This window comes from Carcharhinus amblyrhynchos, chromosome 3, assembly GCF_965287045.1.
Source record: "Carcharhinus amblyrhynchos chromosome 3, sCarAmb.v2.hapA, whole genome shotgun sequence".
Classification (NCBI taxonomy): Eukaryota; Metazoa; Chordata; class Chondrichthyes; order Carcharhiniformes; family Carcharhinidae; genus Carcharhinus; species Carcharhinus amblyrhynchos.
Genome location: NC_137326.1, coordinates 27201390 through 27269885, shown reverse-complemented (window position 1 = coordinate 27269885; position 68496 = coordinate 27201390). Strand labels below are relative to the sequence as shown.

Below are 68496 nucleotides of genomic sequence, written 5' to 3'. Positions count from 1 at the left end.
CTTCAGGTTTCCATTGAAAATATGGTTCCACTTAGAGGAAATTGGTGGATAATCAAATCAAATTTTATATCACCATCTGCCATCCTATAACTTAAATTTGTCAGCAACAGTATACTCATTTATCCTTCAGAGTGTAGAGACAAAACACTTCTTTTACAGCAACCAATCACCAATGTTTAACATGAATCCTCTGCTACCGTAGACGCACAGAATAGAAGAGCCATAGAATCCCTACAGTGCAGAAAGAGGCCATTCGGTCCATTGAATCTGCACCGACAATGATCCCACCCAGGCCCTATCCCCGTAAGCCCATAAATTTAACCCACTAATCCCTCTAACCTATGCATCCAGGGACACGAAGGGGTAATTTAGCATGGACAATGCATCTAACCCACACAGCTCTGAACTGTGGGAGGAAACCAGAGTACCCGGAGGGAACACATGCAGACATGATGAGAATGTACAAACTCCACACAGACAGTGACCCAAACCAGGAATTGAACCCTGGACCTGTGAGGCAGCAGTGCTAACCACTGGGCCATTGTACTGCCCTGTTAATTCTAATGTTAGTACGCGGTGAAGGAATAAGCCTGAAGATCATATTTTACCTTAAACAAGTTTATTCTTAGCACAGCTCAGCATAGTAACAGTCTCAGTCTGCTTCCTCCTCACCGAACTCTTCCAGTTGTGTCCATTAATACTCTTTTGGATGTTGAGCCAATAATCATCACTTATTTTTAAAAATACAGTTGTCTTAACAATGTAATTTCCAAAGGATATATTGTTGCTGCTGTGCCACACCTGATGATGGACAATAAAGTCCCCCACCTAGGTGTTCTGTTCCCTTGCCATCCTCAACTCACAAGTTTTTGGAGCAACATGCAGAAGAAACCTCAGCTTGGGCAGAATCTTTAGCAAACAAGAAGGAAAATATGCTCACAAATTTCAGCGTGGAATGCCCTCAGTGACAGACAAGTTGCCAAAATACATGTGACCATGCTTCTGTTGTGCAATTTATTCTTGTGTTACTGTAGGGAGTGGCAGTAACTAGGACACAGATAAAGCCATACTTCCAAGTTAGTCGCAGCACATCTCATTAATGCCACACACATAGGTCAGAATTTTACATGATGAAAGTAAGTGCACATCCAACACGAACTTACATGAGTGTGAACAGGCAAAGGTATGCACCTTGATGTCATTATGCACGTATGGAATATTATGGCTGGTGAACAAATGTAGGATTTGGAACTATGCCTGCTGATAATTAACAGTCAGTTAAGGCCATTAAATATCCTATTTCAAGTGATTATATGCTGCTTATGCAATTTTGTAATTGCCACACAGTCAACATGGAAAGACGACCAAAACATTTTCATCAGTTCCTCATCCAGGTGAAGGATAAGAGGCCATAGACACTGTTGGTTTCGGTGAGAGATTGGTGCTGTTTATGAGATATCAGCTTTTATTTTGGACTAAACTCCATTCACAACTTTGTGAGAGGATTCCGGCAGAGTGCACTGCAGTACCCCACCCCTAACCACCCACCCCCAGCCCATTCCCTCCCCAGGCACGCAAGACAGTGCTTTGTACATTTCTGCGAATGGGGATTGTACACACAGCCGGTGGGACGCCCCCCCGCCCCCCTCTGAAAAGGAAGAGAGAAGAAGGGGAAGGGAAATCAGGTGAGTGTCCTGGGGAGTGATCTATGGCAGGAGAGGTGCAGGAACAGGGGATGCAGGGCCAGTAAGGAGTGTAAGGCAGAAGGATCTGCAGATGATACCATGACTCTGCAACCACAGTGTGCAGGCAGCGCTCAATCCACCTCAACATTTCTGAGGTCCAGTGCCATAGGAGGTTTCACTTCTCTTGGGACACAGCCACTGCCATAAGCCAGATGATGGGTCTGGAGGTCATCTCTAACTCCCTATTGCCATTGGGTTTGAAGCTCACAGTGGCCTTCAGCTTTTCTATCTCAGTTTCATTCCAGTAGGGGGCCTGTGTGGTGTGTTGCAATCTGCTGTTCACATTTGTGTCAAGTCCATTACTCTCACTCTCTTCAAGTCATGACACTCCCCATTACTGCACTGGAAAGGTCAGCCAGGCTGAGGGAGCCAGGAACTTTGCAGGCTTCCCCAACACCCAGCATGTCATCAACTATACTCATTGGGACATCGAGGCACCAGCAGGTGAGCTGGGAGCCTTTGTGAACTGAAAGGGGTTCCACTCAATGAATGTTCAGATTATCTGTGACTATAAGACTCAGATTCTGCAAGTCTGTGCCCACTACCTTGGCAGCTGACATGATGTCTACATCCTGCGACATGCACAGGTACCAAAGCTGTTCTATGCGTTGTCATGTGCTGGGGCCTCAGCTATTTACCATTTATATAGATGATCTGGAGGAGGGAACCGAGTGTAGGGTGTCGAAATTTGCTGATGACACCAAGATTGGGGGAAAGGCAAATTGTGCGGAGGGTGTGGAGAGTCTGCAGAAGGATCTAGATAGGCTGGGCAAATGGGCCAGGAAATGGCAAATGGAATTTAATGTTGGCAAGTGTGAGGTGGTCCACTTTGGTAGGAAGAATGGTAGGAAGGACTATTACTAACGTGGCGAAAAACTGCAGCAGGCGACGGTGCAGAGGGACCTCGGGGTCCTTGTGCATGAGTCGCAAAAACCCAGCCTGCAGGTGCAGCAGGTGGTCAGGAAGGCGAATGGGATGCTGGCCTTCATAGCGAGGGGGATTGAATATAAAAGTAGGGAGGTCTTGCTGCAGCTGTATAGGGCATTGGTGAGGCCGCAGCTGGAGTACTGTGTGCAGTTTTGGGCGCCGCACCTACGCAAGGATATTTTGGCCTTGGAGGGAGTGCAGAGGAGGTTTACTAGGCTGATACCGGAGTTGAGGGGGTTGAGCTATGAGGAGAGGCTGAATAAACTAGGCTTGTACTCGTTAGAGTTTAGAAGAATGAGGGGAGATCTCATTGAGACGTATAAGATGATGAATGGGATGGATAGGATAGAGGTGGAGAGACTCTTCCCGCTCAAAAAAGACAGTAGGACTAGGGGGCACAGCCTCAAGATAAAGGGGGGGCGGTTTAGAACGGAGTTGAGGAGGAACTTCTTCACTCAAAGGGTGGTGAATCTCTGGAATTCTCTGCCCGTTGAAGTGGTGGAGGCTGCCTCGCTAAATATTTTTAAGAAGCGGGTTGATGGGTTTTTGATAAGAGAGGGGATTAAGGGTTATGGGGAGAGGGCGGGAAAGTGGAACTGAGCCACGACAGATCAGCCATGATCTTATTGAATGGCGGGGCAGGCTCGAAGGGCCAGATGGCCTACTCCTGCTCCTATTTCTTATGTTCTTATGTTCTTATAAGATCATAAGAAATAGTAGGAATTAACGTTTCGAACCTGCTCTGCCATTCAATAAGATTATAAATGTTCTGACTGTAGCTTCAATTCCAATTTCTTTCCTGCCTCTCATGACCTTTAGTCAAAAATTTGTCTGTCTAATTCAGCTTTGAAAATATTCAATGACCCAGCCTTCAGCTCTCAGGAGGGTGAATTCCAGAGATTATTGACTCTCTGAGAGAAGAGTCCTCCTCACCTCTGGCTTAAATTGGAGACCACCTTATTTATAAACTTTGCCTCCTAGTTCAAGATTCCTAAACAAAGGGAAACATTCTCTCAGCATCTACCCTGTCAAGCCACTTCAGAATCCTACCTCTTCCACAATCATCCTCAACACCGGTGCCCCACAAGGCTGTATCCTCAGTCCCTTACTAAACTTCTTACACACCTATGACTGTGTGGCCAAATTCCCGTCTAACTGGACTTTCAAGTTTGCTGATGACACCACCCTGATGGGTTGGATCTCAAACAATGACAAGGCAGATTACAGGAATGAGATGGAGAACCTGATGAACTGGTGCGGCAACAATAATCCCTCCCTCAATGTCAACAAAATGAAGAGATTGTCATTGACTTCAGGAAGCATAGTGGAGAACACACCCCTGTCCACATCAACAGGGACAAAGTAGAAAGGGTCAAGAGCTTCAAGTTTTTAGGTGTCCAGATCATCAACAACTGTCCTGGTACTCCCATGCCGACACTATAGTTAAGAAAGCCCACCAATATCTCTCCTATCTCAGAAGACGAAGGAAATTTGGCATGTCACCATACAGATGCACCATAGAAAGCATTCTTCCTGGTAGTATCACAGTTTGGTATGGTTCCTGCTCTACTTGAGACTGCAAGAAAGAATAAAAGGTCCTGAATGTAGCCCAATCCATCATGCAAACCAGCCTCCCATCCATTGATTCTGTCTACACTTCCCACTGCCTTGGCAAAGCAGCCAGCATAACTAAGGACCTCAAGCACCCCGGACATTCTCCCTCCTACCTTCTTCCATCTGGAAAAAGATACTAAAATTTGAAGTCACATACTTACAGACACAAGAACAGCTTCTTTCCTGCTGCCTTCAGACTTTTGAATGGACCTACCCTGCATTAAGATGATCTTTCTCTACAACCTAGCTATGACTGTAACACTACATTCTCCACTCTCTTGTTTCCTTCTCTATGAATGGTATGCTTTGTCTGTGTAGTGCGCAAGAAACAATACTTTTCACTGTATGACAATACTTACGACAATAAATCGAATCAAGTCAAGTCTCAGTCTTCTAAACTCTGAAGGTTAAATCCCAATGTGCTCGGAAAACAACCCATTTTGCCCAGGAATCAGTCTAGTGAATTCATTGAACTGCTTCATGTGCCTTCAGCATTCCTTGTCCCTTTCCAATTATTTAACGTACCTACATGCTAACTTTTTAGATTCATGTGCAAGGGCAACCAGGTCTCTCTGTACTGCAGAATTCTGCAGCCTCTCTCTATTCTGCTTCACTGCTCTTTCCGTCAGATTGGACAAACTTACGTTTTCCCACAATATACTCAACCTGCCAGATTTTTGACCACTCACTTTTAGCAGACTCTTTGGCTGGAATGTTACAGCTGTTCAAGCCGGCAGAATTTTCCCATCCTACTGCAGTGGACAGAGATTTGGTTGGGTGCCCAATTCTCTGACTTTGCTGCAGTGGGAGCGCATTATGAATAGCTGGTAATATTGTGCCCTTTATGTCTTCTTCGCTTGCTTTCCTACTTGTCTTTTTACCATCAGCAAATTTGACGACAATACACTAGGGCCTGATTTTATCATCGTGTTGCATCCGTTTTTGGACACAGAAACTTGGTAAAGTCAGGCATGTAGCACAATCCGCGACCGCCTCCGTGCCCATTCCCCCTTTACCAAGTGCCTAAAACGACCGCGATCGGGACTGCACCTGAAACAGGCACGACAGCAATTTAAATGCATTTGCATTTTTAGGTTGAGGGAGCTAGGTCTTTTCTCCCTGGAGAGATGAAGGATGCGAGGTGACCTGATAGAGGTTTATAAGATGTTGGGAGATATAGATAGGGTGGAGTCTCAGAGGCTTTTTCCCAGGGCTGAAATGGTCGCTACGAGAGGACACAGGTTTAAGGTGCTGGGGAGTAGGTACAGAGGAGATGTTAGGGGTAAGTTTTTCACTCAGGGGGTGGTGAGTGAGTGGAATCGGCTGCCATCAGTAGTGGTGGAGGCAAACTCGCTGGGGTCTTTAAAGAGACTTCTGGATGAGTATATGGGATTTAATGGGATTGGGGGTTATAGATAGGCCTGGTAGGTATGGATATGATCGGCGCAACTTGTGGACCGAAGGGCCTGTTTGTGCTTTAGTGTTCTATGTTCTATGCATGCATTTAAATTGACTTAATGGGCTGGCGCTCAAGCTTACCGGTGTTTCCCCCTTTATCATTGTTTTCACCCATCTAGATTCGGCGCGAAACAGACATGGTCCGCAAAGGTCTGATTTGGGCACTCCAGCTTCGGGGGAGGTAAGTTCAGAGCTTCCAGCGGCTCTATGACTCAGAACGGAGGTGGGTCAGATGACTCTCTGATGGTGGGGAGAGGAGGGAGGCGGTCAAATGGCTCTCTGGTGGGGGAGGAGGAGGGAAGTGAGTCAGATGGCTCTCTGCTGATGGCGGAGGAGGGAGGCTGGTCAGATGGCTCTCTGGTGGTGGGGGGAGGGGGGTTCGCTGCCACTCTGTGTACAATCGGTTGTGGCGGGGCGGATGACGGGGTCCACTGCCACTCTGTGTACGATCGATGGGGGGGAAGGGGGGCAGTGGGCCGTGATTGGTCTGGGTAGAAGAGGGTGGGGGGATAAGGGAGACAGTTATATTGTAGGGGTGTGGCAATGTCTGTGGGGGCCGGGGGAGGAATTATCAGGCCCGGGAGCGAAGTGACATTTTTCTATTTTTTTACTGCGCATGCACAGTCAAAGGCTTCGATTGGAGCTGCAGGGTTTCAGGCGCGATAAGCCCCGCTCACAGGCTTCTGCTGCGCGACTCAGAATTGCTGCTTTTTTTTGGGGACGCCTGAGAACAGGTCTAAAAGTCGGATCGGAAACACTCCCAGTTTCAACACTTAGAATCAAAATGGTAAAATCAGGCCCTCAGTCTCCTTGTATAGTTAGCGTCAATGGATGGGAGGCTGGTTTGCATAATGGACTGAGCCTCATTCATGATCTTTTATAGTTTTTTGCAATTTTGGACAGAGGAGGAGCCATACCAAGCTGTGATACTTTCTATGGTGCATCTGTAAAGGTTGGTGCGAGTCGTAGTGGACATGCCAAATTTCCTTAGCCTCCTGTGAAAATACAGGCATTGGGCTTTTGTAACTATCGCGTTGGCACAGAAGGATCAAGAAAGGTTGTTGGTGATCTGGGTGCTGAAGCTTGAAGTTCTCAACCATTTTCACTTTGCCCCTGTTGATGTAGCTGGGGACATGCCATCCACTACGCTTCTTAAAGTCAATGACTACACAGCGCCAGATATTTAATTCTATTGATTACAATGGAACTGAAAATCAAGCTTTAACCATTCGATACCACCCATTACCGGAGTCAAATTTATACCCCCTCATTCAAAATGGCTTCTATTTAATACCACTTTCTCTCCCTTTCTGAAGGCTCCTAAAAAAACCTTTTTTTCACTGTTTCAGCTTCTATCATTTCATTTCCTCTTCCTTTTTTCAAAACCACCTTGGCAAACACCCTGGGATACTTTTGTTGTGTCAATGAGCAATAAATATTTAAATTCTTGGCACTGAATTGGTCTTTTTGATGATAAATGCAACTTCCTTCAATTGCATTATAGCATGGCAGGAACACGCACCATTAAGATTTAGAGTGTGTTGAAGCTGATTTAACAGATGCTGCTTGTTGAAACCTTTGTGTACTTTTCAGAACAAGAGCAGCTGTTTGTTCTAAAGATTATAGATGCTATAACATGCTGGAAATCTGAAATAATAACAGAAAATGCTGGAAATATTTATGAGATAGGCAACATCTCTGACAAGAAACAAAGTTAATGGCCAGATTTTCTGCTAAGTGTCCGTGTTGTTCACATTGTTGCTGCCTGCAAAGATTCCTGAAAAACCCAATCATCAAATGGTCAGATATTAGTAGAGAAAATTGTTGGGCACCAGGGAAAAGAATAAAGACAGGACAGACCTTTACGCAACAGCAGCTGTTTCATTCTGGTACGTTTTTAAAGGTGCAAGTCTTTTAGTAAAAGATAAAATTTATTTGTGTCACAATTAGGCTTACATTAACACTGCAATTTATAGATTGGTGAGTGGGTAGTCGAGCAGGGGACAGTTGGGTCAGGAGGGTACCTGGGATTCTATTGTTTGGGGGGGTAGTCAGGTAGTTGAGGTGTTGCAGTCAGGGATAATTGTTTGGGGGAGTAGTCGGACAGACAGGCGGAGGTTGTTGAGTGAACCAGAAGGGTAGTTGTGTCGGGGAATCATTGGATCCGGTTGGGGAGGGAAGCATTGATTGAGGGGTGCAGTTTCATTGCGGCTTTCAGTTGAGTTAGGCTGGCTGATCGCATTAACCAACATGGCTGTTCCTGGGTAATAATTCAGGTAAGTCCTGCGTACCTGGCCCAAGGCTTTGACACTGAGCTCAGTGTCAGAGACATTCACGGAGTGTCCCAGGCACGCAAATCAGCTCATCAGAAGTTTAAACCTCCTGTGCAATTTCTGTACGTTTGCGTGACTGGACTTGCATGGGATCCTGATGCGCGTCACCCAACATAAGTCTGAATAACGACAATCTAGATATCAGAAGACTTGGGCCAAAGTCTCAGGTTAATAACCTTTCATTAGAACTGACAGACAGTCTTGTTGTGACAGTTGTTAGCATCCTGTCAGTATTTTCTTATCTTTACAAGACTTATCAGATAATTTGCAAAAAGATCAGATTATGACATTTCCACATACAGGATGTCCTGTTTCTTTTTAAGGTTAGCACCTTCAAAAATTTTCTTAAACTCAAAATGGGCATTTATATATTTGAAACATTAAGAAGATATGTCCTTTGAAACCATTAAGGACAATCACCTATATTTAGATTTGTCCAGTGATAAAGTGGCAGAACTTGCGCAAGGCTTGTGGATGGGCAGCCAATGATAATATGGTTGTTTGTACAGGAAAACGACGAAAGATAATGCTGAATATTCAAAGACTGCAAAGATCTCTGAGTACATCATCCATTTAGTTTTGAAAGCTGGATGATTTATCAATACGTCTCAACCTCAGCCATTTTATATTCGTCTGTGCCCATTAGAACAAAACTGAGGCCTGGATTTTCATCCGCAAGTTGAGAGAATGTTCGACTCCATGAACCTGACTTTTAAAAAAGGGTTGCCCTGGCTTCAGATGTTTGATCCATGGGGCATGGAGGGAGTGCGATATTACAAGTCAGAGTAGTTTTATGCCTAGAAGTAGCGAGGAGCAGGCTGGGTACAGAAGGCTCCAACACTGGGACCGATTTTACTATTGCATTGCGCCCATTTTTGGGCAAAAAACTTGCTAAAGTCAGGCATGAGGCGAGTAGTGCAATCCACGCCCACCTCCGCGCCAGCTTCCCCTTTACCAAAGCCCCAAAATGACAGTGATCGGGACCGCACTCAAAATGGACGTGATGGCCATTTCAATGCATTTGCATGTATTTAAATTGACTTAATGGACTGCATGCCCAACTTTACCAGAACTACCCCCTGTACCACCGCGTTCGCCCATGCAGAATCGGCACGAAACAAACATACTCCATAAAAGATTCAGATCCTCCAATTAGTGAGGAGGTAGGTGCCTAGTGTCCAATGGCACTTTGCTTGAGTAAGAAATCTGACAACACCAGGTTAAGTCCAACTGATTTATTTGATAGTAAACTCAAGCTTTTGGGGTTTCTCCCTTTGTCAGGTGAATGGAGAGTTGGAGGCCAGAACTCTCCATTCACCTGACGAAGGGAGAAACCCCAAAAGCTTGTGAGTTTACTATTAAATGAAATCGGTTGGACTTAACCTGGTGCTGTCAGATTTCTTATTGTGTTTACCCCAGTCCAATGCCAGCATCTCCACATCATGACTCTGCTCGAGATCAGTGGGGCAGAGGTGAGGGGGTCCACTGCCACTCTGCTTGAGATTTGAGATCGGTGGGGGAAGAAGGGGTAGTGTGTGTGTGCGTGTGTGTGTGGGTGGTGGGGGGGTTGGGTGGCAATGTCTGTGGGGGCCAGGAGGAGGTATTAGCTGGCCAGGAGGGATGTGGCAGGAGGACCGCCTGCTGTCATTTCTTTGTGCGTGCGCAGTTGGAGGCACCAATTGGAGCTGCAGCATCCTGGGTGCGTTAAGCCCCACCCACAGGCTTCTGCGACATGATTCAGAATTGCTGATATTTTTTCAAGCAGGATGCTTGTGGGGGTACTTGAGAATGGGTCTAAAAGTCAGATTTGAAACATTCCCAGTTTCAAGCCCACCCAATACTTAGAATTAAAAAAAGGTAAAATAGTTTAAAAACCCTTTACCCCTATACACATCTACATCCCATTCATGCCAACCCACATAGCCTTATGCCCTGTACCTACGACCCATAACCCCTCATATCTTTCATGTCAACTTATGTCTCATACCTAAATCCTACAGCCATTCATAACTCCTATCCCAACTTGGTACCAACTCATGCCCTCTATCCACCACCTTTTATTACTATTACTTACGTGGTGAAAAACTGCAGCAGGTGACGGTGCAGAGGGACCTCAGGGTCCTTGTGCATGAGTCGCAAAAACCCAGCCTGCAGGTGCAGCAGGTGGTCAGGAAGGCTAATGGGATGCTGGCCTTCATAGCGAGGGGGGATTGAATATAAAAGTAGGGAGGTCTTGCTGCAGCTGTATAGGGCACTGGTGAGGCCACAGCTGGAGTACTGTGTGCAGTTTTGGTCGCCGCACTTACGCAAGGATATTTTGGCCTTGGAGGGAGTGCAGAGGAGGTTTACTAGGCTGATGCCGGAGTTGAGCTATGGAGGAGAGGCTGAATAAACTAGGCTTGTACTCGTTAGAGTTTAGAAGAATGAGGGGAGATCTCATTGAGACATATAAGATGATGAATGGGATGGATAGGGTAGAGGTGGAGAGACTCTTCCCGCTCAGAAAGGACAGTAGGACTAGGGGGCACAGCCTCAAGATAAAGGGGTTTAGAATGGAGTTGAGGAGGAACTTCTTCACTCAAAGGGTGGTGAATCTCTGGAATTCTCTGCCCGCTGAAGTGGTGGAGGCTGCCATGCTAAATATTTTTAAGAAGAGGGTTGATGGGTTTTTGATAAGCGAGGGGATTAAGGGTTATGGGGAGAGGGCGGGAAAGTGGAACTGAGCCACGACAGATCAGCCATGATCTTATTGAATGGCGGGGCAGGCTCGAAGGGCTAGATGGCCTACTCCTGCTCCTATTTCTTATGTTCTTATGTTCATCTTTCAGCCTACTATGCCAACTCACTATGGGAAGCATTAAAGATCGTTCCAGAGAATAGATAAAGTTCCATAAATTAAAATTGTAAGTGTCTTTCGCAGATTTCACTAAATTGAAAAAAACTCATTCATAAAAATCCACTGACTACATTTACATTCATTCAACAACATGAAGCAATATTAATGAACATTCCCTATAAGTGCACAATCCCTTAAAACATCAAGCATTGGAATTCACAGACCCACTTCAAAAAAGAACCTACAACTACATATAGTTGTCAAACTGTGAAATGGCAGACACCCTACTGTAATAGTGGATAATAGCAAAATCAGCAAGCAATAATATATTTTAACACTATAGCACTTTTTCAAAGAGTTATAGGACAGGACCTTCAAATGCCTTGACAGCTTGGAAGTGCTATGTTTAACGGTAGCAAAACCTGCAATCTCCATGCTTGTCAACCATTTTTCATTGCCCATCATGGTGAAAATCCAGATCCGAATTTATTTTAGTGTATTGAGTATAATTATGCAATTTATGAACAGCTAAAATTATTTTATACATTACCTGTTGGATGCTTGGCATGGTCCAAATGTGTGCAAGTAGCAAGGAGAGCAATACAAACGTTTTATTTTTGTAAATATTTAATAATATCTGAATAAATAACTCAATGGTTTATGTTAACAGATACCTGCTTTTGGATTATTTTTATTTAGTATAGATGAAAGTGGACTTTCCACCTCGAGTCTGGAGAGACAGTGAGTGAGCAGTTCAGATATGTTTTCAGCTATGGGAAAATTTGTGTGCAAACTCTGTCTTATCCTTTGGAAGTTCATGCAAAAGTCAATATTTAAGGAAACAAACAAAAAGAATCAAAATAGAAAAAAGACTACAACATCACAAATACTTCTATTTTTATTGCATATAATTGCATTTATTGCTTTTATTTTACATACAGAATATGATAATTTCAGAACATGTATTTCAATATACACCATGGCACTCTTAATAGTAAAATAAGCAAAATGGTACAATTTTAAAAGGGGGTAAAGGAACTCTGAAACCACACACACTCACAAATATTTACAGTGACCAGACGCATTGTAAAAGCCATTAAAAATGCTTATAGAATCCTTGGCTTTACTAATAATGTACAAAAGCTAAGAAGTCATGTTAAACTATTATAACATTGGTTAGGCCTCAACTGGATGTATTCAATTCTGAGCTCAACACTTCAGGAAGGATGTCAGGGCCTTAGGGAAGATAGAAAAGACGCAAGCTACTGGAATGCTAACAGGGTTGTGGGATTTCAATTATGTGAATGCAGACTCTGGAGTTGTCCTTTGAGAGCAGAAACAGTCCAAGCAGTAAATGCCTGCAGAATATTTGACCTAAAATCTGATCTTTTGGTATTCATACACATATAATTCCAGCATGAGCTGCTCGATTGACAGCGGTTTGTCTGGACAGTTTTCCCCTCCCTACAAAGGACATTGAAGTCACAGTCAAGTGATTAAGATTGGTAACCTCAGTACAGGCCAAGATACTGCAGACTCGGGTCTGTAGATAGAGTTCAGGAGCAAAGCATTCTGTATCAATTTATTTGAAGATTTTTTTGCTTATAGGGACTCTTAACTCTTCTAGTGTAATCTCAAATGCACTTCAAATTGGATTAGTGTTTTGCCAATGCTTTAATTCCAAAATTGCAAATTTCATCCTGTGATTATATTGAATTTTATAATTGTGATAAGGCATCCGAATAGCATGTTTACCACTTGTATTCTGAGAGACACCATATAGGTCTTTGTAAAATTTATTGATGTCTTTCCCCAGGCAGTACTTCACACATGATCTGAAAATACTAGGAATATCTTTTGCTGAACTTATTTCATCAAAGTGGACAATGCTATACTTATGCAGATGTGAAGCAATTTGCAAATCATTACAAAACATATTTAAGGCAGTAGAATACATGTCCTCTGAACTATTCATTTTTTGATTCAAGTTTGTTTTGTGACAAATGGCATCCCACTTCATTTTGGCACCTTTGGAACATACAATAATGACCTTATCTGCAGTCTCCTTCTGGGAGGCAAGCCATTGGGCAGGCCCCATTTCAGCAATGTTTCGCTTTTGCCACATGTCAATGATTACCTGGATGCCATTGGAACTCTGAAGTAATTCAGCAAAATTCAGGACAACATTTTGGAAGACTGTACTATCCATAGAGTAAACAATCAAGACTTTAACTGGTTGCAGTAGTTGTGCATCATTGTTGAATAAGATTCTTCTATTGGCTCTGCCTGTTAAAAAAAGTCCCCCTTTGAAGTTTTAATTGGATTTAGAAATGTAGATGCAATTCACAAATTGAGTAGCATTTCATCCAGTTCAGCATCAAAATTATACATGGATCCAAGCATTTCAACTAAAAACCAAGTCCAAACTATAATAATTATTCTATATCAAGGTTTTGGTTTGATGATAAAGTTATTACGAGGGAAGGGATGAACTAGGATGCCTTCCAGGCACTTGGATTTTCTGTCAGAGATTGGATTTTCTGACAGTAATTACTACAAAATAATGCTTTACTGATGCCAGACTTTGGGATTATGTAAATTGTAATATGAATTGCTTTGAAATGACAATGTCAACCTGAGAAAAGCTCCAGCATGTGCACCAACTTTCATTTCTGGAGTCATGTTTCAACTCTACATCCCCAAACAAACTCACAAAAACATTGCTTAGTTTCATTTAAGAGAACGCAAATGACTTACCCAGTAAACAAACAAACAGCCCAGCTCCCAAAGCAAATAGGAGCACACTGAGTACAGTGAAACCAAAGATCATCTGTCCGTGTCCTATATAGAAAGAAAAACATTTTTATACAAAGCAAATGCACATTTGGGTGACCCACTGGTTAGTACTACTGCCTCACAGCACCAGAGACATGGGTTCAATTCCAGTTTGGGTCACTATGTGAGGAGTTTGCACATTCACCCCGTGTCTGCGTGGGTTTCCTCCAGGTGCTCCAGTTTCCTTTCAGTCTGAAAGGCATGCTGGTTTGGTGCATTGGCCATGCTAAATTCTCCCTCAGTGTACCCAAACAGGCACCAGTGTGTGGCAACTAGGGGATTTTCATAATAACTTCATTGTGGTATTAATGTAAGCCTTACTTGTGACAAATAAATTTTACTTTTAATTTTTTGCTATTTTTAAATATTGGTCTGCTCTTACAACAATTCATACCAAATTTATGAGAAGGTAAAATGCTACCTGGAGAAAGTTGCTGTACTTTGACAAAACAATTTCTATTGCTATTTCATTGTGTGGCTGCATTCTTGGCACAGAAACTCAACTAATGGGATTATAGGCAACAGAACACAGCCCTACTTTAACCAATGTTTTAACTAGTCAAATGCCACACAGAATGCTGCAAAATTACTGCATTATGTAAATCAAGAGATATCTCTAACTAGTTGAACTTTTGGAATCAATTCAAGTGCTATACCATGAGTTGATAGAATCCCTACAGCACAGGAGGCCATTCAGCCCATCGAGCCCACATCGACATCAATGTCGCCCAAGCCCTATCCCTGTAACCCCACATATTTACTCTGCTCGTCCCCCAACACTAAGGGGCAGTTTAGCATGGTCAATCAACCTAAGCCGCACATCTTTGGATTATGGGAGGAAACCGAAGTACCCGGAGGAAACCCACACAGACATAGGGAGAACATGCACACTTCACACAGAGACAGTGACCCGAGGCTAGAATTGAACCTGGGACCCCGGCACTGTGAGGCAGCAATGCTAACCACTAAGCCACATTTAGAGCTATAAATAAAATATTTATCCAGCCAAAAGCCGATTCAGCCTCATCAACTATTCAACCTGAATTTCTGTCCGTAGCTATTTATGTTTGCTGTATTCCAGGCTGGCTATCCAAAATATATTGGCTGAAAAATTCAGCTCTGCAGCATTTGGATGCAGATAGAATGTTTTCTTTGTGAACAGCACAACCTGAGGACATCAACATAAGATAGTTACCTGGCCATCCAATAGGGAATTCAGAAACTTATTTGTCCAAAGAGTGGTGAGAATGTGGAACTTACTACCATAAGAACCACTGGAATAATTAATCTGGATTCACTTATAGGGAGCTAAACAGGCAATGAGGGATAAGACAATGACAGATTTAGATCAGGACAGATGGAAGGATGTCCAGTGGTGCATAAATGTTGGTTGGACCGAATGGTGATATATCCTATTTAAACTGGTGGTTCTGATTACAACTATTCTGGTCAGACCACTTGTTTCCAAGTCTTCACTGCTGTAGTTACCATTCCCCTTGGCCTGCAGGATGAGAGATCAAACTGAAACAACAGAGAAGAGGACAAGCTGCTCAGTGAGGGAGGAGGGACGGTGAAAGGCGTTTTATCCATCCAGAATCTTTTAGGGAGCAATCAAGCAAATCTCAGCCTCAGCGAGTAATAGTGGGCAGAACAATAAGGGAGTAATGGGGGTCTTGACCACCACTTGGAGCCTCTGAGAAGGCTGACTGCATCGTGTGCCAATCATGCACTTACCAGGTCAGAAACAGGCCTTTCTCACGGCTCAAGGACTCCAGGGCAGAAATCCTACCCAGGTTGACAGTAATGTAGCAGTGCCATCAGGGAGTTGGTGGTGACCATTGGTACTATAACCACTCAAGGCCTTGGATCGAGTAAAGACCCAGGCACAGTTGAGTGATAGCTGGGAGGGGGATTCAGGTAAGGTGAATGCAGGACAGAGGGTATAGTGCAGGGATGTGGCTGTCAATAGATCCCCGTCTTCCTTTAGGGGAAGGCAGGATCTGGATATTGAATTTGATGATCAGCCATGATCAACTTTAATGGTGAAGCAGGCTCAAAGGGCCTACTCCGGCTCCTAGCTTCTATGTTTTTATGTTTCCCCAGTGCCAGGCCCTCAATGAGGCACTTTGAAAGACACACTCACTGGAAGCCTGCAAGCAAACATAGCAGTGTTGTTCATCATGCTCTCTGCATGATGAGCCCCCTGCCCACCACTGGGTATATCAGCAGCAGCAGGAAGCCCTTAATTGGACATTAATTAGTACATAGGGTGCGGACAGAAAGGCAGCAGGGTCCCCATCTGCCACCCAACTACCCAATTAAATCACCCTAGCCATCAAACTTGCCTCAGAAGGCACATGATTCCATCCAGTGTGTGACAATACATTTTACAAAGGCGATCACTAAAATCTGTCAGCTCTTGCAGGCAGACTTCACAGCTTCAGGACGTGGTGAGGACATCACTTCCAGTGGCTGTGAAGTTAACTGCGGCCATGAACTTTTCCACATTAGGATCCTTTAAGGTGAGGCCAGGGGACATTGAGTTATAAAGGTTTACAGCATGGAAATAGGCTCTTCAGCCCAACTTGTCCATGCCGTCCAATTTTTACCACTAAGCTTTTCCCAATTGCCCATGTTTGGCCCATATCCCTCTATACCAATCTTACCCATGCAACTATCTAAATGTTTTTTTAAAGACAATTGTACCCACCTCTACCACCATTTCTGGTAACTCATTCTAGACGCTCAGCACCCTCTGAAAAAATTGCCCCCGCACCTCTTTGTATCTCCCCCCTCTCACTTTAAACCTACGCCATCTAGTTTTAGACTCCTCTACCTTTGGAGAAAGATCTTATTTATGTCTCATTATTTTCCAGACCACTATAAGATCACCCGAAAGCCTCCTTCTTTCCAGGGAAAAAAATCCCAGTCTATCTAGCCTCTCCTTACAATACACCTTCAAGCCCTGGTAGCATCCTAGTAAATCTTTTCTGCACTTTTTCTAGTTTAATGATATATTTTCCACAATAGGGTGACCAAAACTGTACAAATTATTCCAAGCGTGGCCTTACCAATGTCTTGTACAACTTCAACAAGACTCCCAACTCCTGTATTCAATGTTCTGGCAATGAAACCAAGCATGCTGAGTGCCTTCACCTGTAACTCCACTTTCAAGGAGCTATGAACCTGTACCCACTAGATCTCTTTGTTCTATAACTCTCCCCAGTGCCCTACCATTAACTGAGTAAATGCTGCCCTGGTTCAATCTACCAAAATACATCACCTCACATTTATCTAAATTAAACTCTCATCTGCCATTTATCAGCCCACTAGCTCAATTGATCAAGATCCTGTTGCAGTTCCAGGTAACCTTCTTCACTGTCCACAATGCCACCAATCTTAGCACTATCTGCAAATTTGCTAACCATGCGTCCTAAATTCTTATCCAAATCATTAATATAAATGACAAATAACAGTGGACCCAGCACCAATCTGAGGCACACCGGTAGTAAAAAGTCTGACAACACCAGGTTTAAGTCCAACCGATTTATTTGATTGTAAACTCACAAGCTTGCGAGGTTAAGCTCTTCTTCAGGTGAATGGTGAATTCACCTGAAGAAGAGTTTAACCTCAAAAGCTTGAGAGTTTACAATCAAATAAATCAGTTGGACTTAAACCTGGTGTTGTCAGACTTTTTAAACTGTGTTTACCCCAGTCCAATGCTGGTATCTCCACATCATGCACACTGCTAGTCACAGGTCTCCAGTTTGAAAAACAACCCTTTACAACCATCTTCTGTCATCAAGCCAATTTTGTATCAATTGGCCACCTCACCCTGTATCCCGTGCGATTTAACCTTATGCAACAACCTACCATGTGGTACACTGTCAAAGGCCTTGCTAAAGTCCATGTAGACAATGTCAACTGCACTCATCTGTAACACGTCCCAGTTTTCTGTCCATGCTATATGAAGGAGATCAATACATGCCACACTATGTGTCTTTAAGAGCCACATATAGATGTGCAGATATACCATTCTAAATGTTCTGCTGATGGGTGGCCATGTTCAGAACATCATGCAGGTGAATACCCAGTATCCTGGCAGGAGGCAGTTCTATTAACCATGTCAAACTGGACAACCAGGATTCACCACACATGTGCACACATGTGCTCTAGTGCACAACCCAAGCACTTGTGGGCAGCAAACATAGTGAAAACAGTGGTACCTCAGAGTGTCATTGGTCCAGCCTACAAAGTATTGACTGCTCATTCTGGAGGAATCCAGTACGTAAATCATTGGTTAGGATACATTTTGAATCCTGTGTCCAATTCTGGTCACCACTACCAGAAGGATGTGGTGGCTTAGGAGAGAGTATAGAAGAGGTTTACCAGGATGTTGCTTGGTATGGAGGGCATTAGCTATGGAGGAGAGATTGAATAAACTGGGATTGTTCTCTCTGGAAAGATGGAGGCTGAGGGGGCATCCTGATAGAAATTTATAAAATTATGAAGGGCATAGATAAGGTGAACAGTTGGAAGCTCTTCCCTAGGGCAGAAATGACAATTACAAGGGGGCACAAGATCAAGGTAAAGGGGAGAAAGGTTCAGTAGAGATATGCGGAGGAAGTTTTTTTTTTACAAAACCACAGAGGGTTGTGGGGGCCTGGAATGTACTGCCAAGTGAGATGGTGAGGCAGTTATGTTAGCCACATTTAAAACTAAACTGGATAGACACAAACAGGCAGGGAATAGAGGGATATAAGCAGTTGGTCTAGGTAGGACAACGTGAACGGCACAGGCTTGGTGGGTTGAAGGGTCTGTTCCTGTACTGTACTGTTCTTTGTACTCTCTAGAGTGGATGTTGTGATTCATCATGTTTTGCTGCACCCTGCACAACATCTCCACGGGCGGGGGGGGGGAACACATCTCCAACAGGGGCCTGGGTTCAATTCCAGAGCTTGTACATTCTCCCCATATCAGCATGGGTTCTTGCTGGGTTTTCTGGTTTTCTCCCACTGTCCAAAAGATGTGCAAGTTAAATGGATTGGTCATGCCAAATTTCCCCTTAGTTTCTGAGTGTGGTTATGCTTGATGGGGTGTAATACCGTTCGAGCTATAAGTTCTTGGCGGCAGACTAGTGACCAGGAGTAATTATCTACAGAAAACAGACAGAAGTCTGACGTACATTCTACCAGGAAAGGTTGAGAGAGAGAGTGTTGAAAAGCTGGCAGTGTATGTGAAGCTTGCAGCTGTATTAAATGTGAGTGAGATAAAGCTATAAATATGAGGTATGAGTTGGGATTGACAGAGCTTGTTAATAGTTCAGAGATGTGGTGCATTGAGTCATGTGTAATGTTAGTCGTGGAGTTGGTAGGACATAACATATTTTAAAGATGTATTCATTAGCCTTAATCACTTGAGTATGGCAATTAGGACACTGTTTCCATTGCCTTCTTAGAGTTCATCTCTAAGGCCTCCTAATATCTCCTGCCAACCCTTCCTGCACAAAGGCCTTAGAATCCATAGAATTCCTACAGTGCAGAAGGCAGCCATTTAGCCCATTGAGTCTGCACTCTCAAGGAGCATTTTACCCATCTCAGGCTAGCTGGAATTTTTGCTAATCTCAAGCCTTTGCACCACCTACTCAGATTGCAGCCACACGTCAGACTTAGCGCTGGCTGCAGAGTGTAATCATTATAATGAACAGATAACAATAAGTTGGCATGCTGCCCACATGGCAACCAATCATGCATTACTATCACCCTGTCAGCTTTCAGACCTTGAATATCTTTTCTTGGAATCCTCCACAGGATTTTTTTTATATTAGTTCACTTCAGGGATAGAAGTTAAAACATGTCAGGGAGGATTCTCCCAAAAAAAACTGGAGTAAATCACACTGACTTTTTTCAGCAGGAGTTTAAAAGTGAATCTCCCACACTCTGTACACTGCAGAGTGCACTTGTGTAAATCACATTAAAAATCAGGGGGTGGGGCCCATTCCTGCCAGGGAGGTCGGCAGCAAAGCACTGAGAGGGCCGAGTCAGCACTGAGATCGCGCATGCGCAGTGACCCCTGTTTGCCAGCTTCCCAATCACTGGTCGGCCCTGCAATTCCTGTATTGCCGGTCCTCCCAAACCCCCACAGCCTGATCGTTGGCCCCCCCCCCCCCAAACCATGCCTGGACCCAGCCTCAACTCCCCCCACTTCCCAGCTAACTCCCAAAATCCTGACCCAACTCTGCAGTGCTGACCACCACGCACCCCCCCCCCCCCCAACCGAAATGGCCAGCCCAGAATGCAGGCCTCCTGCCCTCCCCCACTGATCCTGACTGCAGAGTGGCAATGGGGACCCTCACCCCCAGAGGCCTGAACCCTCGTTAGGCCTCACCACCTTGACACTGCTCCATGCCCGTGGGCAATGCCACAGTGGCCCCTGAGCATTGGCACTTTGTCACTTGCAGTGCCAGGGGCCTCAGGCTGGCACTGCCAAGATGCTAATCCCCAGGGCACTCCTCCCCACCTCCCAACCCTCTGGGGAGCCTCAAATTTTCCCCCTTCACTCCAGTGGAGTTAAGTGCCAGCTCCCCGTAAGTGGGGAGCTATCGTAATCCCCGCTGGAATGAAATTCTCCTGGTGGGGAGGAGAGGCTATCTGGCCCAGAGACTTCAATCCTGGGCCTGTTAGTGCTATTTAAAAGAGATTCAGATGAGCATTTAAATAACTTACGCAGCTCTATGCCAACTTGCGGCACAGAACTGAGGGTGCTGGAAATCTGGCGCTGGGAAAAGCATGGAGACCTGGGAGCCCAGCAGAGAGCCTGCGAAATGATTCCCTCTAGTGTCTCCCGGCCTGCTGCATTAAAAAAAACTAGCTCAGCAGGGATGGGAGAATTGCCCCCATCATTTCTGGTTAGATGCAGCCCAGTATCACCAAAGAGCAGAATCAGCTAAACTTTATCAATAGTTTGGTTTTTGCCCCAACAGCTACAAAGATATTATTCAAACTTCAAAATGAAAAGACATCCTCTTAACTGGAGACTATTTGGGTCATCTGTTTCTGTGCCAAGTAAAAATTAGAGGAATGTAAATACTGTAGGTTATACAGTGCTGAGAACTTGCTGATTAGAGCTTTCAGAATTGTAGGCCATGTGTAGGAGATTTTCAGATAGTGATCTGATGGTTTTTAAAACCAGAACAAGACAGTCAAAAATTTGAGAAAAATAGTATAATACAGCAAGATGCAATAGATAAGTGATTAAATGTTTGACCTACATAGAATCCTTACAGTGCAGAAGGAGGCCATTTGGCCCATCGAGACAGACTGACAAGAATCCCATCTGAGGCCCTAGCCCCCCAAATTTACCCTGCTAATCCCTCTAACCTACACATCCCGAGACACTAAGGGGCAATTTAGCATGGCCAACGCATCTAACCTGCACATCTTTAGATTATGGGAGGAAACTGGAGCAAACGCATACAGACACAGGGAGAGTATGGCGACCCTGCACAGTGACCCAAGCTGGTAATTGAACCCAGGTCCTGGAGCTGTGAGGCAGCAATGCTAACCAGTGTGCCACTAAGCTGCCCAAAATTGCACTTAATTCCCTATCGGTGAATTGAACACCCATCTCCCGCGTGACAGGCAGACATACTAATCACCATACTAATGAGGAAGTTTGTTACATCTTAAACAATTGACATTTTAACATTATTTTCCACTTCCTGGTTCTATATTTCTTAGCTTGTTTGCACCTGACTAAATTTAATAGATGATATTCTATCAGTGCTTGGGGGTTGGTTTAGCTCAGTTGGTTGGAGACTGGTTCCTGTTGCAGAGCAACACCAACAGCTTAGATTCAATTCCTGTACCAGCTGAGGTTATTCATGAAGGCCCCACTTTCTCAACTTTGCCCCTCACCTGAGGCGCTGGTGATCCTCAGGTTAAATCACCGGTCAGCTCTCCTCGTCAAAGGGGAGAGAAGCCTACGGTCATCTGGGACTATGGTGACTTTACTAGAATATCCAGTTTACCATGAGTCCAAGCAGCCTTATTGACCATAAACAAAACCATGAGCACAATAAACTGAGTGTCATGCTCCTCTGATGGTTCAGTGTGTGAAGCATCACTTGATGTAATACTCAGTCACAAAGAGAATATCTAATACTTTGACTGACTGAGCATTGTGCCAAGTTAGCACATGGTGGTCAAATTTTTTGGCCCCACTGTCTCCATGCTTCTGACTAGGAAGTGAACCACTACTATATACAATCTCACCAACTGATGTCACTGGGACTTTGCGTTTGTGGATGGAATCAGGATCAGGCATAGTCGTGTTGCGACCTGTTCCCCAATCAGCCGTATGCTGAGAGGTATCAACATGTTGAAACCTAATCTCAACTAACTTCACAAGAGGCAAAAAAAATTGAATATGTGTACCATTCCACTGGCCAGTAAATGTGATGAAGTTTCAGCTTTGATTTGTGTGTTTAGACCCACCCCTGCCCACCCCAACTTCTCACATAGTAATGGTGTCATAAGCTTGCGATTTCCACAGAGCTGCTGGAGCTCCAAGGTGCCTTCAGATTGAGGTGCATCCACTCCCTTGTCTCAGATGGAGAAATTTTATTTTGTTTCCTGCCCTACTCACATCCACTTCCATCAGCCTAAAACTTGAGGCCAAGTTGACAAATGTCCTTAAGTGGCCATGAGGACCTTTTAAAAGTTGGAAGAGTGGGTGGTCCTGGTCCCACCCAAAACCCTAAAATTGCATCTGGGCCATGGCAGGTGAAATCCCAGGGGTAATCCTGTCCATGCAATTTTACATGTTCCCCCTCTCCTCACCCCAGAACCAGACTTGAATAGAGTGCAACATTTTGCCCCATATTTTTATTAACTAGCTTAAGAATTGAAAAGCACAGCATCTGATTTTTTTTCATTTCCACAATCTCTTTCAGGTGGTCACCATTTGTCTCAGTCTTATACTTACTATTGTACAATGTCCTTGCAGTGAATCTATTCTCTTCACCAATTCTTTCTTTCTCACTGCCTTGAAATAAGATACATCAATTAGTGTTGAAAGCCATAGTTAATGCATTAGTATTTAAAAAAATTAATTGAATTCTGGAATTGCAAAATGGACATTGATTCAATAATTGTCCCAACGGCTGCAAACTCCTCATGGATGATGCTGCTCAGCCATTGTCGCTTCATTGGAACACAACGGAAACCCCTTCTACACAGGATATAGGGTTTCCAGCATTCTGTTGAAGATACAACAGTAGAGTGGGATCCACTATAAAGGAAATTCCCAGTCAACGTTCTTGCTTTGTTTCCACATTTGGATATATTGCTGAGAAAAGTGACATGCTGTCCGAGTTTTTCATCTTGCACTGACTAGGATCAATTTGCAGGAATACCAAATCTTAAAAGGGAACAAAAAGTATACTGCACAAGAAGAGGGTGCTGATTGGTTGGCAAGTAGATTCTGATTGCTCAATTACCGAGTTTTTGTTCAAATTCAAACCAGGCAGGCCAAGTCCAAGCAGGCACAGCATTGTCATGGGGAATGAACCAGGGAATGGCTGTCCCCCAAGCTTTTGTTTATTTGGAAATGATGCGATGTGTGGATAGGGCCTGTATGTGAATATCTGAAGCTTCCAGCACATGAGTCACACAGCAAGCCCAATTAAACATATTAAAGTGGGTGTCAGTGTTATTTTTAGAACAATTAGGATTGTTTAGTAAGTGTTGTCCAATCACAGAATCATTTCTAATGTTGGACACAATGTTCTGAATTTTGCAGACATGGGTTAATTGAGTATAGTCAGTGCTTTGCCTATTGCAAACAGCTGAAGGGACATGCTGTTTGATACAATCAATCTTTGGAATATACATCATACATACTGGCATCACATTGAAATTTGTATATCACTTTCCTCATTTCTGTGACAGGCATAATGTATTTTTGGCTTGACTACAACATCCTGTTAGTGGAGAATACCACTCGTATTGCGACTGCATTATAGCAGTGTGAAATCATTAGCTTCACCTGATGCTCGAATCTTTAAAACACCTTAACACTTCTGATGTAGTAAAAGTCTCACAACACCAGGTTAAAGTCCAACAAGTTTATTTGGTTTCACAAGCTTTTGGAATGCTGTTGCTTCATCAGGCGAGTGGTTGACTCACCTGATGAAGGAGCAGCACTCCAAAAGCCCCCCAGTTGAAATTTTCAAATGAGAATGATTTCATTTTGTTAGGTATGCATATGAAAATAAATCAAAGAAGAGTTGCTAAGAATTGAGCTTCCAATAAGCCATGATTTAACTGAATGAAGGATTAGAAGCTTAGGTGCTGAATGGTCTACTCCTGTTATTAGATTCCAGCAAGGAAACTGTATTGGATTTGCAAATGTATGCAGAGGACATTGAAAATGATCCTGCTAGTGGTTGCACCTCACTTTTTAAAAAATGACAAAAATCACAGTCGTTCGCACTGCTGCCTCACAGTGCCAGGGACCTGGGTTTGATTCCCAGCTTGGGTCACTTTTGTGCAGAGTCTGCACATTCTCCCAGCATCTGCGTGGATTTCCTTCAGGTGCTCCAGTTTCCTCCCACAGTCTGGAAGACATGCTGGTTAGGTGCATTGACATGCTGAATTCCCTCCTCAGTGTTTCTGAGCAGGCAACTAAGAGATTTTCACAGTGGCCTCATTGCAGTGTTAATGGAAGCCTACTTCTGCCACTAATAAATAAACTTTAACTTTCGAATCCATTATAAAGGTGGGCTAATTTATTCTGAATTCTGCAAATCCACAAGAGAAGGGTGAGCAATAACCAAAATCATAACATAAGAACATAAGAAATAGGAGCAGGAGTAGGCCAACTAGCCCTTCGAGCCTGCCCTGCCATTCAATAAGATCATGGCTGATCTGTCGTGGCTCAGTTCCACATTCCCGCCCTCTCCCCATAACCCTTAATCCCCTCTCTTATCAAAAACCCATCAACCCACGTCTTAAAATCATCCCGAGTTTCTTCTGTTGATTTACTGATAAGAAGATATAAGTGAGGTCATTGAATGGAATGTAAAATTGCCGGACCTAAAAGCAAACTGTCAATAAAGATTACAGTAAAAAAAACTTACTAATTTTCTTGGAGCAGTTGAGCACTTTTTCATGTCTCAGACAGTCATGACGACATTCAGGGAAATATGGTTGTAGCTAAAATCAATAGATATTTTTCAGTTTTACATTCAATATTTACTTATTAAAAAAAATGCTTTGGTCTAATTAGAATTCCAAATTATGATCTTCAAGAAAAAAATGTATGTTGATAAGAATTACTTACGACTACACAATACTTTACAGAAAGGTCCAGTTGATCATTCCGCACAAACGTTATAGATATTCTTGATCCGTTTGACTGGATGAAATAAATGATTTTGGTTAATAAACAATATGTTACAATTCACAACTCCAACTGTGACATGATATAATGCTTTAAACGTTTTCTTTGTTGGCCTTTTGTCTGCATTACTTCAGTGCTTGTTTGCATATCTCTAATGAATCTGCTGCTGAGTGTGATTGCTATCATTTACAGGGAAAGTAAATTAAATGTTTGAAATCTACACAGACAAGACAGCCAAGGTATTCTTACTCAGCCATTAATGCCACCTATTGCATCAACACATAGCAGCTGCAAAAAAAAAAGAAGGCATGTTTTGCATTGAGATAATGAAAAAGCAGAAATCAGCAGTGGGGGTTGGAACCAATACAAGTCAAATACACGGGCTACTGCACAGCTCCAGCAAAGTACAATACATACTTGGGGAGGAGCACCTAAATCTTTTGATTAGGCACTTTACAGCCTCCCAGACAGAGGCCAGAACTTTACCAGCATGCCTGTCCCAGCTTGCAGAAGGCATTCTCCTTTGGCCTCGGATGAGATCATACGAGCCTCGGGCGGGCATGCCAGCAAAATTCCGGCAAGAGAGTTCAACAATTTCAGAATGCAATTCCTGCACCCACCTCACAGTGCGCATCCACGCCCCACCCCACCATCACCCACATCCCCTACCCCATTCTGTTTCCTTTTAGTTCCTTGTTTTGATTTTTCTCTTATTTTTCAATCCATGATGGTTCCAGAGTGAGGCAACTTCTTGCAAGCTAGGCCCAGCATGCCCTCTAATTCTATATTTTATGCTCAAGAACAGCTTCTTCTCTACCTAATGTTAAGTTGATCTTTATGACTGTAACACTGCATTCTGCACCCTCTCCTTCCCTTCTGTTATTTAATCTTCCCAGTCTTCCACCCTGTTCACAGACCTTCATTTTGCCCTTCATTCCCACTCCTGCTCAAACCCCATTATATTTCAAACTTTTCCCAGCTGCGATGAAAGATCAACCTGAAACAGTAACTCTGTAACAGTGACCCCCAAGGAGGGTTTGAGGCTAGGAGGAAGGAGCATAAAATTGAATGGACCGAACTCTTCCTCCCCAGGAACCCGCCCACCCAAACCCAGACACAATCTCACAGTTTGGCAAGCAGGACTTTGGGCGTAAAAGCCACTGCCCATTCACTTATTAAATCAGTTAAGTGGCCACTTTTAATGACCACTTAAGCACCTTTTCTAGCCACCCCCACATCATTTTCTAGACTGATGGGAGTTGGTGTGGGGTGGGTTGGAAACTGACATTTGGACTTTTCCTATCTTGATCAGGACATTGGGGCACTTTACTCTTTACTTCCTGAGTTCGGTGCTTTCCATCCCAGGATGTTGGAGATCCAGGATCCTTTCCACCGCTGGTCTACCCCTCAATGCCACAATCTCTCTTTCCAAACACCCACCCGTACACCAGGCACCCTCTACCCTCTGGCTCCCAGGACTCCAGGAGAGTGGTGAGCCTGTGGAATTTTCTATCATAGAAAGCAGTTGAGACCAAAACATGGCAATGTTTTCAAGAAGGTGTTAGGTATTGCTCTTGGAGCTAAAGAAATCAGAAGATCCCAACTTGTGTCACTGTCTGTGTGGCATTTGCACATTCTCCCTGTGTTGGCGTGCGTTTCCTCTGGGTGCTCCGGTTTTCATCCACAGTGCAAAGATGTGTGGGTTAGGTGGATTGGCCATGCTAAATTGCCCCTTCCTGTTAAGGAGACTAGCTAGGATAGGGCCTGGGTGGGATTGTGACCGGTGCAGACTCGATGGGCCAAATGGTCTCCTTCTGCGCTGTAAGAATTCTATGATTCTATGACATGGGGCAAAAGCGGGAACATGTTATAGAATTGAATAACTAGCCATGGTAGAGCAGGCTTAAGGGACCAAAAGGATTACTCCTGCACCTATTTTCTATGTTTATGATTAACCTCAAGAACAGTCCCAAGACTTTAGACCCAGGCAGAGTGCGGCAATGTCGCTTCTGGCCACTACAGTGCTGTGCCTAGCCGGGCTGAAGATTGGCCTACAGGTGTCATGGGGCAGGACTTCCTTCAAAGGGTGGACAGAAGTCCTGCCTACTATTAATCAACGCTCAAGTGAGTGTTAAATGGCAAGATTTTATGATCTTGCTCGTCCTGAAACTGTAAAATCCTGCCCAAGGTCAATGGGCCTTTCCATTGTCTATGCTCCACTCCCGACCCTCTGCTCTGATTCCCATGGCAGATGGGGTGGTAAAATTCTGACCAAAGAGTTGGCGCCTGCATGTTAGGCACTGACTCTCAGGATGAGAAGTGCAAATTGCTCACAATCCCTAACATTCTAATCTCGGTTTCTCTTTCCTCAGATGCTGCCAGAACCCGCTGAGTATTTTCATATTTTCTGATTTTATTTAAGAAAAATCAAGGATGGGTCAAAGACTGGGTTCTATAAACAAATAAACACATTAGATTAATTTTGACATTGAAACTGGTCTCAATTGACAGCTTACTTATATCTAAGCTGGAATATTTGAAAGTCAATCCCATTATAAGACCATGCAGAATGGAGAAAGTTTAGTTTACATACCTGAGGAACTGTAGTTCCATTTAATTTTGGTGTGCTAATGCGACCACATATGAGCAAATAAACATTGTATTTCAACGAATTTGCACTGGTGGTAAAATTGATTACCACATCATTATTGATCATACACACAGACATGTTTGGATTCCAGTTAGCATCTGTAAATGTATAATAATAACAACAACAACGTAAATGCAAAGGTAGCTTAACATAGAAAAACTACAGCACAACACAGGCCCTGTGGCCCACAAAGTTGTGCCGAACATGTCCCTACATTAGAGATTACGAGGCTACAGAAACATAGAAAAACTACAGCACCACACAATTATTTCATCTGGGTTTCCGTTTAAAACTATTAGATGAATACAGTTTATAAATTAAAAGGCCAAAACTAGTACCAGGGACACTAGACCTCAATTGATTTGTGTAGTTGACAATTCTTTACATCATAAATCCCTATAGTGCAGTAGGAGGCCATTCAGCCTGTTGAGTCTGTGCCAACCACAATCCCACTCAGGCCCTATTCCCTCAACCGCACACTACAAATCTATTCATAGAGAAGAAAACGAGAGAGTGCAGAATGTAGTGTTACAGTCATAGCTAGGATGTAGAGAAAGATCGACTTAATTCAAAAGTCTGACAGCAGCAGGGAAGAAGCTGTTCAAGTCGTTTGATACGTGATCTCAGACTTTTGTATTTTTTTTTCGATGGAAGAAGATGGGAGAGAGAATGTCCGGGGGCCTTAATTATGCTGGCTGTTTTGCCGAGGCAGCATGAAGTGTAGGAAGGGGGAGAAACTGAATGAACTTTTCATGAAACTACATAAGTAAAAAGACATTCAGCAGTGGGAATGAAAGGTCTTGATCGACAGATATACATCTATATTTACACTGATAAAACATACAGATTTCTATATATATATTTATATTGCAATCTTTCCCAAAATTTCATTTATACTCATCATTTTGTTTTACAAAATTGTGTATCTACGTGACAATGTAGGGAATACAACAAGCCAACGCAGTGCTTAATCGAGGCACCCGGCATCGAGAAGGTGGGGGGGGGGGGGGGGGGGGTGCGGAGGGGGAGGTGGAAGGTGGAGGAGGACACTGAGCTACCCCCAGCACTTGCTACCCACTCACTTCATATCTTCAACAACCTCCCTTCCACAATGCCCATTCTGCCATTACAGACCTATGCCTTGATCCATCCTTGATCTCAGGCTTGGAGTGGATCTCATACCAGCAACAGTCACTGCCTCCCCATTGGAACTGTAGTATGCAGGAGGAGCTGTTGACCTTGCATTGACTGGCAGCTCTCAACAGGTAGGACTTCTGCCCTGGGTCCCTTGATCCCAGGGGACAACTCGCCATTGGCCTGTCAAGTGCTTAATTAATACAAGAAGTGGCAGGTCTTCCTAAAAAGTGACAATGTGAGGCTCTCCATCCACAGACTACAAGTTTCTGTCCCATAGAGTCCTTAGGTCATAGAAGACCACTGCTCTGAAATAATGGTGCAAGCATAACAATGCTGATAGTCAGTACTATAGACTGCAGAAATTCAGGTCTGTGACTTAAACCAAAGTTCCCTCAATCCTTTGTACCAATTCCACAGAACCTCCACAAAATCTTTGTTCATGTATATGTTTACCCTGGATTTTACATTCTAGAAAATGCTAATTAGCTTGGCAGGAAATGTTGGCTTAACTACCCAGCAGCATAATTGGCACAGGGTCCAATCTCAATTTTGGTTTAACTCTTGATTTATGTTGAGATTCCCAACAAATGTCATGAAGAACTTTGCATTTACATGAGGCTAATGGTGTTTGTGCACCCGAGGAAACTGCTAAAGAAAATGCAATAAAGTTCATTTTAAGTTGATCTTTCTTTTAAAAAGTTACTTACCTTGACATTTTTCATGATTTTTCATTGCCACATCGTAACAAGCTATGTAATAAAAAATAACATTGTCAGGATCACAAATACAATAACATAATCTATACTGAACTTAGTCCAAGATGCATTGAACTGGCTGTAGGGAGCATGATGTTAGCCTAGATTTTTCAACTGGGCACTGTCTGTTACATCACACTAAGATCATCATTAACAGATGCAACCTCTTAATGAATTTCAGCAGACCATTTGGCCAAAAGTCAGCAGAGAAGAGCCAGATTCTGCAACCACACAGAGACACCATTAGTTTAGTTATCACATAACTATTCAGAAAGTTTAAGTTCAGTAATTAGTGTCACAAAGACTTACATTAACACTGCAAAGAAGTTACTGTAAAAATCCCCTAGTTGTTATATTCCAGTGCCTGTTCGGGTACACGGAGGGAAAGTTTAGCATGGCCAATGCTCTTAACCAGCATGTCTTTTGGACTAAGAGGAAACCAGAGCACCTGGAGGAAACCCACATAGACACAGGGAGAACATGCAGACTCCACACATACAGTCACCCAAGCCAGGAATCAAAATTGGGTTCTTGGCACTGAGGCAGCAATGCCAACCAGTGTGCCACCATGCAGACAGGGCTGCATTAGGATCTCAGAGTTTGTTTATAAAAAAAGTGGATGAGAACGTAAGAGTAGTCCTATGATTGGGACATATGGCCCTTGAACCTGAACTTTCAATAGGATCTTGGCTGCATTGACTCCCATTCCTTCCCCCACCCCACACACATATGGGGAGGCAGTGGGACAGTGATATTGTCGCTGGACTGGTAATCCAAAGATCCAGGGTAATGCCCTGGGGACCTGGGTTCTAATCCCACAGTGGCAAATTGTGGGATCTGCATTCAATAACAATCTGGAAGTAAAAGTCTAATGATGACTACAAAACCATTGTTGATTATCATAAGAACTCATCTGGGTCACTAATGTCCTTTAGGGAAGGAAATCTGTTGTCCTTACCTGGTCTGAACTACATGTGATTCCAGACCAACAAATGTCCTCAGGGATGGGCAATAAATGCTGGCCCAGCCAGTGACACCAACATCTCATGAACAAATATTAAAAAAAATACACATACCCCACCTTACCCACTACATCCCTTAGGTGTCCAGAATATATTCAATGAGTGAGTATCCATAGCCCATGCATGTAAGAATTCCAAATATTCAGAGCCATCTTTATCTATGTCCTAAATGCCTGAGCCCTTATTCTGATACTAAAACTTCCAAGCTTAGTCTGGTCAACCAGGGTAAACAGTCTGTCAGCACCTAGCCTGTCAGGCCTTCTGATAAGTTTTTTGTTTTAATAAAGTCACCTCGCATTCTTCTAAACTCCAGAGAATATCGATGCACTTTACTTGATCTCTCCTCATAAGGCTATCCCTCATTTCAGGAATAAATCTAGTGAACATTTTTGTACCCCCTCTAAGTTAAGTGTATTCTTAATAAGAACATAAGAACATAAGAAATAGGAGCAGGAGTAGGCCATCCAGCCCTTCGAGCCTGCCCCGCCATTCAATAAGATCATGGCTGATCTGTCGTGGCTCAGTTCCACTTTCCCGCCCTCTCCCCATAACCCTTAATCCCCTCTCTTATCAAAAACCCATCAACCCGCGTCTTAAAAATATTTAGCGAGGCAGCCTCCGCCACTTCAACGGGCAGAGAATTCCAGAGATTCACCACCCTTTGAGTGAAGAAGTTCCTCCTCAACTCCGTTCTAAACCGCCCCCCTTTTATCTTGAGGCTGTGCCCCCTAGTCCTACTGTCTTTTTTGAGCGGGAAGAGTCTTTCCACCTCTATCCTATCCATCCTATTCATCATCTTATACGTCTCAATGAGATCTCCCCTCATTCTTCTAAACTCTAACGAGTACAAGCCTAGTTTATTCAGCCTCTCCTCATAGCTCAACACCCTCAACTCCGGTATCAGCCTAGTAAACCTCCTCTGCACTCCCTCCAAGGCCAAAATATCTTTGCGCAGGTGCGGCGCCCAAAAATGCACACAGTACTCCAGTTGCGGACTCACCAATGCCCTATACAGCTGCAGCAAGACCTCCCTACTTTTATATTCAATCCCCCTCGCTATGAAGGCCAGCATCCCATTCGCCTTCCTGACCACCTGCTGCACCTGCAAGCTGGGTTTTTGCGACTCATGCACAAGGACCCTGAGGTCCCTCTGCACCGTCACCTGCTGCAGTTTTTCATCCCGTAAGTAATAGTCCTTCCTACCATTCTTCCTACCAAAGTGGACCACCTCACACTTGCCAACATTAAATTCCATTTGCCATTTCCTGGCCCATTTGCCCAGCCTATCTAGATCCTTCTGCAGACTCTCCACACCCTCCGCACAATTTGCCGTTCCCCCAATCTTGGTGTCATCAGCAAATTTCGACACTCTACACTCGGTTCCCTCCTCCAGATCATCTATATAAATGGTAAAAAGCTGAGGCCCCAGCACTGACCCCTGGGGCACTCCACTAGTCACCATCCGCCAATCCGAATAGCACCCGTTGACCCCCACTCTCTGCCTCCTATTTGACAACCAATCCTCTATCCACGCTAACACCCTACCCCCAACTCCATGTCCCTCGACCTTCTGCAATAACCTCTTGTGAGGCACTTTGTCAAACGCCTTCTGAAAATCCAGAAAGACCACATCCACCGGCTCTCCTCTATCCACCGCCCTAGACACATCCTCATAGAACTCCAGTAAATTTGTCAGACACGACTTCCCTTTAATGAAACCGTGCTGCGTCTGCTCTATCAAGCAATTCCCTTCAAGATGCCTCGCAATTTCCTCCTTAATGACAGATTCTAACATTTTACCTACCACAGACGTTAAACTAACCGGCCTATAATTCCCCACCTTTTGCCTGGCACCCTTCTTAAACAACGGCGTAACATTAGCCGCTTTCCAATCATCCGGCACTTCCCCGGAATCCAGCGACGTTTGGAAAATAACCACCAAGGCATCCACTATCACCTCCGCCATTTCTTTCAGAACCCTCGGATGCATTCCATCCGGTCCTGGGGACTTGTCCACAATCAGCCCCTCCAGTCTGTCGAGCACCGCCTTTCTAGTAACAGTAATGTCATTAAGACCCTCCAGTCCTACCACCTTTCCATCGCTAACACCCAGCAAATTATTCACGTCCTCCTCCGTGAAGACAGAAACAAAAAAGTTATTCAATACCTTAGCCATATCCCCATCCCCTACCACTAGGTCTTCTTCCTTAGGTACAGAAACCAAAACTGTATGTTGTACATCAGATGTAGCTTCACAGAAGCTAATATGCTGCAGTAAGACTACCTTAATCTTATTTTCCAACCTCCAAGCAATATAGGCCAACATAAATATTTGGTGCCCTAATTGTTTACTGCACCTGCATGTTAACTTTCTGATTTGAGTACAAGGACATCCAAATTTCTTTGAACATTGACACTTATTAATCTCTCTCCTTTAAAAAAAAAGCTTTTCTACTCTTCTGTCCATAGCATGTATTATCATATTTCCTCACAATATGTGCACCTGCCACCTCTTTGCCCAATCATTTAACTGGTCTCGCTTCCTAGTTTCCCACCTAGCTTTGTAGGTTATAAAACCAGTGGGACAATTATAAAGATCAGTAAATGGAGAATGGTTTAAAATAAAACCTCATTAGAGCTTAATCAGATGTTTGGATGCAGTCCAGAATTCTTCAGCAAGAATGGGGTTTTAATTTTTTTTTAAATATTTTGTCATTTACTCAAAGAGCCAACTGAAAACGAGGTGATTAATGATTAATACCCCAAATGCTAAGGATGGAGGAATTTCCTAAAATGTAGTTAACGATCATGAAGGGCACAAATGATCAAAAGCGCAAACACAACTTTTCAAGGTAATTTTTTTTTAGTTTATTTATTAGTGTCACAAGTAGGCTTACATTAACACTGCAATGACGTTACTGTGAAAATCCCCTAGTCTCCACATACTGGTGCCTGTTCGGGTCCACTGAGGGAGAATTTAGCATGGCCAAAGCACCTAACCAGCATGCCTTTTGGACTGTGGGAGGAAACCCAGAGCACCTGGAGGAAAACCACACAGACACGGTGAGAACGTGCAGACTCCGCTCAGATAGTGACCCAAGCCAGGTATTGAACCCAGGTCCCTAGTGCTATTAGGCAACTGTGCTAACCACTGTACCACCGTACGAATTTACCACTGCAATACTGAGAGGTGGAGAATATCATGATTGATTTTTTGAAGGGATAACCCTTTAAAGTATTTTACAAGTAGAGACACCAATGATTGGCTATGGTGGTGGTTGTGCTTAGAAAAATAATTAACCTGATGCATGAGAATATAAACTGCACAGAATACTTACACGGTGTGGAAATATGTTTGAATTTTTCAGGTGGAAATTCACCAATGTTTGGTAACGGAATGTTGTAAGCAGTTACCAAGTATGTGGTGCTTGGATCAGCAGGATATCCAACATGATGAAAATGCCACTTAGAAAAGAAAAAAAATGTTTAAGGCAACAAGCTGTAACTCTTCAGGAACGTTTACAGTATTTTTAATATCCGTACAATCCAATAAAATTCTAAAAGACAGTGCATCCCCTCATGCTGACTGAAGAAATTGTTTTCAAAATAGAAAAACATTAGGATCCTTTAGAATACACGTCAGGTACCAACAATCATTGAAAAATAATTTTCAGAATTTCCTACAGTAACTATGTTGTTGAGCTGTTATGATTCGTGTCTCACACTTGTATAGTCAAGTTCAAAACAATGGAATTAACGTAGTAGAAATTTGCATCTAATGACTTCCTGTCTAAGCACACATTAGGTTATCCTTGGTGTAATATATATTCAATTTGTCAGAATGTCGTTACAACTTACTGCTTGATTTTGAGGATTTCGCTCCTTTTTGAATGATGCATTGTAATTGCATCGAAAGCAGATTCTTCGCCGATGTTGAATGCATATCATAGTTGCTTTAAGCTCTTGAATACTTCCTGGAAAAATAAATCACTTTTAGAAGGCATGAGGAACATAATAGTTTGCAGAAATGTGGCACCTTGCTGTGGTAAAATACATATTAAATAGGAGCAGCAGCAGGCCATTCAGCCCTTCAAACCTCCTCTCCCATTCAATAAAATTAGGACTGATCTTAAGAAATAGCTCAAAATCATCCAAATATTGCTGCCAGCATCAATTGTCTAAAAACTGAATGAATCTTTAAGTGAATAGAATTTTACCAACATGTACACATTCTTACTTTAAAACTGATTGTTTTATTCTTTTCAACTATTATTACTCCCTATCAGTCTATCTCACGTTATTACAAATCTATTAGGGAAATCCAGAAGTATATACACAATGAATGAAAGGTTCCCCGTACTGTATTTGTTGCCTACTTTTCTTTTTAAGTTGTTGAATTGTTTAGTTGCAATTCCTTTTTTTAAAATCATTCAAGCATTTTTAAGAGTTTCTGATCATGAAAGGCAATTCTGAAATAAACTTGACAAATTAATCATACCTAATTATTCAAATCTTTTATATATTCAATACTTGTATATATTGGATGAATGTAGATCAATGGAAGAAAACCAGCATGGATTTGTTGAGGGCAAGTTATGTTTAACTAACTTGATTGAGTTTTTGATGAGGTAGCAGAGAGAATTGACAAGAACAATGCAACTGATGTTTTGTACACAGACTTCTGAGAAAAGCGCGATAAATTTCCACAGGGAGGATTTGTCGACCAAGTTAAAGCCCCACGTTATAAAAGGGACATCGACAGCATGGAAGTTAAATTAACTATTGACGGGCCACATAAGAGTAGCAGTGAACGGTAGGTTTTCAGACCGGAGGAAAGTATGTAGTAGGAGTTCCAGGGCTCGGTACTAGGGCCACTACTTTCTTGATCTATATTAATGACCTAGAGTTGGGTGTACAAGACATGGTCTCAAATATGCAAAGTCACAAAACTTGAAAGTATTATGAGCTGTAACAAGGATAGTGATTGACTTCAAGAGGACATAGCCAAGCTGATGGAATAGAAAGACAAATGTAATGCAGAGGAGTGTAATCTGTTACATTTTGGTAGGGAGAATGAAAGAGGCAATGCAAAATAAAGAATATAGTTCCAAAGGTGCTGCAGGAACAGAGGGACCTGGAGATTCAAGTGCACAAATCATTAAAAGGTAGCAGGGCAGATTAAGAAAGCTGTTATAAGGCATGGCAATCCTATATTTTATAAACATAGGCATTCCACCACAAAAACAAGGCAGTTGATGAAATGTTGGTTTGGTCTCAACAGGAGCATTGTGTCCAATTCTACTTAGGAGGGATGTGAAGGCATTAGAGATGACGCAGAAAAGTTTTATCAGAATGCTGCCAGGAATGAAAGATTAGCCAGCTACATGCTTAGATCATAGAAACTGGAGCTGTTTTCCTCAGAGAGGAGAAAGTTGGAAGGAGATTGGACAGTGGGATGAAGGTGTCGAGACAGTAGATAGAAAAGGATTGAAAACCTGAGGACACTGAATAAAGATGAATGACAAAAGAAGCAACAGTAACATAAAAAAAAACTTATTTTGTACAGCGTGTGATTAGGATCTGTAGTGCACTGCATGAGAGAGTAAGGTGAAGACATACTGTGTTGTAGCTTTCAGGAGGGAATTAATTGAATAATTATCCACAGTGAAAAATTATGCAGGGGTGCAAGTTCAAGGAGGACAGAAACCCCCCATGGAGCAGAAGGGCAAAGGCTCACTTGATCTTGATTTTCAGTACAAAAAGGCAGGCGAGTGGGACTAGCTGAGATACTAGTAGAAAGCTAATATCAACATGGGCTGAATGGCCTCACTGTGCTATTGAGGAGCGGAAGCTAATCAAGGCCAGATTCTTCTATTTATCATGCAACTTCATGGGAGAATTATCAATAATTCTGCAAAGCCCAAAAATACAAAATGCACAATATATTTTGTATCATGTACATCATTTTTGAAAAAATAAAATCTTACCATCTGGACTGATAGTCCAGCTGATATTAAGCACTGGAATCTGTTTTTTTTCGGACAGTTGTAGCTGAACTTCCAAATTTAAAACATCTGAAGGGGTCTTTTCATGTGGTTTCATCCATTCTGGTGGAGGTTTAGTAACTAATAATAAAGGATTATATTTCAGATTTTCACATGTAATTATACACACTACACAATCACATTCAAACTAACATAATTCACAAGCATGATATTTGAAAATGTATTCAATAAATGTAATTTATAATGAAAATTAACCAATTATGTATTGATGGACACTGAAGGATAGGTTTCCAATCCATGTCTGTCTATTACGCCTGCTGTTTTGTTGCAGTCAGTATGAGAGCTTTCCTTTAATTTTGCTATGCTACCTGGAAATCTGGAATCCAGGGCTTGAAAAATTACAACAGAATCGCCTCAGTTCACATCAACAATAACTTATTAGTAAATGGGTGTCAGCAAGCCCACACACATATGCAACACGGTAGTGCGGTGGTTAGCACTGCTCTTCACAGTGCCAGAGACCCGGGTTCAATTCCTGGCTTGGGTCACTGTCTATGTGGAGTTTGCACATTCTCCCCATGTCTATGTGGGTTTCTTCCAGATGCTCCAGTTTCCTCCCACATTCTGAAAGATGTGCCGATTAGGTGCATTGATCTAATGGCACCAGTCAGTGGAGACTATGGGAATTTCACAGTAACTTCATTGCGGTGTTAATGTAGACATTACTTGTGATTAATAAATAAATAAGCTTTTTAGAATGCTGCTCTGGGAGGAAGCATTTGAAGCTGAAAGCGCTGAATAAACACACAGGGAAACGGAAGTGATGAGATTTATTAAACAGACAGAAATTGCATGAAATTTTAAAGTTGCCTACTGAAGAAGGTACTCTATTCTAACAAAAATCTGTCAGATAAGCCTGGTTGAATTTAGTGAACACAGTAAAAAGTCTGACAACACCAGGTTTTAGTCCAACCTATTTATTTGATAATATAATATAATATTATCAATTAGAATTGTTTACGCCAGTCCAACGCCGGCATACCCACATCATGAATTTAGTGAATACAGTTACTCAGGAAAATTTGAGATTCAATTCCTTATCCTCCTCAAATACTAACTTGCTCAACTCTGTTACTCATATCCATTCTGAGCTGAGCTTGTGGTGTTCTCGTGGGGAAGAGGGAAATTGGGGGCGGGGGATTTGGCAGGAGATGGGGAAGATGGTGGTGGGCGAAGGTAACTGTTTCTACTGGTGCCAGAGAAAGTGGAACAGAGATCAAGGGGTCTCAATGGGAACAAAAATTAGGGGGGCAGATTTTGAACAGTAGTGCAATTAGACTGTTGGGAGATTGGAATATTATTTAAAAAGGAAGTGGGTTAAATGACAAAAAAGGGGTAAATAAAAGGATCTGTGAGGAAATGGCATTACAGGACAGAGTCCCTATACCCCATGGGCCCTCAGGGCTGAATGGCCTCCTGTCTAGTGATTTCTATGATTTGACGAAAACTTCCCTTTACTGCCTCCAAGCCCAAGAGTCATTGAGGAATGTTGATGCTGAGCCGAGTTTAGGATGATAATGTCTGGTAGGAAGTGTCCCAAACAGAAAAACCTGCTGCCTTTGTGCCTTCTTTCCATTTGGTGGGGGTTGGTCTGTGTCAAGTAGTTTTTATGAAGGAAAGCCGAGTACAAATTGGATTTAACTGAGGTTCTCCATTCAGAACTGTTACCTCTAAACAAAACCCAAATGGTGAGGAGAAAAGGAGAGAGATTAGGCTTGTTTAAAGCAGCGTTGACTGCGGAGCCAGACCACATCTAATGCAGTGCAAGGGAATTCTAGTTATAGTTACAAGGTGAATATGAGTGAGTTATAGGATTACTAATAAATACAGGTAAGGTACAAGATTGTCACACCTATTATTTTATCAGTGGGTTATTGTATTACTGATGGTTGTGAGAGGAATCTTAGTGTTACCAGTAACACTCAGTAATCAGTGCAATTTTGGGGAGTTACTGTTGAAAACAAAGTTACTGCCAATTCTGGTAAACTCCCTGTGAAACCTTACCCAATCTCACCAGTGATAGAGAGAGAGAGAGAGAGAGATAGAGAAGGATCCAAACTGAAGGAATAGGAGGGGAACAGCAGAGAACCAAGATTGTTTAACTAGAATGACCTTTGTTTAGAGCTTGACCTTGTGGAATTTGCATCTCAATTTTATGGAACCACAGAATCCCTACAGTGCAGGAGGCCATTCAGCCCATTAAGTCTGCGCCATCCTTTTATACAGTAAAAAGTCTGACAACACCAGGTTTTAGTCTAACCAATTTATTTGATAATAGACTCACAAGCTTTTGGGTTAGTCCCTAGGTCAGGTGAATGGAGAGTTCTGGTCTGAGGCCAGAACTCTCTATTCACCTGACGAAGGGACTAACCCCGAAAGCTTGTGAGTCTATTATCAAATAAATCGGTTGGACTAAAACCTGGTGTTGTCAGACTTTTTACTGTGTTTACGCCAGTCCAACGCCGGCATACCCCCATCCTTTTATGCCTTCACAGCCAGTGGACAAGATTCCACATCAAGTGTCAACTTGCAATATTGATCTTTGTTTTTCTAAAGCAATATCGCAAGCTTTTAGACTATGCATCTTAAAGTTGTTTCCGTATATTAAAAAGCAATAATAAATATATTTTATAGTACCTTTATAGGGTAATAAAACATCCCAAGGTACTTCACAAGTGTGCTATAGAAGACAGCTTAAAAATTATAACATTGAAAACAAAATTTCTTCAAACTCCTGAATTGGAAATAACAATTGGAGATTCTGGGAGGTGTCAGATGAGGAGATACTTGGACAGATAACAAAAAAGCTAATCAAAGAAGTTGTTTTTAAGGAGCACCTTGATCGATGAAAGCGAGGTAGGGAGCTGGTGAGGTACAAAGAACAGTACAGCACAGGAAACGGGCCCTTCGGCCCTCCAAGCCTGTGCCATGCATTGGTCCAATTAGACCATTTGTTTGTATCTCTCCATTCCCAGGCTGCTCATGTGCCCAGCAGGTAATTCTTAAACGATGCTAGTGTGTCTGCCTCCACCACCGTACTTGGCAGCGCATTCCAGGCCCCCACCACCCTCTGCGTAAAAAACATCCCTCTGATATCAGAGTTATACCTCGCCCCTCTCACCTTGAGCCTGTGACCTCTTGTGATCATCACCTCCGACCTGGGAAAAAGCTTCCCACTATTCACCCTATCTATACCCTTCATAATTTTGCACACCAAGGTTTCAGGTTGGGGATAGAAATCCAAAGGTTAAGGCCTTGGTGGCTGTAAACATTGCCCCAGTGGTACAGTGATTAAAATCAGGGATGCTCAGGAGACCAATTAGAGGAGTACAAATATCACGAAAGATTGCAATATTTACATATATAGGCTGGTCCTCTACTACCTCGCCCACTACGAAATCAGAGCAGGCGAGGGTCTGACAACTGAAATCTCCATTGACCTCGGGCGGAAATTTCTGGTCTTTCCCGAGCAAGACCATAAAATCCCGCCCTTTATGTGTAAATGTAGAACATTAATAATGAACTAGGAAAATACACACTTACATTGTTTGCTTTCACAGGTTATCTGTCAGTAGAAAAAGAATTGTTTATTTCAAAAGAGGTGAATGGAAACAGAATACATAATCAAATCAATATTTATATGCTATATGGTATGCAAGAATGTACCTGCAGCAAGAAGTTTCCATGTTCTATTCAAAATATATGAACATTTTGAATTAATGAATGGGTGTATCATTAATTTTACTTGATAAAGGTTTAATTTAAATGTAAAATGTCAGTTTATGGGATTGGCTACCACAGTGCTTAAACATGACACTCAAATTGTAAGACTAACTTTGTTGCTACTTATGAAAAAAAAGATAACTTTTGAATTCAATATGTTTGTACAATAATGCTAAATAAACAATTCCATCAATGTTTGTCATCAGTTCAAAATTATAATTAAAAATTATAAGTAAACATTTATAAATTAAAAATTAAGAACTTGGGAGTCAATGGCCTACTGGTATTATTGCTGGACTATTAATCCAGAAACTCAACTAATGTTCTGGGGACTGGCGTTTGAATCCTGCCAAGTTAGGTGGTGGAATTTAAATTCAATTAAAAAAATCTGGAATTAACAATCCACTGATGACCATGAATCCATTGTTGATTGTTGGAAAAACTATTCTGGTTCACTAATGTCCTTTAGGGAAGGAAATCTACCTTCCTTAGCTGGTCTGGCCTACATTTGACCCCAGAGCCACAGCAATGGGGTTGACTCTCAACTGCCTTCCAAGGGCAACTAGGAATGGGTAATAAACGCTAACCAGCTAGTGAAGCCCATGTCCTACAAATTAACTTTTAAAAGAGTGACAACCAACATTACCCATGAAATTCTTGGACCAAATCTTCTAAGGGAGTGGCAATCACCATCAAGTGTTGGGATCAGGGGTGAGATTTGAGTGGTTAAGTGGTCGAGAGGAGAAGTTGGCAGCAGCTGGAGGGATTGGGTGGTCAGTCAGAAGCTGGGGTAGTTGGGTGCCAGGGAGGGTTTGGGAGGTAGGGTGCTCAGGGGTTAGTTGCAGGGGACTAGTTGGAGGGAGAAGTTGTCTGGTTGGGTAACAGGTGCTTAAGAGATGGGGGAGTTGGGATGCGGTGGCACAACATAACATAAGAACATAAGAAATAGGAGCAAGAGTAGGCCATCTGGCCCTTCGAGCCTGCCCTGCCATTCAATAAGATCATGGCTGATCTGTCGTGGCTCAGTTCCACATTCCCGCCCTCTCCCCATAACCCCTAATCCCCTCTCTTATCAAAAACCCATCAACCCGCTTCTTAAAAATATTTAGCGAGGTAGCTTCCACCACTTCAACGGGCAGAGAATTCCAGAGATTCACCACCCTTTGAGTGAAGAAGTTCTTCCTCAACGGCACACCAAAAGCTCAGCAGCTGGTTTCTCCTCCCCCTATACCTTGCTGGCGAAAATCATGGCACACCTTTTTTGCTCTTAGAGCCCAAGACTGCGACTCACAGCTTACCCAAAACAAAAGCGTGATTCTCTCCCGCCACCTCACTCATTTGGAACTTAGAATTTTTTTTTGTGCAAGATTGTACCTTATGGCTTCAGTCCTCCAAATATTTGGACAACAGTTTTACTGATAAAATGTTGACAAAGGGTCTGACAACTTAGAGACTGGAGATGTGGAGAGCTGGAGTTTCATCAACGTACAGGTGGAAACTAACACTGTTTCCACTTGAAGGGAGGAAGTCAGTATTAGGTCACTAATAATGGGAGAACCAGAGATAACTCCAGGTCATATTTAGTTTCTTCTTAAATTACCATACTAAGTCATGAAGGAAATAAATGATTCACACCTTTCTTAAAACAGGAAGAAGTGATTTAACATGGAAAGGTGGTAGGACTGGAGGGTCTTAATGACATTACTGTTACTAGAGAGGTGGTGCTCGACAGACTGGAGGGGCTGATTGTGGACAAGTCGCCAGGACCGGATGGAATGCATCCGAGGGTTCTGAAAGAAATGGCGGAGGTGATAGTGGATGCCTTGGTGGTTATTTTCCAGACGTTGCTGGATTCCGGGGAAGTGCCGGAAGATTGGAAAACAGCTAATGTTACGCCGTTGTTTAAGAAGGGTGCCAGGCAAAAGGCGGGGAATTATAGGCCGGTTAGTTTAACGTCTGTGGTAGGTAAAATGTTAGAATCTGTCATTAGGGAGGAAATTGCGAGGCATCTTGAAGGGAATTGCTTGATAGGGCAGACGCAACACGGTTTCATTAAAGGGAAGTCGTGTCTGACAAATTTACTGGAGTTCTATGAGGATGTGTCTAGGGCAGTGGATAGAGGAGAGCCGGTGGATGTGGTCTTTCTTGATTTTCAGAAGGCGTTTGACAAGGTACCTCACAGGAGGTTATTGCAGAAGGTCAGGGGACATGGAGTTGGGGGTAGGGTGTTAGCGTGGATAGAGGATTGGTTGTCAAATAGGAGACAGACAGTGGGGGTCAACGGGTGCTATTCGGATTGGCGGTTGGTGACTAGTGGGGTGCCCCAGGAAGTCGGTGCTGGGGCCTCAGCTATTTACCATTTATATAGGTGATCTGGAGGAGGGAACCGAGTGTAGGGTGTCGCAATTTGCTGATGACACCAAGATTGGGGGAAAGGCAAATTGTGCGGAGGGTGTGGAGAGTCTGCAGAAGGATCTAGATAGGCTGGGCAAATGGGCCAGGAAATGGCAAATGGAATTTAATGTTGGCAAGTGTGAGGTGGTCCACTTTGGTAGGAAGAATGGTAGGAAGGACTATTACTTACGGGGCAAAAAACTGCAGCAGGCGACGGTGCAGAGGGACCTTGGGGTCCTTGTGCATGAGTCGCAAAAACCCAGCTTGCAGGTGCAGCAGGTGGTCAGGAAGGCGAATGGGATGCTGGCCTTCATAGCGAGGGGGATTGAATATAAAAGTAGGGAGGTCTTGCTGCAGCTGTATAGGGCATTGATGAGGCCGCAGCTGGAGTACTGTGTGCAGTTTTGGGCGCCGCACCTGCGCAAGGATATTTTGGCCTTGGAGGGAGTGCAGAGGAGGTTTACCAGGCTGAAACCGGAGTTGAGGGGGTTGAGCTATGAGGAGAGGCTGAATAAACTAGGCTTGTACTCGTTAGAGTTTAGAAGAATGAGGGGAGATCTCATTGAGACGTATAAGATGATGAATGGGATGGATAGGATAGAGGTGGAAAGACTCTTCCTGCTCAAAAAAGACAGTAGGACTAGGGGGCACAGCCTCAAGATAAAGGGGAGGCGGTTTAGAACGGAGTTGAGGAGGAACTTCTTCACTCAAAGGGTGGTGAATCTCTGGAATTCTCTGCCTGTTGAAGTGGTGGAGGCTGCCTCGCTAAATATTTTTAAGACGCGGGTTGATGGGTTCTTGATAAGAGAGGGGATTAAGGGTTATGGGGAGAGGGCGGGAAAGTGGAACTGAGCCACGACAGATCAGCCATGATCTTATTGAATGGCGGGGCAGGCTCGAAGGGCTAGTTGGCCTACTCCTGCTCCTATTTCTTATGTTCTTATGTAACATGAAAACAACTTAAATTCCACAGAACAACAAAGGTCTTAAAGTTGTCCCTTGTCTTTGATTTATCAAATTTATGGAAGGCATCGATAACTTATTTTAAATATTGATGTTGAAATTATTGTAAAATCCTTTATAAAGTCACAAGAAACGCAAACGTGGAGATATCAATAAACTTAAAAGTTTCATAATTTGATAGATTTCGCGCTTACTAACACGGGGATTTTTTTGTTATAATAACTTTGATATAAATCTGCATATTATTTTGAAAAATCTGAAGTAAATATGAATTCATTCGCAAACAAGTATCATTTTCTTACCGTTACCGAACCAGTTACCACACCGAGAACAGCAAGCAGGAGCAATGATGCTGTGCTTGGTTTGATCGCTAGTGGGTGCATTTTTCTTGCGGGCTTTCTCTTCTCACTCACTCCTGAACACCTCTGCATTTGTGTGAAGCTGTAAAAAGGGCCTTTTTATAAGTATTTGATTAGACATGCAAACGTCACTTTTATTGATGACTAATCGGCGACAGAAGTGTGAGGGGGAAGTGGTTGATTTCGTGGAATCTTTCGTTCTGGAACAGTGACAGATGACTATTAGTTTGAGCATTTATTGGTTTAGTAACTTTGAGATAAAATTTGAAAAAAAATTAGCTCTCGCTCAAGAGCGGGAGTAATAACTTTCCCTATCCTCTGTGTACTAGGGCAATTCTCCCGCAAGCTCTTGCAAAGTAACAGGGCAGATTTTCAGCCTTTTTCCGTCTAGACCCCTCCCACCCACTCCATGTACCCTCCAGCTGTGAGGGACGTTTTGCATCTGCATTGCCTCTCTCTGGCGGTCAGGGGCTCAGAAGTGGGGGAAGTTCCAACCACCCTTCTAGACGTGCGGATGGCTCTGCAGATGCAGTGGGCTAGAATTGCAAGCACACACACACCTGAGTGAACTGGTCGAGAAAGGACGGCATGGGCAGCACTCTTCCGAGCAAGGGAAGGGAATAGCGATATAAGAGCCAGCCTGTTAAAAATAAACTTAAAAAAGGACATTTCACAGAATCATCCCACTCGTGCAGACGGAGAACTGTGCAAAGGCATTGATTGGAGTAGTCCCCTTGACTAGTTGCACTTGTTGTCTATCAAAAAAAATCTCAAGACAGAAACAACACCAAAGGTCAGCAACATTACTGGAGCAGTCACTTTGTAAGGCAGAAATTCACAGAACCTCTGGTAAGAGAATAGGTGAATATATTTTATTTTGATTTATTATTGTCACATGTATTAACATACAGTGAAAAATATTGTTTCTTAAGTGCTATAGAGACAAAGCATACTGTTCATAGAGAAGGAAACGAGAAAGTGCAGAATGCAGTGTTACAGTCATAGCTAAGGTGGAGAGAAAAATCAACTTAATACAAGGTTAGTCCATTTAAAAGTCTGCTGGCAGCTCAGAAGAAGCTGTTTTTGAGTCGGTTAGTATGTGAACTCAGACTTTGGTATCTTTTTCCTGACGGAAGAAGGTGGAAGTGATAATGTCTGGAGTGCACGTGGTCCTTAATAATGCTGGCTGCTTTTCCAAGGCAGAAGGAAGTGTAGACAGAGTCAATGGGTGGGAGGCTGGTTTGCATGATGGATTGGGCTACATTCAGGACCTTTTGTAGTTTCTTGCAGTCTTGGACAGAGCAGGAGCCATACCAAGCTGTGATACAACCAGAAAGAATGCTTTCTATAGTGCATCTCTAAAAGTTGGTGAAAGTCTGTGGCCAAACGGGCCATCTAAAACAGTGATTTGTAAAGCACTCTGGGACAACTGGGCAAGAACTAAGATGACAGGCTGCCGCCTAAAAGACAGAGATATACAGGCTGTAACTCAGACGAATGAATACACAGGATATGAGTCTTCTCCAGGATAAAAGAGACTTTCTGGTCAAACTGGTTGTTTACCAGACATAGGGGCACTGGAACTCCTTATTTGTGAGGGAGGTGTGTGTTCTGTGTGCCCCCAGCACCTTCAGACATGGCCGTTGGGGACACATGCAGAGATTGATGAAGCAGCACCCGATTGGACTTTATCGATCAGGATGATCGAGTCCTAATTGATTGGCAATGGCCAAAAGGGGCGGGAAACCCAATGGGGTATAAAGGGTGCTGCGCAACCAAGAATCTCTCTCTCTCTCTCTGACCCCGTGAACGAGCTACAACAACGGTGACTGTTGCCAGCAACGACCAGGAAGAGGAGAGCCACCACACCCGAGAAGGAAGGAAGAGTGCCAGACCAGACTACGCAGAGGGCGACTGAGACCAGCGCACAGATAAAGGACAATACCTGCTTGGGTACTTGCCAGTCACGCAAAGTTAAGGTCTTGTATTGGACTCAAACTTTAGTATTTTCTGTAAGATAACTTATTGTTGGTTGGGTGGGTGATTATTGATTGTGTATTTTAAATAAATATTGGTTGTACTAACAAGACATCTACTCGCAGTTCTTTTTCCATCATATAAGGGTCAAAACAGACTGCGCGATAGGCACAAGTCGCAGCTGACATGCCAAATTTCCTTAGTCTTCTGAGAAAGTAGAGATGTTGGTGGGCTTTCTTAACGATAGTGTCAGCATGGAGGCACCAAGACAGATTGTTGGTGATCTGGACACCAAAAAACTTGAAGCTCTCAACCCTTTCTACTTTGTCCTCATTGAGGTAGACAGAGGCATGTTCTCCTCTATACTTCCTGAAGTTGATGACGATCTCCTTCGGTTTATTGACAGTGAGGGAGAGATTATTGTCACTGTACAGTTCACCAGATTCTCTATCTCATACATCCCAATCACAGAAGTCTTTTAGCATAAGATGGGCTGAAAATCTAATAGATGTGTGGAATATGTCAAAGGAATTGTGAACTTTCTATATGCATAACTGCTCGCTATATAAATCCTCCACCTATCCTGCTTCTAACTACTCCTGACAATACCAGGTTTTAGTCCAACCAATTTATTTGATAGTAAACTCACAAGCTTTCGGGTTAGTTCCTTCGTCAGGTGAAAAGGGCTTGTGAGTTTACTATCAAATAAATTGATTGGACTAAAACCTGGTGTTGTCAGACTTTTTACTGTGTTTACCCCAGTCCAATGCCGGCATATCCACATCATGACTAACTACTCCTACCAGGAACAAGGTATGCCATACTTATTTGTCTTGCCATAACTAAATGGGACTTGCACTCTGTGAGGTGCCAGCTTCTTTACAGGTGACTGGCTACTTGCTTCGCTGTGCCCTAGGCTTGCCACACACCTTGCTGGTTGGTTTCCATCTTCTAAGCCATTGCCCTACTAACTTGTGAGGACTTTCTACCTCTTTTGCTGGTCCCAGACTTCACATACTTAAAAGGGATGCCATCCCCACATCATCCTAGTCAAACTTGACGGGCCTAACACACAGTTTTGTATGGCGGCCAAGTTGAGATGTCAGGGTGTGTGGCACCATCAGCCGAATGGAACCACAAGTCAGAGCTGGAGGGTTGCAGGCGCCAGTTTTCCCTATCCACACCACTGTTGATGCAGGTGAGTGATTTAGTTGGAATCATAAACATCTTTCAAGTATTCCTGTGAAAAACTAATAGGGGCAAAAAATCATCAGACTGTAAATTAATTGCTCAGTGACTATTAAAATGGTAGCTTATTCATAACTGAACATTGTACATCCAGCAGTGTAAGCCTATTTATGCTGGGAAAAGACTGTATATTACACTCCTGCAGATTAAATCTGAAAGCCTGATTCAGAAATGTATATTGAACAGATTTTTTATGATTTCCACAGCTTTTTACAAATCAAAGTATTCTTTGTTTTCCAATATTATTTATTTATTAGTGTCACAAGTAGGCTTACGTTGATACTGCAATGAAGGTACTGTGAAAATCTCCTAGTTGCCACACTCCAGTGCCTGTTCAGATACAGTGAGGGAGAATTTAGCATGACCAGTGCAACTAACCACACACCTTTCAGACTGTGGGAAGAAACCAGAACACCTGGAGGAAACCCATGCAGATATGGGGTAAACATGCAAGTTTCACATAGACAGTGGCCCAAGCTGGGTATCGAACTCAGGTCCCTGGCACTGTCAGACAGCAGTGCATAACCACTGTGCCACCCCCCAATGTCCACAAGTTTCTTACACTTAAAAAAGTGACTTGAAGTTAACAAAGGAGATTTTCATAAAGCAATGGTTATTGTGTTCACTTCACACGTGAAATGCTCAGATTTCACACCAGGAACAAATATTGAATCAGATTTTTTTGTCAAAATACAATGGCAATTGATATTATTTATGTGCAAATGGTACAGCACACTCAGGCAGTTGCATGGTTAAATGCCAATATCTAAGATAAACTATCCCAGTTGCACACTGTTGTTAACTTTACAAAAACTATGGGCAGAATTTTTTTGAAAAATTGGCAGTGTCATTTTCGGCGAGAAAATTGGTGTGATTCCCGTTGGCCCACTCCCCATAATCCTTCAACCCACTACTCATTAAAAACCTTATCTATCACCTCCTTTAATTTGTTTAGTGTTTCAGTGTCCACTGCACTCTCAGGTTGAGACTTCCACAAATTTACGACCCTTTGAATGAAGTCATTCCTCCTCATTTATGTTTCTAAATCTGCCACCCCTTAGCCTAAGACTATGGTCTCTTGTTTTAGAATGTCCTACAAGGGGAAATGTCCTCTCCATGTCTACTGTATCAATCCTCTATAGCATCTTATCTATCTCAATTAGATCTCCTCTCACTCTAGCAGACTCCAGCGAATATCGGCCTTATCTGCTCAATGTCTCTTCATAAGAAGACATTACCTTAATTCCTGAAAGCAACCTATTGAACCTTTTCTGAACCACCTCTAATACATTTGCATCCTTTCTCAAGTCAGGGGACCAAAACTGTGCACAGTGCTCCAGACGTGTTCTCAACAATGCCTTATGCAACAGCACCTACCTAGCTTTATACTCTATTCCATTAATAACGAAGGCCAAAATTCCATTTGCCTTCTTATTACCTGCCACACCTGCTTGCTAACTTTCTGCAATTTTTGTGCAAGGATATCCAGATCCCTCTGCACCAAAGCATTTTGAAGTTTTCTCCATTTAGATAATAGGTTGTCTTTTTATTCCTCTGATCAAAATGGATAAGCTTACACTTACCACATTAAATTGCATCTGCCAAATTTTGGTTCACTCACATAACTTATCCATATCCATTTGTAAATTTCTTATTTCCTCATTGCAATTTGCTTTTCTACCTATTTTACTGTTTGCAAATTTGGCCACAGAATAATCTATTCTTGCATTCAAGTCAGTAATATAATTGTAAACAGTTTGGGCCTGAGGAGCAAACAGTGTGGCACACCACTAGTAACATCTTGGCAACCAGATAGAGATCCATTTATCTCAAAGAGGTAGCTGAGGAAATTGTGGAGGCATTGGTGGTGATCTTTCAGGAATCAGTGGAGGCAGAGCTGGTCCCAGAGGACTTGAATGTAGCTAATGTAACACCACTGTTTAAGAAGGGAGGGAGGCAGCAGATGGGAAATTATAGGCTGGGTAGCCTGACCTTGGTCAATGGCAAGATCTTAAAGTCCATTAGTAAAGATGAGATCTCGGAGTACATGAAAGCACATGATAAAATAGGACTGAGTCAGCATAGCTTCATCAAGGGGAGGTCATGTCTCATAAATCTGTTAAGAATTCTTTGAGGAGGTAACAAGGAAGTTAGATAAAGGAGAACCAGTGGACATGACTTTTTTTAGATGTCTAGACGATCATTGAAAAGGTGCTGAATAGGAGACTGTTAAATAAGTTAAGGGTAAGATCCTGGCTTGGATAGAGGATTAGCTGACTGGCAGAAGGCAGAGAGTGGGGAATAAGAGGGGTTTTTTCAGGATGGCAGTCGGTGACTAGTGGTGTGCCTCAGAGGTTAGCACTAGGACCATAGCTTTTCACAATATACATTAACGATTTGGGAGAAGGAACTGAAGGCACTGTTGCTAAGTTTGCAGATGATACAAAGATACGTAGAGGAGCAGGTATATTGAGGAAGCGGAGGGCTGCAGAATGACTTGGACAGGGTAGAAGAGTGGGCAGATGGAATACAATGTGGAAAAGTGTGAGATTATGCAGTTTGGAAGAAGGAATGGAGGCATAGACTATTTTCTAAATGGGGAAATGCTTAGCAAATCAGAAGCACAAATGAGCTTGGGAGTATTTTTTCAAGAATCTCTTAAGGTTAACATGCAGGTTGAGTTGGCAGTTAGGTTGGCGAATGCAATGTTAGCATTCAAGTGAACAGGGCTAGAATACAACAGCAGGAATGTACTTCTAAGACTATATAAGGCTATTGTCAGATCCCATTTGGAGTATTGTGAGCAGTTTTGGGCCATATCTAAGGAAGGATGTATTGGCCTTGGAAAGGGTCCAGAGGAGGTTCACAATAGTGATCCCTGGAATGGAGAGCATGTTGTATGAGGAACTGTTGGAGACTCTGGGTCTGTACCCTGGAGTTTAGAAGGATGAGGGGGGGATCATATTGAAACTTACAGGATACTGCGAGGCCTGGATAAAGTGGATGTAGAAAGAATGTTACCACTAGTAGGAAAAACTAGAACCAGAGGGCACGATTTCAGGCTAAAGGGACGATCCTTTAAAACAGAGATGAGGAGGAATTTCTTCAGCCAGAGAGTGGTGAATCTATGGAATTCTTTGCCTCAGGAGGCTGTGGAGGTCAGGTCATTGAGTGTCTTTAAGACAGAGATAGATTCTTAATTAATAAGGGAATCGGGGCTATGAGGAAAAGGCAGGAGAATGGGGATGAGAAAAATATCAGCCATGATTGAATGGTGGAGCAGACTCGATGGGCCGAGAGTGGCCTAATTTTGCTCCCACATCTTGTGGTCTTATTCCCACTTCATCCCCATGTAGACAGAGGCATGTCATAGAGTCATAGAGGTTTACAGAATGGAAATAGGCCCTTCGGCCCAACTTGTCCATACTGCCCTTATTTTTTTTTTAAAGCCCCTAAGCTAATCCCAACTGCCTGCATTTAGCCCATATCCCTCTATCCCCATCGCATCCATGTAACTATCAAAAATGCTTTTTAAAAGGTAAAATTGTACCTGCCTCTACTACTACCTTTGGCAGCTTGTTCCAGCCACTCACCACCTTCTGTGTGAAAAAATTGCCCCTCTGGACACTTTTGTATCTGTGCCCTCCCACCTTAAACCTATGCCTTCTAGTTTTAGACTCCCCTACCTTTGGGAAAAGATATTGACTACCTACCTTGTCTATAAGGTCACCCCTCAGCCTTTTACACTCCAAAGAAAAAAGCCCCAGTCTATTTAGCCTCTCTTTATAACTCAATCCATCAAATCCTGGTAGCATCCTTGTACATCTTTTCTGCACTCTTTCTAGTTTAATAATATCCTTTCTATAATAGGGTGACCAGAATTGTACACAGTATTCCAAGTGTGGCCTTTGCCAATGTCTTGTACAACTTCAACAAGACATCCCAACTCCTGTATTCAGTGTTCTGACTGATGAAACCAAGTATGCCAAATGCCTTCTCCACCACTCTGTCCATCTGTGACTCCACTTTCAAGGAGCTATGAACATGTACCCCTAGATCTCTTTGTTCTGTATCTCTCCCCAATGCCCTACCATTAGCTGAGTAAGTCCTGCCCTGGTTCAATCTACCAAAACGCATTTCCTCGCATTTGTCTACATTGAGCTCCATCTGCCATTCATCAGCCTACAAACCCAATTGATCAAGATCCAGCTGCAATTGGTGATAACCTTGCTCACTGTCCACCGTGCCACCAATCTCGATGTCATCTGCAAACTTACTATCCGTGCCCCCCTATATTCTCATCTAAATCATTCATATAAATGACAAATAACAGTGGATCCAACACTGATCTCTGAGGCACATTGCTGGTCACAGGCCTCCAGTTTGAAAAACAACTCTCTACAACCACCCTCTGGCTCCTGTCAAGAAGACAATTTTGTGTCCATTTAGATACCTCACCCTGGATCCCATGAGATTTAATGTTTTGCGATACCTTGTCAAAGGCCTTGCTAAAGTCCATGTGGACAACATCAACTGCACTGCCCTCATCTACCTTCTTGGCTGCCCCTTCAAAAAACTCAATTAAATTTGTGAGACATGATTTTCCACTCACAAAGCCATACTGACTGTCCCTAATCAGTCCTTGCATCTCTAAATGCCTGTAGAACCTGACTCTCAAAATACCTCCCAACAATTTACCCACCACAGATGTGAGGCTAACTGGCCTGTAGTTCCCAGGCCTTTCCCTGCAGCCCTTTTTAAACAAAGCCACAACATTTGCCACTCTCCAATCTTCAGCCACCTCACCTGTGACTATCGATGATTCAAATATCTTGGCTAGGGGATCCGAAATTTCCTCCCCAGCCCCCCACAACATCCTGGGATATACCTCATCAGGTTCAGCAGATTTATTTACATTGATATGCTTTAAGATTTCCAGCACCACCACCGCTGTAATATGTACACTCCTCAAGACATCAGTACTTAATTCCCCAAATTCCCTAACATCCATGCTTTTCTCAACAGTAAATACTAATGAGAAATATTCATTTAGGATTTCACCCATCTGTTGTGGGTCCATACATAGATTACCTGGTTGATCCTTAAGAGGCTCTACTCTCTCCCTTGTTACTCTTTTTCCCTTTATGTATTTGTAGAAGCTCTTTGGACCCTCATTTGCCTTATCTGCCAAAACAATTTTGTATCCCCTTTTTGCCTTCCTGATTTCTCTCTTAAGTCTAATCCTACACCCCCTATACTCTTCAAGAGATTCACTTGATCCCAGCTGTCTATGTATGTCATGTGTCTCTTTTTTCTTGACCAGGGCCTCAATATCCCGAGTCATCCAGGGTTCCTGACTTCTGCCAGCCTCGCCCTTCACTCTAAGGGGAAGTGCTTACCCTGAATCCTGATTAACACACTTTTGAAAACATACCACTTACCAGATGTGAAGTGATGGTAATACTGAAAAAATGCCAATTGCAATGCTTCAAATTATCTTAGGGAATCATACAGTTGTGTTACATACGACAGTGATGCTTATAGTAATTAAACAGCCTATAGAAAGTCAGTCTACTGAAGGATTACAGTTGAAAATCCGGGATTGTTTCCTTGGTTGTGTGTTCATTAGATCACAGGCATGTATGATGAAAAAGGAGGGGGAGCTTGGAACACAAAAATGAGATACAATTTGCTGATGTTATCTTTAGTGACGCTGTTCAAGATGAAATGGAAGAAGATAAGGGAACGGGGATATTCAGTTCAAAGAAATTGGCAGAGTTACAGAGATGCAAAGATAAAACAAATCTAAGAAAATAGCATATTTGGAACTGAAGCCCATTTACAAAAGCTATTATTTAAAGGATAATATATTGATGAGAAAATGGAAAGTTTTTCATGTTAATCTGGATGAAAAGTGGTCAGAGCTTCATTGAGTTGAGTATAGGAAAGAAATTTCACAAATAGTTCATGAGGTTTCATTAAGACATTTAAAACTCAGGCTAAGATACAGAAACTGTTTTACTGGTCTAGGCTACACAAAGATGTATTTAGGTTTTGCTGAACTTGTCACGTGTGAAGTAATAAGAAAACCACAAGCTATAATAAAACTGACACCTTAATTCCAGCTTTTGAGGAACTTTTCAGGAGAGTTCTGATAGGTGGCGTGGTGGCACAGTTGTTAGTACTGCTCCCTCACAGCACTAGGGACCCAGGTTCGATTCCAGCCTCAGACCACTACCTGTGTGGAGTTTGCACATTTTCCCTGTGTCTGTATGGGTTTCCTCTGCATGTTCCTGTTTCCTCACACACACTAAAGGTGTGCAGGTTAGATTGATTGACCATGCTAAGTTGCCTTAATGGCAGGGTAAATACATGGGGTTGTGGGCATTGGACATGGGTGGGATTGTTGTAAGTGTAGGCTCAATGGGCTCAAAGGCCTCCTTCTGTTCTATAGGGATTATATGACCCTAAGGTTGTGTGGGATCTCTTCCTAAAACAAAAAGTGGAAATCAATATTTGCTGATAATTATGGATGTATCCATTAAATTTCAAGAAGGCATATCTCTAAGAAGCATTACAGCACAAATTGATGTAGAAACAGCTTACCTAAAGAAACTTACCTTAATCTGAACAAGGGACAAATTTCATGTCAGCGTAATTTAAGGAAGTCATAAATAACATTGAAATAAAGCAATTCAATTCATACCAGCAAGAGTCACAGGGAGTGTTAGAGAGATGGCATCAGGCATTGGAAACAATGGTGAAAGTGTATAGTCAGAATTACCCATGGGCTTGGGACAAAGGAATTCCATTTTTATTATTTGCCAGGAGGGATGCACCAAATGATTCAGCTATATTTAGTCCTTCTGAATTGGTATGTGGGCTGGAGGTGAGAGGACCACTCAAACTGATTCAGGAGAAGTTGTTGAATAAGAAGTCAGAAAACTTAGACTATGGGGGCAATCTTACCGTTGCGCCTCGCCGGCCGATGGGCAGGGTAAGCCGATAAGATCGCACCAAAGCCGAGAAATCAGGTTCATGACCGATTCCATGCCTCTTGCTATCTTATTTGCATTGGATATCTGGCAAAGTCAGCTTACACCCATTTCTGGTGTGATGCTGAATAAATTATTGCCTGTGTGATCTTGCCGAGAGAGGTTCTCTCCAGCGAGAATCACAACTGGTCCCCAGCAATGGGACCAATCATGGTGGCCTCGCCGGTAGAACCGGAGGCATTGAGGCCCTGTGGAGAGGCCGGGGCAAGGGAGGGGCCCTGGCACTGTGCCTGGCAGTGCCAAGGGGTGGGGCCTACTGAGAGGGATGGGACTAGACAGGGTGCGACCAGTCAGTGGTGGGAGGGTTGGGGGAACCTTTGCACACTCTGCATTGGGATCTGTATAGGGAGGGGGATCCCGCTTCCATTCTGCATTGGGATTGGTGGGAGAGAGAGGGGGATGATCGTGATTGGCCACAAGGGGGTGGGGTAGGGTGGGGGTCAGGCAACCGATTGCAGTAGAGAGGATCAGGCAACTGATCGCAAAGGCGGGTTCAGGCAGTTGATTGTGGAGCGGATGGGGGTGGCTGATCGTGATGCCGCTTTGGGTGGCCTATCACAAGGGCGGTTTGGAGGGGGATCAGTCCAGGTGGGTGGGGGCTCACGATATGTTGCATATCCCCATGGTAGTGCCGTGGGGTGGAGGTGGATGATTGCTATGTTTGTGAGGCTGGGTGCTCTGTGGGGGCTACGGAGGCTGGCTGAAAGCAGCAGAAGCTGAGTGAAAGGTCTCTGCTGTGGAGACCTACACATGTGCAATGATGCCCTCTGCTGCTGTCAGCCAGTGTTAGATGACTTAAGCCGCTCCCTCCTTTACAGGCGAGGAATTGTTTCAGCTGTTTCCTTCATGCACTGAATGCATAAGATCGCAGATTTAAACCTGCCAAATAGAGGCTCTGAAATGCTCCTGTTTTCACACCCGTTCTGGACTTGGAATTTTTTTGGTAAGATCATCCTCAGAGACTCTGCATAGACTACAGGAAAGTCCTCACCAAGAGGGTTTATTTTTCTATTCCATGATTGGACAGTTATATTGAAAAAGACAGTGAGATAGTCAAAATTCACTTTGGTAAGGATATTGGAAAGTACCTTTATCAGAATGGGTGAATGAAATTGCAGCATTTATAATATCAAACTCATCAATTTAAAGTCATGCTATTTAGAATGACAAACACGTGCAATGTTCCGGAGACTAACCAATGGTTGAGTCATTATACTGTATACATTGATATTTGGTGGTGTTTAGTCAGAGTTGGGAGGAACACCTGAAACATCTGTTAAGAAAAGCTAACTTAGTCATAAACTTGGCAAGAAGTGAGTTTGCGAAGTTACAAATCATTTAAGATATAGGATCACCCCCGACTGTGGCAACGAAGGGAATTTCACAGTAAATTTCACAGTAATTTCACTTAATTGCAGCATTAATGCAAGCCTTACTTGTGACTAATAAATAAACTTTACGCTCCAGGGAAATAAGTCCCAGTCCATCCAACCTTTCCTTATAATTCAAACCATCAAGTCCAAGTTGCATTCTAGTAAATCTTTTCCGCATTCTTTCTAGTTTAATAATATCCTTTCAACAATAGACTGACTAGAACTGCACAGTATTCCAAGTGTGGCCTTACCAATATCTTGTACAACTTCAACAAGACATCCCATCTCCTGTATTCAATGTTCTGAACAATCAAACCAAGAGTGATGAATGCCTTCTTCACCACCCTGTCTACCTGTGACTCCATTTTCGAGGAGCTGTGAACCTATACCCCTAGATCTCTTTGTTCTATAACTCTCCGCAATGCCCTATCATTAACTAAGCAAGTCCTGTTCTGGTTTGATCTACGAAAATGCATCAGCTCACATTTATTTGAAGTAAAATTCTACCTGCTATTCATCAGCACACTGGCCCACTTGATCACGATCTCTGTTTCAGTCCTCGATAACCTTCTTCACTGTCCACTATGCCACCAATCTTGGTGTCATCTGCAAACTGACTAAACATGCCTCCCAAATTCTCATTCAAATCATTAATATAAATGACAAATAACAGTGAACCGAGCACCAATCCCTGAGGCACACCGCTGGTCACAGGCCTCCAATTTGAAAAACAACACTTTACAACCACCCTCTGTCTTCAATCATCAAGCTAATTTTACATCCAGTTGGCCACCTCACCCTGGATCCCCTGCGATTTAAACCTATGCAACAACCTATCATGTGGTACCCTGCCAAGGGCCTTGTTTAAGTCCATGTAGACAACACTGATTGCACAGCCCTCATCTACCTTCTTGGTTACCCCCTGTGAGAAACACAGCTCACAGTTAAACAATTTAGTCAAGTCAAGTTCTGAAGGAGCAAGATTTTATTTGACGTTCTTGCAAGACCGGGTGTCTAGCGAAATAGGCACACCTCACATAGATTTGCAGCACATTTTATACCTTTTTTACAAGCATTGTGATGGCTTTGCAATGTGATGTTCTCTCCTAATTGGTGGTCCCTGTCCCATCTATGTGTTGACATTCTCCTATTGGCTCGAGGTGTCATCCCCTCTACCCCATCTAACAATGTCTCCTGTTATCACAAGAGTGCATTAGCAAACTCATCCATCTTATCCAATACTGTTACATGTCCAGTTCAGATTGGCGGTAATCAATCCTTTGCCAACTTAATCACTGCTGTCCCAACTATCTCAGTGACCTTTTCCCCTTTTATGCTTAGTTGTAGAAACAACACATCTTGCAGACCATTTGCTTTTTATAACGTGGGCCTCTTACATTCCTGCAGGATGTGGTGTATGCTTCACTGCACATCACATCTCTGATGTTATCTCTACATTACAGGCAGTCCTTTTATTATCCCTAAGTATTGCTGTGTTAGCAGCATCGAACCTTATGTCCTATGTTTGTGACTAAACTCACAGTTGTTTCCATAAAGTGGGTTATCAATATGCCTAACAATATCCAATCTATTTGACTTCAAGCTATTTCTCTATGCTCTACAAATATATGTGTTAACAACATCTTTACCTATTGCTCACACCCCCTCAAAAAACTCAAACAAATTTATGAGACATAATTTTCCACTCAAAACAATACTAACTCCCTAATCAATCCTTGTCTCTCTAAATGCCTGTAGATCCTGTCTCTCAGAATACCTTCTAACAACTTACCTACGATGGACGTTAGGCTCACCGGCTTGTAACTCCCAGGTTTTCCCTGCAGCTCTTCTTAAACAAAGCACAACATTTGCCACCTTCCTATCTTCAGGCATCTCATCTGTGGCTGTCAATGACTCAAATACCTCTGTCAGGGGTCCTGCAATTTTCTTTCTCGCCTCCTAAAACATTTTGGGATACATTTCATCATGGCCTGAGGATGTGGGCAGCACGGTAGCACAGTGGTTACTACTGCTGCTCCACAGCTCCAGGAACCTGGGTTTGATTCCCGGCTTGGGTCTCTGTCTGTGTGGAGTTTGCACATTCTTCTCATGTCTACGTGGGTTTTCTCCGGGTCCTCCTTTTCCTCCCATAGTCCAAAGATGTATGGGTTAGGTTGATTGGCCGTGCTAAAGTTGCTCCTTAGTGTCCTGAGATGAGTAGGTTAGAGGGATTAGTGGGTAAATATGTGGGGGTAGGGCCTGGGTGGAATTGTGGTCAGTGCAGATTCGATGGGCCAAATGGCCTGTTTCTGCACTGCAGGGTTTCTATGGATTTATCTACCTTGATGCACTTTAAGACTTCCAGCACCACCTCCTCCATAATATGCACACTCAGTAAGACATCACTACTTATTTCCCCAAGTTCCCTAACATCCATGCTTTATGGCAAATACTGATGAGAAATATTCATTTAGGATCTAACCCATCCCTCATGGCTCCGCACATGGATGATCTTGTTGATCCTTAAGAGGCCCCATTCTCTCCTTTTGCCCTTTATGTATTTGTAGAAGCTTTTTGGATTCACCTTTGCCTTATTTGCCAAAGCATTCTCGTGTCCCCTTTTTGCCCTCCTGATTTCTCTCTTAACTCTACTCTGACACCTTCTATACTCTTCAAGGGATCCACTTGGTCCCAGCTGCCTATGCATGTCATATGCCTCCTCCTTCTTCTTGACCAGGACCTCAATATTCCAAGTTATCCAGGGTTCCCTATTCTATCACCGTTGCGCTTCATTTCAAGAGGAATGTACTTACCCTGAATCCTGTTTAACACACGTTTGAAAGATTCCCACTTACCAGCCATCCCTTTGTCTACCAACAGACTCACCCAAACAACTTTAGAAAGTTCTTGTCTAATACCAACAAAATTGGCCTTGCCCCAATTTAGAATTTTAACATTTGGGCCAGACGTACCATTCTCATAAGTATCTTAAAATTAATGGAATTATGGTCACTGGTGCCAAAATGATCCCTCAGTAACACTCCCGTCACCTTCCCTTCCTTATTTCCCAAGAGGAGGTCAAGTTTTACACCCTCTCTAATCGGGCCATCCACATACTGAATAAGAAATTGCTCCTGAATACGCTCAACAAATTTCTCTCCATCCAAGCCCCTAATGCTATGGCTGTTCCAGTTAATGTTGGGATGGTTAAAGTCCCCTACTATTACCACTCTATTTTTCTTGCAGCTATCTGTAATCTCCTTACATATTTGCTCCTCAATTACCCATTGGGGGTCTATAATACAACCCTATCAAAGTGATCTCCCCTTTTTATTTTTCAGTTCTACCCATATAGACTCAGTGGGCCTTGAATATATCCCCTCTCATGTTCTCCCTAATTAAAAATGCAATTCCCCCTCCTCTTTTACCTCCTGTTCTATCTTTCCTCTCGCACCTGTACCCTGGAACACTGAGCTGCCAGTCCTGTCGCTCCCTTAGCCATGTTTCAGTAATAGCTATGATATCCCAGTCCCACATACCCATCCATGCCCTGAGATCTTATGCCTTGCCTGCCAGGACTCTTACGTTGAAATAAATGCAATTAAATCTAGACTTCCCTTGCTTTCTGCCCTGTTCTCGCCCAGCCTGTCTAGTACTAGGATTACTGGCACAGCCTTTACTATTAACATGTTCTTTTTAACTTCTGTGCCGTCCTTAGCCTTCTCTCCTTTCTCCCCACTGCTTTGGTTCCCACTCCCCGCTAACCTACTTTAAACCCTCCCAAGTGGCTCCAGCTAATCTCCCTGCCGGGATATTAGTCCCCCTCTAGTTCAGGTGTAACCTGTCCCTCTTTAAACAGGTTGCCCCTGCCCCAGAAGAGATCCCGATGATCCATAAATCTAAATCCCTGCCCCCTGCACCAACGTATGCATGCATGCATTCTCAAGCCATGCATTCATCTGCCTAATCTTCCTATTCTTATTCTTGCTAGCATGTGGCATTAGCAGTAGTCCAGAAATCACTACCTTCAAGGTCCTGCATTTTACCTTTCTCCCTAACTCTCTCATCCTTTTCCCTACCTACGTCGGTGGTACCAATGTGTTTCCAACAACCTCTGGCTGCTCACCATCACCCTTAAGAATGTGCTGCAACCGCTCAGAGATGTCCTTGACCATGGCACCAGGGAGGCAACACACCATCCTGGAGTCTTGATCATGGCCACAGAAATGCCTGTCTGTGCTTCTAACTAGTGAGTCCCCTATTACTACTACTCGCTTGCTATTTGCCCAATTTGCAAATTTGTTTCACTCAATCTTACACTTAACATAACCTTCCGTATTCACAATTAATAAATGCATTTCTTCTTCATCAAGTGTATGCCATGTCAGTTTTAAGCACCATCAATAAAACTGAGATTGCATTCCATTGAAAAGTAGGTTTTAATTAAAATGTAACAGAAAACTCTCTCAATGAGTTATTTTTCTTTGTTATTTCTTTCACTCTATTTTCCCCTTTATTTCATGGCATTTTCTCTTTTCTTTCTGATTCCCTATCTTTCTCTTCTCTAGTTGTTAGGTAGCATGGTGGCCCAGTGGTTAGCACTGCTGCCTCTCAGCACCAGGGACCCCTGCATTAGGTTCCCGGTTGGGTTACCCTCTGTGCAGAGTGTGCATATTTTCTCTACATCTGCTTGGGTTTCCTCCTGGTGCTCCGGTTTCCTCCTACACTCTGAAAGACCTGCTGGTTTGTTGCATTGGCCATACTAAATTCTCCCTCAGTGTACCCAAATAGGTGTCAGAGTGTGGCGACTTGGGTATTTTCACAGTAACTTAATTGCAGTGTTAATGTAACACTCCTTGTGACACTAATAAATAAACTTTAAACTATATGCTAACCATTCTGGTGGTGGTAGTCTGTATTTGAAGCTGTTCTCAATGAGGGAGCCCCTGTGGGGTTTTCATTGGAAGCTTGCAGCCACGCAGCAGGTGCTGGGAAAGCCACCAATGGCCACCCTGACTCATTTTCATTTACTCCTGCTTCCCACAGAAAAGGAATAAATTACTAAAAGGAAAGCTCAGGATTTGACGGCACTGTGCAGGGGAAAAAAATGGTCCCAGTGGCTGGACAGAGGAGAATCGGCCGGGCAGTGGGTGGAGGAGATCTGTTCCAATAGACCTTCCTCTTATTAAGTTGCTCTTTCTCTACACCCCAGCTATGACTGTAACGCGACATTCTGCACCCTCTCCTTTCCTTCTCGAAGTATGGTGACACGCTGGTATAGTGATTAGCACTGCTACCTGACTGCTCCAGGGACCCAGGTTCGATTCCCAGCTTGGATCACTGTCCGTGCAGAGTCTGCACATTCTCCCTGTGTCTGCGTGGGTTTTCTCTGGGTGCTCCGGTTTCCTCCCACAGTCCAAAAATGTGTGTGTCAGGTCGATTGGCCAAGTTAAATTGTCCCTTAGTGTCCCGCTATGTGTAGGCTAGGGGGTTAAGGGGATTAGCGGGGTAAATGTTTGGGGTTATGGGAATAGGGCATTGGTGGGAATGCTGTCGGTGCAGACTCGATGGGCCAAACGGCCTCCTTCTGCACTGTAGGCATTCGATGAAGTACGGCGTGCTTTGTCCGTATACTGCACAAGAAACAACACTTTTCACTGTGCCAGTGCATGTGACAACAATAAATCAAATCAAATTTCCGCTCAGGGTGGGCCAGTCGCTGTCATTGTCATTGTCATTGTGCAGCAGTCCGGTCCGTGCGATCCAGCTCCGCGCTTTAGCAGCCGCCCCGGCCCTCCGGCTGCAGGATCCCGATCTGTTCCCGAGCTGATCCACTCCGGGCCGATCGAGACACTCCCTCAGGAGATGGTGGAGTGATGAAATGGAGGGGCCTCGGCTGTGAGAGATAAGGGGGGGGGTAAGTGGAGAGGTTAACCTTACCCCTGTCCCGCTCAGGTGGCGGGCGGGAAGGGGATTTCTTTGTTTCTTCAGGATTGAGTGGGAATTCCCGAAATGGGATGTTTGGAGGGGGCAGAGCTCGGGGTGGGCTCCATTACTCAGGTGACACAGGCCCCTCACCCACAGTGAGGGAGGGGAGGAGGAGAGAGGGGGAAAGAGGGAAGGAGGGAAAGGGGGAAGAACCTCCAACTTGCTGGGGAGAGGCTGCAACATTTATCTTCCTTGGCGAGCTCCCTGTTGCTTTTAGACAAAGAAGGGAACTAAGAGGGGGGTTGGGACACAGAGCAACCCTGAAGCTCAGAAAGTACCACACACACTGAGCTTTCCCAGCATCTGCTTCTGACAAGCCCTGTCTAGCTCTGGCTGGATTTGGGGCAGATGTGAACAAAGTTTATTTATTAGTGTCACAAGTAGGCTCACATTAACATTGCAATGAAGCCACTGTGAAAATCCCCTAGTTGCCACACTCTGGGTGGGTGGCACAGTGGTCAGCAATGCTGCCTCACAGCGCCAGAGACCCCGTGTTCGATTTCCAGCTTAGGTCACTGCCCGTACAGAGTTTGCTTGTTCTCCCCATGTCTGTGTGAGTTTCCTGCGGGTGCTCCCGTTTCCTCCCACGTTCCGAAAGATGTGATTAGTTGCATACTAAATTCTCCCTCAGTGAGTAACAAGTGCATATATTCTTTGATAGTGGTGCTTTCTTGTTGGCACCTTTCATATGAACATACAAATTAGGAGCAGGAGTTGGTTACTTGGGCCCTTGAGCCTGCTCTGTTGTCAATAATATCATGGCTGATCTGATTGTCACCTTATCTTCATATTCCCGCTTACTCCAGCTAACCTTTCAACCACTTGCTTATCAAAAATCTATGTACCGTTGCCTTAAAACATATTCAAAGTCTCTGCTTTGACTGCCTTTTAAGAGAGTCCCAAAGACATTTGTCTCTAAGAGAAAATATTTTTCCTATCCCTGCCTTAGATTAGTAACAGCTCATCTTTAAACTTGTGAGCCCTAGTTTAAATACTCTGAGAAATTCAGAGAACCTGGAAAAAGCACAACCACAAAATTGTTACAGTGCAGAAGAAGGTCACTCAGCCTATTGCATCTGCACCAACTGGCCAAGTCAGCATGACGACTCAGTGCCATTCTCCTGCACATTGTTTCTATTGAGATAATCATCTAATACCTTGAGTGTCTCAATTGAAGCTGCCGCCACCACACTTCAAGGGAATGCATTCAAGGCTTGCAGCACTGGGTATGTGAAAAAAGATTTTCTCATGCTGCATTTGCTTATTTTTCAAATCACTTCAAATCTGTGTCCTTTGTTCTCAATTCTTTTGTGTGTGTGGGAGCACTTCCTTTGATAAAGGCAGGTGTAAGTATTCATTTCAACCATACCCAATGCCAAAGTCCCCTTTTTGGTCCCTGATCGGCCCTCCTCCCTTTATAAGAACATAAGAAATAGGAGCAGGAGTAGGCCATCTAGCCCTTCGAGCCTGCCCCGCCATTCAATAAGATCATGGCTGATCTGTCGTGGCTCAGTTCCACTTTCCCGCCCTCTCCCCATAACCCTTAATCCCCTCGCTTATCAAAAACCCATCAACCCGTGTCTTAAAAATATTTAGCGAGGCAGCCTCCACCACTTCAACGGGCAGAGAATTCCAGAGATTCACCACCCTTTGAGTGAAGAAGTTCCTCCTCAACTCTGTTCTAAATCACCGCCCCCTTATCTTGAGGCTGTGCTCCCTAGTCCTACTGTCCTTTCTGAGCAGGAAGAGTCTCTCTACCTCTATCCTATCCATCCCATTCATCATCTTATATGCCTCAATGAGATCTCCCCTCATTCTTCTAAACTCTAACAAGTACAAGCCTAGTTTCTTCAGCCTCTCATAGCTCAACCCCCTCAACTCCAGCATCAGCCTAGTAAACCTCCTCTGCACTCCCTCCAAGGCCAAAATATCCTTGCATAAGTGCAGCGACCAAAACTGCACACAGTACTCCAGCTGCGGCCTCACCAGTGCCCTATACAGCTGCAGCAAGACCTCCCTACTTTTATATTCAATCCCCCTCGCTGTGAAGGCCAGCATCCCATTCGCCTTCCTGACCGCCTGCTGCACCTGCAAGCTGGGTTTTTGCGACTCATGCACAAGAACCCCGAAATCCCTCTGCACCGTCGCCTGCTGCAGTTTTTCGCCACGTAAGTAATAGTCCTTCCTACCATTATTCCTACCAAAGTGGACCACCTCGCACTTGCCAACATTAAATTCCATTTGCCATTTCCTGGCCCATTTGCCCAGCCTAGCTAGATCCTTCTGCAGAGTCTCCACACCCTCCACGCAATTTGCCATTCCACCAATCTTGGTGTCATCAGCAAATTTATCCCTTTACTATTTTTGAACCTTTTGAAGACCTTGGGTTTCCTATTCATGTTGGTTGCCAGTCTTTTCTCATCCCTCTTAGCTTCTCTTTGCTTCTTCACCTCAGTCTGAACCTTTTGTATTCAGCTTAATGTTCAATTGTATTTTCCACATGACAGTTGACATAAGTACACTTTTTCTTTTTTATCTTAGTTTCTATCTCCTTTTTCATCCAGGGAGCTCTAAATTTATTGCATGGTGGCACAGTGGTTAGCACTGCTGCCTCACAGCGCCAGGGACCCAGCTTGGGTCACTGTCTGTGTGGAGTTTTCACGTTCTCCCCAAGTCTGAGTGGGATTCCTCCGGGTGTTCCGGTTTCCTTCCACAGTCCGAAAGATGTGTTGGTTAGGTGCATTAACCCGAACAGGCACCTGACTGTGGCGACTAGGGGAATTTCACAGTGACTTCATTGCAGCATTAATGTAAGCCTTACTTGTGACCAATAAGTAAGCTTTAAACTTTTTTCCCTTTTCAGGTAATTACTGTGCCCAAACCATTTCTTCTTTGAAGGTGGCCCATTGTTCATCTATAGTTTTTCCTACCAACTTGTGGTTCTGTCCGATCAGGCTCCATTGAAGGATGCTGTCCTCTGGTTAATTATTCTTGCTCTGGATTGCCCAATGTCTTTCTTTATTGTCATTCTAAACCTTATAATGTCATGATCACTGTCCCTTAAAAGTTCCTCTACTGGTGCTTCATCTGCTTGGTCCACCTCATTCCCAAGAATCAAGTCGAGTAGTGAGTCACTATCGCAGATGGGTGATGGAAAACAGAGGTGGGAGGAATTTTGATTCTACTCAGTTTGACAAGGTTTATAGGGGAAGCAAAATACTAATGTAGACCACTAGGTGAATAGCCAGATTTTGTAGCTGGGAATTCTGTATAATTCCGTGTAAGTTATGTTCAGATTTCCATCATTATCCAACAGCAATAAAATAAACTTTTTTTTAACCATTTACTCAGAGGAAAGGCTCCAGTTTACACCTACCTGTTTACTGACTGTTGCTATTTTAGTGCTGTTCCCACTTGTCATGTAGCCGTTGCTCATGGCGCTGCAGGAAAGTGTGTGCCCCAATCCCATTCCCCAGTTTTCAAGAATCATAGAATCCCTTAAGTGCAGGAGGTGGGCATTCAGCCCATCGAGTCTGCACTGACTCTCCAATGGAGCTCACAGTGGTACAGTGGTTAGCACTGCTGCCTCACAACACCAGAGACCCAAGTTGATTCCTGGCTCTGATCATTGTCTGTGCAGAGTTTGCACGTTCTCCCCATGTCTGCACGGGCTTCCTCCCACAGTCCAAAAGATGTGTTGATTAGGTGCATTGGTCATGCTAAATTCTCCCTCAGTGTATCTGAACAGGCATCGGAGTGTGGTGACTAGGGAATTCTCACAGTAACTTCATTACAGTGTTAATGTAAGCCCACTTGTGACACTAATAAATAAACTTTAAACTTAATCCTTTATCTTATCCAGGCTGTATCTCTGATCTTAGTTTTCTCTCATGATCCTGACCCCCATTCACCTCCCCCTCTGTCCCTCCAATCCCACCCTATCTTCTGTTGTCTCCACTTTACCCCTATTTTTTCCTTCTCCCAGAGTCCTCTCCTACTTGCCCCCATTCTCCACCATTCCTGAAATCCCATTATCCAGTTTTCCTTGCTCTCCTCACCACAATCTCCATTTTTTTTCTGACTTTTGATCTCTTCTAGACTCTTACCATGCTGGCTGATCGGCCTGAAGCTCTGGTTTATCTCTATTTTTCGAACATGTGTATAATACTTGCAAATTTCCAATTCTCTGATACCACTCCCATATCTGGAGAGAATGGGAGGGCAAGAGCATAGCCTCTGCAAATTTGAACGTTGTTGTCCTTAATAAACTAAGATGCACCCCACCGAGAATGAATGGCTTTTCTATTTTGGGCCCAGCTAGCCTCTTCTATAATCTATTTGTATTGTATTCATTTTCTCTGCTACTGTCTCCTGTACTGTGACAATTGTAACATCTTCTTTATTGAAGACAGGCACAAGGTACTCATTTAGGACTGTAGTTATGTCCTCTCTTTTCACTATATCCCCTTGGTGACTCTACCCGTAACAAGCTATTTACTATATCTTTATAAAATATTTTTTGGGTTCCCCTTTAGATACCTGCTAATGCAATCTGATAAATTCTGTTTGTTCTCATTTCCTTGTTCAGTTTGTTCCCTACTTTTTGGAATCAGTTTTGTTCTCTGAATTATGAATCTGACATTTATCATAAATCACCTTTTCTGTTTCATTTTAATCTTTATCTTTTCAATCACAAGTGAACTCTGATTTTGGATGGATTTCCTTTCTGTCTCATGGGAATTTGTGAATCACCACTTTTACAAATGACGCAAAAATTGGTGGTGTTGTAACTCATGAAGAGGACGTGGTCGTACGAGGGCTGCTCTTGGATGTTTCGAGAGTAGCCTAGTGCTTCACATCGTTAGTGTACGCTTAAACTGGACCATATGCTGGGCAACACGACAGCTCAGTGACTATCACTATTTGCTGTGCACATTCATGGATTTGGGCCAGTGTCTGTGGGAGTTTGCGCATTCTCCCCATGCTTGCATGGGTTTTCTCCGGGTGCTCCGGTTTCCTCCCACACCCCAAAGATGTGCTCTTAGGCTGATTGGTGTAACAAATTGTCCCTAAATTAGTCTCCCCTCAATCTGGTTTCCAATGTGGAATGCCGTAAGCATAGACAAGGGTCATGGGTGGAGAGGGGACTCGCAATGTTGAAATGGCGGCGCGGGCTCGTTGGGCCGAAGGGCTTGTTTCTCGTGCTGTGTTGTTCTTTGTTCTTTGTTCTTTTGAGGAAAGCCTTAGATTACAGGATGATATAAATGGCTGGTCAGACACACGGAACACTATCAAATGGAATTTAACTCTGAAAAGTGTGACCTGATGCATTTTGTGAGGACTACCAAGGCAAGGCAATACACAATGAATGATAGGATGTTAGGAAGCATAGAGCACCAGAAGGACCTTGAGGTGCACGTCCAAATGCAGCTGGACAGGTAGATAAGAAGGATACTCACTTGCCTTTATTAGCTGAGGCATTGTATATAAGAGCAGGGAGGTTATGATGGTGCTATATAAAATGCTCATTAGGCCACATCAAGAGTAGCTGTGGTTGCCACACCATAGGAAGAATGTAATTGCATGCAAAAGAGCACAGAGGAGGTTTGGCAGGATGTTGCCTGGGCTGGAGCATTTCAGCTGTGAAGGGAAACTGGTTAGGTTGGTTTGTTTTCTTTAAAGCAGGAAATGCTGTAGGGGGACCTGATTGAGGTGTACAAAATTATGAGGGGCATAGATAGGAAGAAACTTTTCCCCTTAGTGAAGGTGCAAATAACCAGGAGGCATATATTTAAGGTAAGGGGCAGGATATTTAGAGAGAATTTGAGGAAAAACCTTTTCACCCAAAGAGTGGTGTACATCTGGAACTCTTTGCCTCAAAGGATGGTGGTGAAAACCCTCACAACATTTAAGAAGCATTTAGATGAATACTTGAAACATGATAGCATACAAGCCTATGGACTAAATACTGGATTAGAATAGATAGGTGCTCCATGGCTGGCACAGATATGATGGACTGAAGGACCTCTTTCTGTGCTGTAAAAGTCTGATTCTCTCAGTCTTTGATTCAGACCTACCTGGGCCAGATTTCTTTTTTACGAATCCCTGAAATTATCTTTCACTGTTGAGGATTTCGCAAAATGTTTCCCAGTTCCTATCTGTATATATTCTAAACCTAACGATATTATAATTGCTGTTTCCTAAATTTTCACGCACTTCATATTTCAGAAATTTATTTCCCTCTTTCTTGGGCGGCATGGTGGCATAGTGGTTAGCACTGCTGCCTCAGTTCCAGGGACCCAGATTCAATTCCAGCCTTGGATGACTGGAGTTTGCACATTTTACTTATGTTTGCGTGGGTTTTCTCTGGGCGCTTTGGTTTCCTCCCACAGTCCAAAGATGTACAGTTTAGGTGGATTGGCTATGCTAAATTGCCCCTTAGTCTCCCCAGATGCATACATTAGATGGATTAGTCATGGGAACTGTGTGGGTTACAAGGAAAGGGCTAGGGAGGGCCTGGATGAGATGCTCTGTCGGAACTGGTGTAGGCTTGATGGGCCAAATGGCCACTTCTGCACTGTAGGGATTCTATAATTGATGATTCTTTCCCCCTTCAGTGTTATTTTCCCAAGTATA

At 43.3% G+C, this 68496-nt stretch overlaps 2 protein-coding genes across 2 annotated transcripts in view; one reads left to right on the top strand and one right to left on the bottom strand.

Annotated features, from left to right (window-relative positions):
- Positions 1–11951: 11951 nt before the first annotated feature.
- il17rb (interleukin 17 receptor B) lies at positions 11952–44388 on the bottom strand. The gene is given in 11 exon segments (XM_080186297.1): positions 11952–13195; positions 13667–13754; positions 24889–24964; positions 25092–25166; positions 27745–27899; positions 29646–29687; positions 34054–34180; positions 34574–34689; positions 36703–36840; positions 40324–40345; positions 44163–44388. Coding segments are annotated over 11 exon segments (1668 nt in total). The 5' UTR covers positions 44292–44388; the 3' UTR covers positions 11952–12495.
- Positions 44389–63046: 18658 nt separating this feature from the next.
- The window catches only part of chdh (choline dehydrogenase), a 46184-nt gene continuing 40734 nt past the window's right edge, over positions 63047–68496 (top strand). Inside the window, exon 1 of the mRNA XM_080182551.1 lies at positions 63047–63086. Coding sequence (XP_080038677.1) covers positions 63062–63086 — 25 coding nt within the window. The 5' untranslated portion in view covers positions 63047–63061. The remainder of the gene's footprint in view (positions 63087–68496) is intronic.